The 70513-nt window shown below is 46.0% G+C and overlaps 4 protein-coding genes across 9 annotated transcripts in view; 2 read left to right on the top strand and 2 right to left on the bottom strand.

Annotated features, from left to right (window-relative positions):
- The first annotated feature begins 26338 nt into the window (after positions 1 to 26338).
- Positions 26339 to 29559, top strand: LOC114061007 (PHD finger protein 7-like). Of its 5 annotated transcripts, none has more exons than XM_027890967.1 (8): positions 26339 to 26514; positions 26800 to 26891; positions 26983 to 27072; positions 27285 to 27409; positions 27651 to 27917; positions 28119 to 28232; positions 28387 to 28505; positions 28675 to 29554. In XM_027890967.1, exons 1-8 carry the CDS (start codon positions 26481 to 26483, stop codon positions 29367 to 29369), a joined length of 1536 nt encoding a protein of 511 aa, XP_027746768.1. In that variant the 5' UTR covers positions 26339 to 26480; the 3' UTR covers positions 29370 to 29554. The 5 variants fall into 5 exon arrangements, with proteins under 5 accessions (XP_027746768.1, XP_027746766.1, XP_027746770.1 ...); XM_027890965.1 differs by having other exon boundaries at positions 28116 to 28232; positions 28675 to 29553; XM_027890969.1 differs by having other exon boundaries at positions 26461 to 26576; positions 27302 to 27409; positions 28116 to 28232; positions 28675 to 29559.
- A 10068-nt stretch (positions 29560 to 39627) lies between these two features.
- OAT (ornithine aminotransferase) lies at positions 39628 to 51587 on the bottom strand. The gene is made up of 10 exons (XM_027890956.1): positions 51468 to 51587; positions 47688 to 47914; positions 46521 to 46745; positions 46297 to 46392; positions 44830 to 44957; positions 43561 to 43683; positions 42749 to 42877; positions 41768 to 41881; positions 40845 to 40989; positions 39628 to 39975 (listed from the first exon to the last, which is right to left on the bottom strand). The coding sequence occupies exons 2-10, from the start codon at positions 47884 to 47886 to the stop codon at positions 39815 to 39817; spliced, it is 1320 nt and encodes a 439-aa protein (XP_027746757.1). The 5' UTR covers positions 47887 to 47914; positions 51468 to 51587; the 3' UTR covers positions 39628 to 39814.
- Positions 51588 to 62954: 11367 nt separating this feature from the next.
- On the bottom strand, positions 62955 to 65028 carry NKX1-2 (NK1 homeobox 2). The gene is given in 3 exon segments (XM_027890957.1): positions 62955 to 63523; positions 64537 to 64885; positions 64888 to 65028. Coding segments are annotated over 3 exon segments (1059 nt in total).
- A 2212-nt stretch (positions 65029 to 67240) lies between these two features.
- Positions 67241 to 70513, top strand: part of LHPP (phospholysine phosphohistidine inorganic pyrophosphate phosphatase) — a 76760-nt gene continuing 73487 nt past the window's right edge. For both annotated transcript variants that reach the window (XM_027890955.1, XM_027890954.1), the window contains exon 1: positions 67241 to 67378. In XM_027890955.1, coding sequence (XP_027746756.1) covers positions 67263 to 67378 — 116 coding nt within the window. In that variant the 5' untranslated portion in view covers positions 67241 to 67262. The remainder of the gene's footprint in view (positions 67379 to 70513) is intronic.

The following is a 70513-nucleotide window of genomic DNA, read 5'->3' on the forward strand; positions in this document are numbered from 1 at the left end:
CGCAGAACCAAGAAACTCCTTCCCAATATCAGAGGTTCTTATTAAAGAAATCGCACAGCCCCACTTCTTGCTGGTTGCTGCCTTCTACTTCTCTCTCTTTCCCCAAAAGCCCACACTGTTTGTACTCTCTTTTTACTGCACAGCTTCTCCCCCAGACTTTCCTCCTCCCCCAAAATCCTGCTGAAGACAGGAGGAGCCAGGGCTTGCAGAAGAAGAGGCTTTTGAAGAAAGTTTAAAGGAAGCATCTGAACAACCTGGCTGGGCAAATGCTGAGGGGAATGTGAGTATCTGGCTGCCTGTGTCTGAAAATAGAAGGGATGGAAGGGAATTATTCAAGGTGTTTTGAGAGGTTATAAGCAAAAATAATGAGATGAGATTTCAGAGAGAAATGTTAAAGCTGAATATCAAGGGGAATTTCCTGAGAGGAAGTGCTTTCAGTGGTTCCTAGCGGTTTCTTAAGGAAAAGTGATGGAAAACTTATCACTGGAGGCACAAAGTGGAGAAGGCACTTGGAAATGCACATCAGGCAACACCACACTGGGCAGAGTTGGGCTGAATCTAGCAGAAATCTGCTTACATTAGGGTCACTGCTTTACAGATTTCATTTATATCAGCATTTTTAGCCTCCAGTTAGAAAGTTCCATGATACTCAAAACCCATGGGTTTTGCACAGGTCCAGCAATAAAATCACAGGCCAGTTTAAAACACTTCCAGGGATGGGGCAGCCACAGCTTCTCTGGGCAGCCCGTGCCAGGGCCTCCCCACCCTCACAGGGAACAATTTCTCCATAATATCAAATCTAAACCTACCCTCTGTTTTAATATTCTTAATCAGAATTGGTTTTAAATGTAGCCCATGGTAGGAGGAAAACCAGGAAAATAAAGTTTTTACACTTGCCACACATTTTGCACAGCAGATTTGTAAACCACACCATCCCCAGCCACATGAGAGCTGGATCGTCTCCAGCAGTCTCTTCCTGACTCAGCAAGTGACCTTAAAAATTGTCAATCTGTGCATTAAAATGGATGTCATAAATTATTTTCTTTTTAAAAGTATTTAAGCATCTTTGCCTCAAAGCTGTGATGCAGAAGTTGGATATGAAGAAAATAAATAAACAAAATCAGTAACAGATTTGATTCTGCTTAGAACAAGTCACATGTTAAATCTAAACTCAGGTTCCTGGGTTAGCCACATGCTTGTCTTGAATGTTCAGAACTGAGGCTTTTTCTCTGTGAACCTGAAATCAGATTCTGACTTGGTGACATCACAGCACGATCTCTCACCTTTCTCCTGTTATCAGAAGGGAGGTCAGAGAGAAGCAAATGTACCTTTAGGCTCTATCAGCATAGCTGGGACCTCACATTTGTGATGCATTGTGCTCCAGGATTAGATGAGAAAGAAGACAGTTAAGCTTTTCTGTCCCAGGAAGAGAAGATGGGTGCCCAGAGGTGCTTGCAAGCATCCCTATTCCTTATTTGGATATTGAAACAGGAAAACAACAGTTTCCAAATCAACAACATTCAATTTGTATGGAGAAAAACGACTGCAGACACAAGGCTGTGTGATAAAGACATGTCATATTTGCTCTTCAAAAGCCAAAGGCTTTTTTTTTTTTTTTTTTTTCAAAGCCTGTTATAGTTGTTCTGGGTGTTGGATCTAATCCTGCGAGATCCCAGTGATGAAACATATGAATATCAAAGGAGGGATTACATTTACTGTAACTTCAGAGTCGTTTTCCTGCTCCCTTCGGGTGGATTTAGAAATGCTTGTTTAGTTTCATTCACTGTGGGGTTTAATCTCCCCTGACAACAGGAGCGTGTTACTTAGAAATTGCTGAAATGGTGAAAGTATTTCTCCTCCACACTGGTCACCAGTGAAACTCTTGACAAGTTTCAAAAAAGGCCAAAGAGGGAATAGGGTATTTAAATTTAAATTTAGATTTCCAGCTACAAAATACAACTCTGATTAACCAGATTTAACTCTGATTTTCTCCAACTACTTCTAAAAAATACACCAAAATTGCAGGGCTGCCCAATAGGTGGTTGGATACTGTGAAGTGCTAGAATAGCTGGTACGTGGAGAGTGTCATGACTTGTCTAATGTCAAAGAGCAAATCAAAATTACTCTGAGGAAAAGGACATGAGCACTTACATGTGTAATCCTGTGCCCCACCCATGAAGGTGATGATGAAAAAGAAAATTCCTACCCAGTGCACCACTTCTTTTCTGAAAGTATCCTGAGAACGTAGTGCATCACCATTTAACACTTGTTCTATTAGTAAATATGAATGTCAATGAAATGTTAATGTGACATTTTGCCACAGTCAGGGCATTAATTTAATTACATAAAGATCCTCATTAATTAGCTTCTCTAATTGTTGCTTTATTTGCTTCCTACGCCCGAAATTATTAATACGATCTTTCTGCAATCATTTCCATTCCAGTATCTGTATAAAGTCCCTGGACCCACAGCCTTCTCCATGACCCACTTATAAACTGCATTACTTTCACTGGCATTGGTGACAGAAGTGCTTGGGGTTTATCATTACTGCACCTTCTGCTTTTGATTAAAAAAAAAAAAACATCTCTTAACCAGGTACCTTGAATTGAGGCTCTTCCTCGATTTTGCAGCACTTCTTTATGAAGAGGAATTCATCTGACAAGTTCACATATGATTCAGTGGTTTGGTTCTATTTTATGGTTTGGTTTAGGTTGTAACTCATGACCTCTGGCAAACACAGTGTGAAAGCTCCACCAAGCATGACTGGAATCAAAATCAAATCCCGCTCAGTCAGCACTATTTATGCAAGGATATCTCAAAAATCTGCAGTGTCTCTGCCTCCAATCAATCCTACCTTGTGGTTTTAAGTCTTTGTGGCTCTTACCTAGTTTAGTCCCAGTGTTTCTTTGCAGGTGGTCAGGATTGTCTCTATTCCAGCTGATACCTGTTCTGGAATTCAAAGTGCCGTTTATTTTGGGTTTTCTTCTAATCCCTTGCACTGATTCTTTTGTAGTCAGCCAAATTGCTTGTAAATCAGATAGATGGCCAAATAAAATAAGCTTTCTTTTGTGTCCATACTGTCTCTCAGACATCCCTCCCAACAAAGGCAAGCTTGTTGAATGGCCCAAAATACATTTGACAGCAAATGTTTTCGTCTCCATCCTGCCCCTTCTCCTGGGAAGGTGGAGCAGAAAACTTTGGCAGCTTGTTATGGAAAACTCGTTAAAAACAAGTAGATGCTGAAAAGACTTCCAAGCTTGGTAGAGGACCATATATTTTGCATCAACCACTGCTTCAAATTCAGCAGCGTGGGGATGTGTTTCTCTACAGTAACCAGTAGTCTGGTGTAAATTCTACCCCTAAATTCCAGCATCAGGAGCTCCATTGCCATCAGTGACACACAGATACAAAGCCACTGTTTGCCTTTCCCCATAAATTCCAAGTATACTTTACAGTGGACACAGAATAAAATGCTATTTTACAGAACAGAATGCAATTTTTCCTTCACTTTATCAGGCAGGTATTCAGGAAGGTGGAGGGCTGGCTTTCTGTGTTGCCAGAACATTTCCAGCTGATGATAACAGGAAACAGAGAACTGTGGGGTGATGAACCCCCAGCCTCCCTAACTTTGAGGAGCTCAGCACTGTGGTGAGCTGAGGAACATTTGGCAGCAGTTGAGGTTTGGAGCTGGAGAGCTGTGTGTCCGTGGGGTAATTAGGCACACAAGCCCCCTGATCCAGGACTCCTTGTCATTTGTAGGCTCCAATGTGCAAATTATCATGCATGGAGGGAAGAGAGTGCCAGTCAGAATTAGCTGCTTGTGTCCATCTGTCCTGTGGGAGCTGAGGAAGGTGGGCAGCACATGGGACATCCTTGCAGGGAATACTGGGATGTAATGGGGGCACCAGGAGTGTTTTCCCCTCCACATCATGGTTCTGCAGGAGGTGGGACATGCACATCCTTTCTGCATGAAGAGACCACACAGTCCCACAGGTAACAGGCCCTGTCCCCACAAACTCCTTCTCGTTTGTTTTCCCTTTTTATTCTTGTTCTTTCAAGTGGAAATGACTAATTTGTTCCAAAGGACGCTGGTGGAGAGCAACTTATTTATGTCCCTTCCACAGCTGGCCAGGCCCTGTGCAGGAAATGCAGGTGATTTATTGGAGGTTGTTCACAAGCACAGAAGATGGGCTTCCTGAACAGCACATTCCTGCTGCTCTTTCCTCCTTTTATTTCCTTTTCTTTTTCCACTCTTTCTTTTTTTTATGAGCATTTCCAAATTCCTCTCCAAGGGCGATCATGTTTCTGTAAAACTAGGTTCCTGTGATACCTAACAAAGCGCTCTGCCCCTTTGAATGCAAATTTTTTTCCTGCATCTCTGTGTTTTCTTACATCTTTCCCAGTTAACAGCCTGCTTCCTCCGTCAGTCATAACCACAGCTTTGAGCTAAATGTAGTAGAAAACCACACGAACATAATCTCTGTAGTGATGAAATGAATTCAGTACCCACCATAAATCTTAAAAGTCGTCCTAAAATCACGAACTCATCCCATACTGCACACACCAGTTGTTACCAGGATCTCTAAGTCATGAACATAAGGGTTTTCTTGTTGAATGGAAATCTGGCCAGATATTTTCTATTGGGTAGCACAGATTTGCAGATCATCACATCCACGTCCCCAAGTGTCACTTCCACATGGCTTTTAAATCCCTCCAGGGATGGGGACTCCACCACTGCCCTGGGCAGCTGTGCCAGGGATAGACAATCCTTGCAGTGGAGAAATTGTAGTGTTTGTTTGGAAATAGCTGACTTCTCTGTTGCCAGACACATTTCTCCAAGACAGGTTGTGCTTCTCACTATTATCATGCTTCCTGGCATCCTAATAAGAAGGACATTCATGTTTCAGTGAGACCAATCCTGTCAGAATAATTCCCACATGCTCTGTACAGGCTATGGTTGCTCTGGAAGCATCAGGAGGATGCTGACAGTCACACTCTAATTTCAGGAGCACATGGAGTGCAAGCACAATTCAAACCCTTTCCCTTATTAATAATTGATGTGTTGTTTTCTTTCATCCGCGCTGGAGAAATCAGAGGAGTTAAAAGAGGCAAAATGATTTAAACCCTCACTTTCCCTGTCCTGAGGGACTATAAACACCATTTTTCTTCCTTGATGTACCGAGTGAAGTCACTGACAGGTACTGCATTAGGGAGCAGAAACACTCTGTGCTTTTCAGCCTGTTCTGAAAGGAGGAAATGCAGACCCAGTCGAGGTTTGCAGCTGTGCTTGTGGCTCCTGTGTCTGCTGGTGACAGCTCACGTGTGAGCCAGGAAACAGCTGCACAGGAACGGAGCAGTGACATTTGTCAGAGTGCTGGTGACACTAAACTTCAGGTCCAGCCAGCTTGTTGTTCAGCTCCTGTGTTGTTTCTCTTTTATACTCTTCCTTCTAGAGGTATTAGTCACTTATTTTCCAGCTTATGGCTGAGTAAATCTGAGTAACCACCCGGGATATAACCACCTTCTCTTTCATCCCTCTGGACCCCTGCAATTCTCCCACTGGAATTCCATATAGGAAAGGATCCAGTGACAAACCTGAGGTCCTCCTGACCCTTTACATCCAACTTCACACCCCTCTCCTACACCCAGCAAGAGAGATACTCACACACCAGGCATTCCACTGACGCTGGACCAACGTGTTTCCAGCAGAGCATCCCTGGAAACACACCTCCTGTTTGCACTGACATTTACAGAGGTCATCTCCCTCTCCTTTGAAAACCTACTTGAAAAACAGGAGATGCACATGTGGAGCTGCTGCTTGGTTGAAACAGGAGGAGTGAACAGAATTTTTAACGGGCCCGTCACTGTAAATTTCGAGTTTTAATTGCATTGGGTAAGTCCTTCAGCTTGTCTTGGCACTAGGTCACAAGGAAGATGTCTAAGTAACTGTGTCAGGTAGTGAGGGCTTAAGTACTTTGAAATGATCATAAAAATCTCCAGTGATAGCAATTTATGGAATATTACATTATTTTTAGGAGAAAAATGAAACTTCATGCAAAATCATCAGTTAGTGCTTTGAATCTCAGATTAATATACGTTCAGTGATAGAGGGTGGGAGAGAAGAACTTCAGGGATGTGTTGGTACTGCTACCCTTCTTTCTTGATGTCCCCTCTGTAGCTCTGTTTTCTGACAAGGAACTCCAAAGCAGAGGAGCAGAGGTCCAGAGCCCGTGAGCTTCTCCTTGCTGGAGGTGTCTCTCAGGTGGAACACTGGATTGACCTGTGGGAGAAGCCATGGAACCCTGGGCTCACAGACCTGCCAGCTGCCTTGGTGCTCCTCAGAGGAGCCTCCTTTTGTAGCACAAACCTGGTAATTCATTAAGCAAAAGATTTATTGGTGCAACTAACAAAACCACTGCTCTGGAAACCGCCAGGAAAGGCCACGAACCTGAGTGGTGAGGGTTTCAGGGACTGCCACCAGAACCCACAGAGAAGCACAGAATGCAAGTTTCCTTTCTAGCAGAATTCTGTTAATCCAGGTAAATATTTCATTAAATGAATGACAGTGAAAAATGTCCCCCTAAGTGCTTTTATCTCCTTATATGGGGGAAAAAAAATCAGGGAGATTAAAAGGCCATGTACTAATTCTAATTTTTCAGTATGTGTTTTATTTTGCCCCTGTGCCAAAGGCTATTTTTTCAGGGTGGGAAAGCACAGCAAAAGGCAGGAAATATCCAGTGCAAACAAGAGGCCAAACATCTCCAGTTTACATCCCCAGCTGGTTTCCGGCCATTTTTGTGGACACGGATCAACTGCGGAAAAATATCCATAAGAGATCTGGCCCTTCTTTCTTCCTTTTTCCTACCTGTGAGTGCCTTTATAATTCTGGGTTTCCAGTAAATGCTGTTGATTTTTACAGCCAAGTAAACCCAGGATCCCCCTTAATGAAACACCCTTCCCATGGACACCGTGGTCCCAAAGCATTTCCCACCCCAGTGGTTCCCACCCTCCTTCTCCCAGGAGGAAACTCTGAGGATCCATCTCTCTTCTAGCCACAAAAGCCCACTTTGCTTTGATCATCAAAATCTGGCTGGGAGTCATCCAGGGACAAGGCCCCGGGCTGGGAGCATTCGTGGGGTTTTTGATTACATTGGACACATCTTCCCTTTTCTGCCTTCGGTTCGTATTTGTTCATGGGAGGGGAGTGTGGGATCTCTTTGTGGTCTATAGATAGCCAGCTCAACGTGTCAGTGTTCCAGAGCTGGACACAGCAGGCAATCCACACTGGATTAAGTCCCAGACCACTGTAGGAGCTTTGCAAGACAGTCTTATCTCAGAAAATAAGGGATTCGTGCTTGACCTTCTCACGGCAGATAGAGTACAAATATGAATCTCTCTGAAGATTAAGATAAAGACTTAGTTTAAACAGGTGTAAAGGACACATCATCCTGCTGCAGTTTTCCCAGTAAGAGCAGGAGACTTGCCAGTAGACATCTCCTTGCCAATGTTTTTGTTCTTTGGTGACTGAAAGAAGAGTTTTAGCCATTTTTTTTGCATGGATGCAGACTAGTAATTAAACCTGTGTGACCTGAGCGTGATTACAAAAACAGTGAGAACCTTAATTTATGACAGCAAAATTCTCCACTGAGTCATGGAAATGCACATCCTTCTGCAAAAGTGGGATTTGAGTGGGGAGGTCTCTAAATCCAAGCACAATGGATGGGTTTATTTTAGATGAGTTGTCCCTCAGTCCTTCTCCTGGACCTGACAGGAGTGATGCTGGTCAGGGTGGTTGCCCTTGGGGCTCCATCCCTACACAAGGCTCAGGTGATGCTGTTGGACAGACAGACAGAGGATGTGACCCTCTGTGGGCCTGGCTATTCACCAGGAGACTCCCAGGCTCTTACTCACAGACATAACAGAATCACTGGAAATCCCCATATTTTCCCTGAAACAAGTTTTCCCTTTGGACAGGAAAAGCCACTAAAGTTTTGTTTTGGCTTCCTCTTTAATCTAAAAAATGCAGGCAGATGGGAGCACGTGTGTGTGCATAAAAAGGGCTCTCCTGCAACTTCAGAAACAAGACTCTTCTAAACCTCAGACCACCCTTTCTTTGGGAATATATGCTTTTTTAAAAGAGTTAATTATAGTCTTATCTCAGAAAATAAGGGATTCACGCTTGACCTTCTCATGGCAGCAAGAGTACACACATGAATCTCTCTGAAGATTAAGACAGAGACTCAGCTTACACAGGTGTAGCCCAATTCTCTGCCCAAACTCTGCTGAACTTTTAATGCCTCTGACATCCCAGCCTCACCCTGTAAAAGCAAGCCTTGGGTGTCTCCATGTACACAGGACAGAAAAACGAGACTCCTCCAGGAAATGCTGTTTTCATTTCCCCCCAAAAATATAACAACTGCCTTCAACTGGTCTTTGCTCCCTGTGTTTTGGGTGCAAACATCCACGAGTGCCCACCAGTCCTGTCAACCTGTTACACTTCAAACTTTGCGCTGGGGTTGCCCTCTAAGCACCCAAACACATCTCCCTGGCTGGGAATGACACTCTGAACAAACATCAGAGTGATGTTTCCTGCCTGCCTTTTTCCTTCATCACCCTCCTTCCCTAAAAAAGAATGGTCATGCCTTTTTTTTTTTTTTTAACCCAGCTCTCTTCATATGCAAAAATGCCTTCTGGATCCTGTGGTGTTACTTCCCACATATGAATTTTTTCCATTGTCCTTGGCAGCTACAGGAGTCAAACGCCAAGTGGTGGAAGATGTTTTCTCTTGCCACAGCATCAGGCTTCCTGGCTGGCTCCTCTGTCAGCTGTGCTGTTGACTGTGGAGTTTCCTCTGTTCCTGTTAGATGTTTAAATTCATAGAGTTGCTTCATCCCCATATGCTGTTTTCCTTTCTCACCTTTCAACTGCTTTGAACATTTTTCCAAAAATTAATGCTTCCTTGTGGAATTCCCACGTGGGTTCAAGATGAGAGATTTCCCTGAAATGGCTTTTCTCCTCATGTTAGGAGAGATCTGGAGAAATCTGCCAAGTTCATCCACGGACACATTTATGACATTGCTGAGTGTTTTCCCATGGCTTTATGACAGATGGTATTTGCTCTAAAAACAACCATATTTTCTGTTAGCTCAGTGCTGCTCTGTACTGGTGATTGTCTCCTTTGGAAAAATGTGTGTTTTCCACCCCAAATCGCTTTTTATCTAAAATATTTGGACTGTTGTCTTGTAGGAAATGCATTGATTGGGTTTGTTCTAATTGCCAGAGGATACAAAAGGCTGGTCCCCAGTGAAAGTTAATTAAAAGGCAGAGTTTTTTCACAAAATTGTGGAACACATCTTAGACAGGAGAGATGCATAAAGCTATTGACAAAAAACCCTACTGTTTTGGTTCAATGAAACAGTTAAAGATTAGTAGGATCGGACTTCATGATTTTGGGGGGTGTTAGTTTTTAATAAATTCTGTATAAAACCAAATTCTCCACTATTATAAATCAACATATCTTTATTGAGTCAACCATAACAGCTCAACTAGCTCAGGATCCAGCACCTTGCTTTCACATCTATTTGAGAAATACTTCCAGACAATTTTGGGAAGAAACAAAATGGAATAAAAAGTCTTTCAGTGACATTAAATTTCTGTTACCTGACAAGAAGTTCAAAGGCTGGCATTTTTTACCCATGAAGGGAAGCTGTCCTGCTGCTGAGCTCAGCACTGCAGAGTTCTCCCAGGAAAAGCCGTTTCCTACTCATTTGTGATTAAAATGGACATTTCTCTTCCTCTGCTACCAGCAGCTAAAAAGTGGCTGCACTCAGGACACCAGGGGCATGGGAATCTGTGCACTGCCAAAATATGCAGCCAATAGGGGGAGAGATGGACAGATAGTGATAGAGAAAGGGGGGAATGGTTTTAAATTAAAAGAGTAGAGATTTAGATTAGATATTAGGAAGAAATTTTTCCCTTGGAGGGTGGGGAGGCCCTGGCACAGGTTTCCCAGAGAAGCTGTGGCTGCCCCATCCCTGGAAGTGTCCAAGGCCAGGTTGGACAGGGAATGGAGCAACCTGAGATAGTAGAAGGTGTCTCTGACCATGGCAGAGAGTTGGAAAAAGATGATCTTTAAGTTCCCTTCCAACCCAAACCGTTGTGTGATTGTATGAGAATCCCTTTGCTGGATGTGTCCATGAACACCAACAAGCCTCACTGGTGATGCACTGATGGTCCTGCCAGAACTGGAGCAAGGTGGAGAGTTACAAAATGACTGAGAGCTCCTGCTCCTGATTGGGAGGGTGCAGAGATGGGGGAGAACAGGAAATACACCCAATAAGTTTTGCCTGGTTCATCTCAAACTTTGCTCATCGTGACTTGACCTAAGCCTGTTCAGGGGAGAGTATTAGATCACATCTTCCCCAAGAAGGAAAAGGGCAAAGAGGGAACATCAGTGCTCAGACAACCTCAAAAGAGGAAGGAGACTCATTCAAAAAATATGCACCAGTCTTGAGTTGTGTTGCTAAACACTCTCACTCCCACCTCCAGTTAAAATCCTCGAGATGTGTGATTTGTGTTTCTATCAGCAGCTAAAACACTCATTCATATGGCAGCTCACAATAAAGCACACAAAGAGGGGCCAGGAAAATCAGGTTAGCCTTGGAGCAGGCAGAGAACAGGCCTTGGATGCTCATATTCCTCCCCAGTCATATTGCTCCAAAGCACCAGACCAGCCTGGAAGGCCCTTGCTCACCTAGAGGTGACTGCTGAGCCCCTCTCTGATGGCAACTGGGCGTAGGATGTGCCTGCTTGTCCCTTCTGAGTCCCCATGACAGGAAAGAAATGAATGAGCAGCTGTCAGGCATCGCAGTTCTTTGGCAGACAGGATCAAGCCAGAGCATGTGTGAACTGAGGATCCAAATTACTGAAAATCTCAACATCTTGGTAATTGTACCCTAAGCCATGTACGTTCCACAAATCAGCACTTTTACAAGCCTGCACAACACTTCAGCATTGCAGTTTTTTCTCGTTTATACTACAACAAAAGAGAAAAATACTTTTTTAGTTTGGTGGTTTGTTTTTTTTTTGGTTTTTTTTTTTTTTTTTTACGTTGTGTGGTTATGGGTTACAATACCTTGGAAATTAAGGCTTATGCTGCAATGTCAATGTTACCTCAGCTATAGAGGAGAAGATTATACAATCTCAGAAGACCATCTGGCAAGAAATTGTTTTTGAAAAACATAAAAGCCAACAGATAGCACTGCTCATCAGCCTCATACCATCAGAAAGCACTGGTTTTATCTTTGTACAGAGACCGTCTGTGTCATCAGTCACATAATTTAGAGTGAGAAATATATAAAGATTCTGTTCAGTGGCAATTACAGTTATAAAGACCAATAGAGAAATCATTTGCCATGCTGTCAGCTCAGGGATTACAGATTTCATGTGTGGTTTTAGTGACCTTAGGGCACTAAAAGTGATATCCCTCTCAGCACAGCAGATTGAAAACTATTGATGAGAGTCAAGATGAGAGAACAGCAGCTTGCTAAGACATTCCTCTGCCTCTGCCCATTTACTGCTACATTAATCTTTCCTTGATCTATTAAATTCCATTTTTTCTTGAACATTTATTCTGGGGACACATAGGAAATGAGCTGAACCTCTATCATCCTGTCAGCTGGCACCCTAAAAGGATTTCAAAGCCATGAACCCCAAAGGATAGGAAATATGTCACTTGGCAATGGAAGATAAGAGCTTTCCACCAACAAGAGAGTGAGACTGCGGCTTCCTTTTCCCCTACAGGTATTGACATCAAGGCTTTTAACTAAAACTGACTTTTAACTAAAACTATTGACTTCATTAGGGTCAGGAGTCCACCTGCTTGTAGCTGCTCTGTAAGTGAAGTGCTGGGCAGGACATTCAAAAGCATGTGGATTTCCCATCCCTGGAAGTGTTCAAGGCCGGGTTGGATGGGGCTTGGAACAACCTGGTCTAGTGGAAGATGTCCCTGCCATGAGGTGGAACAGGATGATCTCTAAGGCCCCTTCCAACCCTTTTTACTTTCTGCAAGTCTCTGCCACAAAGACCTTCAGACAGATAGTAAAACACACCAAAAAAGTAAGATATGCCATGATCAGTAATTTACACACACTGAAGGAGCAGTGCCAACATCTTTTGTCACACGTAGAGCAACAGGCTTTCTGGAGAAGCCCTTGCTGTAAAACAGGAGGGCAATGTTCAGCAGTACAGTGTGGATTTCCTTGCTCTTGCACAGTATCCCTGCAAGAAAATTAACTTATGACTTTAGAATTGCAGGTTCAATATTAATTTCTAGGAGCCTCGAAGGGCTTCAGTCTGCTTTAGTGCTCGTAAGCTTTTAGCCCTTAATGTCCCTCAAAATGTGCTCCTTAGGGCAATGGGTGAGTTCCTCCTTGCTGAGATGACGAGCTGTGACCTTGTGGGGTCCCAGCAGGACTCAGAGACATTCCTTTCTGTACAGCCTTGCTGAAGGGTTTATCATATTCCTGTCTGGAGGTACAGAAACTCCTCTTCTGTTCCTCATTACAGCCCCCACATCCATGTGTGAGCTGTTCAGCCTGCACAGCTGTTCAGCCTGCACTGCTTCTTTACCGCGCTGCAGACGAGCTGAGACTCCCTGAGTCACCAAGATTTTCACAATGAAGCATTAGCAGAGGGAGAGTTGAAAATAAATATTTGAAAATAAAACAGGCTTTCATTTGCTTAGGTTCCTAGGAATGTCATATTTAACAGAAGGAAAATCCTGTTTAATCTCTTCTTAAGGGGCGAACGATGTTCAAAGTTGTTCATCATTTTGTTGGTCAAAAACTCAGCAAGTTTCAGCTTTTAGAGGGATTTTCAGTGTAAACCTTGGCTCAAAACTAGATGCTCTCTTAAGCGTGTTCCAACCCAAACCATTCTGTGATTCTATGATTTAGGGAGCAAAGCACCTGTACAAGAGGCCCTCGCACTCAGCTGATGTCCTCAGTTCAACAGCAACCAAACTTACCTGCCTATGCATCTCATTTATTTTTCTCCCTTTGTGCTCTCTGATTTGTATTCCCCAGAGGAAGTCACCATTTAGGATTTAGAAAGTAATCTACATGTTCTGGAGAAAATCAGACCTTCTTTTTCATCTCCTTGTCTCTCTGGCTGTCAAAATCTTATTTTACACCTTTCTCTTGCAATCCATCTTAATGGTGGCGGTGGCACAGGTGGTATTTCTCTGTGCTTGATGGACTAAGGGTCACTTATTTATATAACTGGGGGACAATGCTCGTGTCTAAGTCTTTGTGGAAGATTTGGGAGCATAAGGGGGAAATGCTGTATCCAAGCAGCATTTCATTTATACCCACATAAAGAAACTGGCTCTGCAAACCAGTGTCTCATCCACATTCGAAAATGAATGTGGATGAGAAAAATCAAATCAAATCAAACCAAAGCAAGTCAAATGAACCCCAACACAGCGAGTCCAGCCAGCCCAGTTAGCCACACCCCTCCAACTGGTGTTGTACTGGATTTTCTTTATTCTGATTAGGAGGGAGATAAAACAACTTCTTACCTGTGTGATATTGGGTTAATGGATGTCTCAAAACCCCTGGCTGTGATTCCACCTGATCTTTCATGACATTTTTTGTGTAACACTCATATCTGTGCCAGAAACAACGGGTCTAGCTGATAAAATACAACTCAAAAAAGGAAATGCAGCCTTTCACAATGTGACATACGTTTAAAAATCATTAAACTAAGCAACAGAAGCTAAACAGAAGCACACAGCCTAAACCCATTTCCCATTGTTTCCGTACATAATTGTGTTTATCCTCAGAAAACAGCTTGCACAATGTACCTTGCTGAAAGAAAAGCAGATAAGTATCTACGATGCATCACAAACGGTGGGAGTTTATATCTTTATATATACATATTTTTTTTTTTTTACATTTCTGTAACTGCAGCAGTCCAACCCATAAAGTTTTCAGATTTCCACATGGAACTACTCATGATGCTGAGGAAACATCAGGGAAGGGATGTGCATAACTGAACCGATTTTGTCACAATTCACTGCATTGTTGTAAAAGCCTGAGAAAGGAAAAGGTTTCAGGAATATTCTCGTGCAGTGAAGTTACAGGCTGGTCCTTATTAAGGGCGGTGATAGCAATGGGGAATGAACACTGATTGTTGTTACCTCTCTTAGTTGCGCTTTAAAAGACAGTTATTTCACATGAATAATGCATGAGCTTGAAATCGTTTCTCAAGGCCTGAGCTGAGATGCACGGCACAGGCACATTGCTTCGATTGCCTTCAGAGTGTGCTGCTTTATTGTTCTGAAACTCGGCATAATGACCTCCCTTAAAACATCAGTTTGTGTAACTCCCACCCACCAGAAGTGGGGATGATTGGTGTGAATGAATCTCTTACAGCTCCTGTGCCTCGAGGGCGCCTCAAACCCACGCTGACCTGTTGTATCTTATGACCAGGAAACAGAATTTGGGCTTTTTTAGACAGAACCATGTTCCTGCATCACCTGCAAGGTCGCTATGTGCCCTCTGCTTGATTTCCAAAGGTAATGGTCTATTTATTGATCACTGCTGACCAGGCAAACGTGCCTCAGATGAATATCAGACACATCATGAGGGCCCTGAGCATCACATTATTTTCTACACGGCTGCATTCTTCAGTTGTTTTTTTTGGTGTTTTTTGTTTGTTTGTTTGTTTGTTTTGTTTTGGTTTTTGGCTTTTCTTGTGTTTGTTTATTTGTTGTGGAATTTAAAGCAACAAGTGTTTCTATTGACCAAGACCTGCAAACACACTCATAAAATGTTCTCCTCTGCAGCTTATTCAACACACAGGAAACTCTGGATAAATAGGATTTCTATTAGTGTCTCAGTTATGAATAGATGTAAAGCTAGGCAATATTAAAAGCAGTTTCACAGCTGTTTCAGGAAAACAATTTCTTTGTAAATAAGGTGAATGTTATGTCAAAACAGCTGTGAAAGCGATTTTATTGAGTCACTGGGCACAAATCTCATGTAACTTACTCTTTAATTATTCTGCAGTTTTTGTAGATTTCGCTAATAAATAACATGTGACAGCAGTGTGTTTATGGATTTCTACTGATTGCTGTGTAATTTCCCTTAGAGAGCTTTGTGGTGCATGTACTGTGGAACTGTTATGACTTTATTTTGGTACGTTGCAGCCTTAAATCTCGAAGGCATCCCCTCATTCACCACCACTCCTGGCAGCCACTTTGCATTCATGTCAGTAGAGGCTGTCAGGGAGCAGACACAAATCCTAACATGTGTCTTCCCTAAAAGAATTGACTTTTGCTGTGTTTCTTATTACTCTTTTCCCTGAAGGGTAGTAGAAGTCTTTTAGGCTGAAAACAACATCGTTGTGCTGTGTGTGGAAAAAGCAGAGCTGGCTTCAAAAGTGGCTTTAGTGTAAGCTGTGCTTCTGTTTAGGTGACAACAACAGTATCCTTGTAAACTCTGTATCCAAGGGACTAGCAATAAGAGCCTGATTTCCAGGGCAGTTAAATTTGCTCTGTGCCAATCATAGCTCAAAGCAAGCAGAAACTGAGGTCACCGGCAGCAGAGAGTGACACGGCTCCAAACAAAGCTTTTGGTGGAAGCATTTAATGGCTTCAGACTTCTCTAACTGGAAGAGGCTCAAGGCTTCTCAACAGTGTAGCTGCCCACACAGCAGTGACAAATCCCCTTGGTCCTGGTAAGCGATATTTGGTGGAGCACCAGGGGGAAGTTGAGAGAGTCATAGAGTGGTTTGGGTTTGGAGGGACCTTAAAGACCTTAAAGACCATCAGCTTCAGTCCCCCTGCCGTGGGCAGGGACACCTTCCATTAGACCAGGTTCCTCCAAGCCCCATCCAACCTGGCCTTGAAGTCCAGGAGGTTTTGTTGGGAAGCTCCCAAGGAGAGTGGGAAGGTGATGCCATCACCATCTTTTGTGGATGTGCCAGGACCAAACTTGGATGCTGCCTTGGGAATGGGGAATGTGGCCCACACAGGGTGCATGTGCCACCCTCAGCCACTTGGATCTGGAGGAGGAGGAGTCTTTGGCTTCCCCACCCCATGCACACACCCCCTCTCCCCTCACCAGGGTGGGTTAGGAGAGCTCCACCTCACCATGAGAAAGGGATACAAGGGTCCCAAGGACTCTGCTGTTTTTAGAGAAGAGCTACCCAGCATTTTTCCATTTCCACATCCCCCTGATGTGGAGTGTCGTGAGACTGATGTGTCTTATTTGTATCTGTGTCGTTTTGATGGCTAAAAGTTTGGAAGTGGCTGCTGTCAGCTCTCCTGACAAAATGGAAAATATGAGGCCTTGGAGAAAATGTAGATGGGAAATTAAAAATAAACTTGTGAGAAGAAGATTGCACTGCAAAACACATCATGTTGTTCTTCAATGATCTGGGAACTGACTGAATTTTTTTTTAACACATTTCTGTGACTAATTCTTCAGAAACTTTTCAAAAACAAACCGTTTCTTATTTAGTATTACTTTTTTTTTTTTTTTTTTTCGTGGCCTGGCTTCCAGTGGGAGTATTTTCCAATAGAAATTTGGTATTAATTTAGCGTGGATATTCTTCAATGGTTCCTAATAAGATGATACCCATTCACTAAAGCTTTCATGGAAATGACCATCATGCATTCAGCTAAAGGAAGAGCTCTGTGAAGCCACACCAGTATTACTGAGGAAACTGGAGTGTCAGTAATTGCCCATTTTCCCCAAGTAAACCACATGGTGTATAAAGCACAATGTCCTGTAACAATAAAAACATTATTCTCAATAAAATGTTGTTTGTCAGTCTCTTGATTGTTACCCTTGACATTTTTTTTCCAGTCAAACTAGAGAAATAGAACTCTAGCTATGGGACAGCTTTACCAGTCTCACTTGCTTTCTAGCTGGCTTCATGTTTCCTAGAAATCTTAAGGAAATTAGTTTCGTGTAAATTTTCCTGTTTATTCCCAGGGGTTTGGTAAAAGAGTTGGAGTGACTACAGAGAAGGCCATGAAGATGCTCCAAGGGCTGGAGCACCTCTGCTATGGACACAGGCTGGGAGAGGGGTGGTTCAGTCTGGAAAGGAAAAGGCTCTCAGGAGATCTTAGAGCCCCTTCCAGTGCCTAAAGGGGCTCCAGGAGAGCTGGAGAGGGACTTTGGGCAAGGGACTGGAGGGACAGCACAAGGGGGAACGGCTTCTCACTGTCAGAGGGCAGGGTTAGATGGGAAGGTTGGGAAGGAATTCCTCCCTGTGAGGGTGGTGATGCCCTGGCACAGGTTGCCCAGAGAAGCTGTGGCTGCCCCATCCCTGGAAGTGTTCCAGGCCAAGCTGGGGCTGGAGCAACTTGGGAAGAAAAATGGAACCAGTGTTCAGGAGTGGATTGCGAACTCAAAATGATAAAACCTGTTGAAATGCATGTTTTTTTCAGAAAAAAAAATTTGATTTTCTGGTAACCTATCTTCCCTTCAGCTGTGAGACAACACATCACTCTCAACAGTCTGTGAGGCCCCCAGAAAACCTGACTCTGCAAAACAGATGTATCTGCCCCTATGTGTTTGGGGGCCTCAGTGGAAAAACAAGGACATTTGAGGATATTTAACAGCTGAAATTGAAATTTGCAGTTATCCCCTCTATTTTACTCTGGAAAAATGTGTTGTGCAACAGCAAAACTCTCCATCTGATAAGGACAAATCTCAGAAAAGTAATATATCACCTATTTTCCTTTCAGGACTTTGGGAAGTGTATTGGTGGCATAAATAAGCGTTGCTATTGCCATTAGTTTGGGGGCAAATATAAAAGAATTAGAAGAATGAAAAGGAGTAGAGAAGCCACATGACACTGAGGTGCTGAGCCAGTAGAGCTGTGGTGATTAATTTCATATATCTTGGGCTGTGAAGCCCAATCTCTTATTTTCCAACATCTGACTGCTCAACGCTTTTCTAATCCAACTGTTTCCACAGTTATTTTCACATGGAACTTCAAAAATTATGTGTCTAAAACTGATCCCATCTTTAGGTCACTGGCAGCAAAGACCAAAGAGAGCATTTTTTTAGCCCCCATCTCTTCTTGAATGCTCATTTTGAGCTGGCCTCATCACCCATGAGCAGGGTTTCTGTTCACAACCTGATTACACGCCAGCCCCGAGCAGAATGAGAGTAGGTTTTGAAGACATCAAGCAACAATTGATAGATTAAGGCTGGGAATAAGCTCTCTTTTATCTAGAAAAACCATAATGAAAATAATTGGAAAAATGTATTTCATTCCTTTCCCAGAGGAGATGATTAGGGAACCTGAAGGCGAAGGCTGCTCTATGGAATGAACGGTTTGGATTTTAACTGAAAATGCTGAAACTTAAATGAAAAACTCTTTTAAACAGCAGGAGGGGCTTTGCCCATTTTTTAAAACTAGATGTTGGGTTTTTTTATTTGTAGGAAATACGTTTGCATAATTTGTACATCCAAAGTATCCCAACTGGGACTAATTATCCACTGTGTTAGACAACATACAAACACTCACAGAGCCAACCTCTGATCTGGGAGTCACAATCCAGTGCTCAGTTTCAGCAAAAAACTCTTGATAAGCCAAAGTGTTCATTCTTTTTTCTCTTTTTTTCCCCCCCATTTATTAAAAAGGGCTCCTAGCCAAACCCTCAGTGGCCCTTTCAGAAGCCAGAAGAACAAGGAAATACTGTGCCCTGGTTAGTGCAGAGGGCTGGGGTTTGCAAATCAAAGCCAAGTCTCCATAGTCTGGAGCAGACTTTATGCCTGACATAAGAATTTCAGCTCCTCTGTGCTTTCCTAACCTATTTGTCAAATGGTTGTAGCACTCCTTATCCTCTTAGGGACAAGCTGAGGGTGAGGGCACTAAGATTTGCAAAGAAAATCCTGGAAGACTTCAAGGTAAAATTAGTATTTATAGATTTTTTTCACCCCAAGCCCCTGGGTCTGGATGGACTGGTCATCGATTGCAGATGTGTTTCCAAATGGAAGCAGTAATATTTATGCTTTCCAGCACTAAAACTCAGCACTTCCAAGGTTGGAGATATGTTCCTCCATCCAACTCTGCCATTCCTGATAACATCACTGCTTATAAATGCCTGTTCCTGCCTCGCTGGCAGGTGCACAGAGCAACCTCACGGCGTTTAACCTGATGCACACTCATAAAACCTGGGCTGATGTTCAAATCCAATTCTACATCATAAGCTGAACCATCAAAGGGAAAATGCCAGCCACAAAACTCGTGGAGTTCCAGCTTCTGGGAGGCTGTAATTTGCAATGTTCCAGTGGCTTGTTGAGGTCAGTAACGAAAAATGAGCCAATGAGGCTTTTATCAGATGCATCACCAATTCTTTAGGATGGGTTTGTCCTCTTTATTCACAGAGGGCAAAGCCTCACTGCAGGAGGGGAGCAATTGGCAATGGGAGTTGTCTCTGAGAGGGGAACACAGGAGGCAGAATTGTATTTCCTGGTGGTTGTGATGAGCCACAGATCATGGCTCACTTCAGCAGGATTATTTTCTGTTATATTGTAAAAGGTATAATTATTATATTATACTATATTATGTCTATTAATCCATTTTAATTTTTTTTTTTTCTGGCTGGTTTGCTGTTTTTCCATCATTTTCCACCTTGCATTCAGATTTGATTATATTTACCTCACTACCATTAACATCCAGCCTCTAGCTCTAGTCAGAAGCTGAATCCTTTGGAATCCTTCATCACCCTGCCTCTCAAGGACCAAGCATTTACACCCCTGATGTGGCCTTCTGTTTTCTGCTTCTTACCTAGGGATACCAGTTTCATATCCTGGCTCTGAATCCATAAACACACCTCCAGCATTTGTAAATGTGCCCTGTGCTTTGGAACAGGCTCCCCAGGGCAGTGGTCACGGCCCCAAGGCTGGCAGAGCTCAAGGACTGTTTGGACAACACTCTCAGGCACAGGGTGGGATTTTTGGGGTGTCCTGTGCAGGGCCACGAGTTGGACTCAATGATCCTTGTGGTGCCTTTCCAATTCGGGATATTCTGTGTTTCTGTGATCTTTTTATCCTGCACAAATACCCGATATTTGCAGTGAGATGTCCTGTTAAGCAACTTTGAGCTGATTACATTCAAAATTCTACAGCTTCTCCAGAAACTTATTCTGAAGGCAGCTTACTACCAGTGGTAATGCAGAGGGGAAACACTGGGCAGGAGGAAGGCTGGTATGGGTGAAATCTATTTATGAAGAAAGAATAAATAACCACCATAAACAACAAAAACAGTGCCCACTTAGAGCGGTACAACAGAAGGGCATCAAGAAAATAAACTTATTATTTTCAGACCTCATCAGACTCCAACACATCCTTCAGTTAGGACCTGTCTAATTATAGGAGTGGGGAAAAGTGCTGCCAAAAATATTAGTTTGCCGAGTATTTTACTTTGCAAGTGTATTCATTTGTAGGTTAAGCAGCAAGGGCTCTGGAGTAGCACATTTCTACCTAACAAGATTCCAGCTGTGTAACAAGATGCAGAGATGATGTTCGTGACCTGGGGCTGTTTGGGCTGCACCAGCGTGGGATCTCTGGGTAAATCAGGAACTGCATTTGCAGAGCACTTTAGGAAGTTCACTGACAGCACTGGAGCTGCATGGTGGGTCACCACCATCCAAGGGTTAAAAAGGGTTCACCTGAAAGTCTACCTTCCTGCTGCAGGAACCTGCTCCCTGCAGGAGTTCAGGTGGGAATCAATTTTTACAAGGGTATTTCGTTTGATATGACAGAAAAAATAAACCAGGGACATTGAAAAAAAAAAAATTATCCTTTTTTTTTTTTAAGTTTCTGATGAAAACAAAATAGGCGTTTTCAAGACTCCCTGGATGTAATAAGTTAAATTTCTGGTTTGGTAAAAAATACCTACTGGAAGTGCAAAGTAACTCTTAGAGAGGTGACCTACAAGCTATTTTAAGGGAGGGCAGAAGCAACAGGGTATGTGGTATCTCTGTAAGCTTATATGGGAGGGAAAACCTGCCCCCTGAATTCAGAGTGCCTTAATTATGTGTCTCTGAGCGTCTGCTGGGTCCCAGGCTCAGCATGATTCATGGCTCTGGGCTTTGGAGGAAAGCTGACTCCTCGCAGGGCCATGTGGAGAGGCACAAGATGAGCCTGCTGGGACAAGCCTCTCCTCTTCCTCAGCCAGGAGAGGATGATCACAGTGAGAAATCACACAGGTTCTGTACATGCACACAAGCACTGACATGTGGGCTGTGTTGTTTGGGTGCTTTTAGGAAGAGCAAACCAGACTTGGCTCCAAGACACTCCAGCGTCGAAGCACCCAGATAATGCACAGAGTGAGTGATAAACTGGGAGTCAGAGTGAGTGATAAACTGGGAGTGAGTGTAAAAGCATATTTATCCACTGAAAACTCTCCCCAAAGGAACAAAACTGCATGGTTTCCACAAAACCCCTGGGAAAAAGCTCATGTCCCTGGAGGTAGTAATACAGACATACAGGCAATGAAAAAATCATCAGTTCTTAATGATTCTCTCAGTATCCACCACTCAACTCAACAGCAGAGGTTTTCCTTCATCCAGATTTGAGCCCCTGCAAGATTTGTTCAGTGTGTTTCCTTGACTGCCAATATACCACCTGAGTTATACAGTGCTTCTTGCTTTCTTAGGGGTTCCTAAAGGAAAGCCAACAAACTTTAAATTGCCATTAATTTATCACTAGACATATTATCTGCAGATTGCTTCACTATTGCCTCAATAGCATTTGCTGCCCGTCTTTGGTGAGGGTAGGGCTGACACGAGCACATCAATCTCTTCCTTTCTGCCCTGTGGGTGTGTAAATACCAGCTACTCCCAGGCACCTCGTGAGAAAGGAGTTGCACAGCCTGCAAGGGGTGTTGAGTCCAAATCTGCAAGCCCAGACACTCATCAGGAATGTTACAAACGTGCCATTTTCTGAGTTATGTGTGTTCATCTAAGGGTAGGGAGGGGTACAGCTGGTGAGCTGGGACTAGGGCATAGCCCAGATTGTCCCCCTCCTGGCCAAGGCAGGGGGGGGTTTCCTTGAAGAAACTCCTGGGATAGAGTCTGTGGGAGAGTGCCAAGCAGACCATGGGGCACAGTAGGACAACACTCATAACAGGTCCTGTTACAAACACAGATTTCCATAAAGTATGGAAAAATATGCCATGCTATGATACATGACACATGCTTTGAGCAACCTGGGCTAGTGGAAGGTGTCCCTGCATATAGCAGGGGGGGTGGAATGAGGTGATTTTTGTGCTCCCTTCCAAGGTCCCTTCCTTTGGCCATTTCTTAAAACGCATTTATGATCCCACTATTCCAGGAAATTAATTCCGATAATAAGGTCCCCCCAGGAAGGGAGAACAAGATGCATGAGAGCTGGGACATGGAGAAACTGAAACAGAGGGTGCAGTCCCAGCACATCCTAGGCCTGAGAGGATGCAGGGCTGAGTAATCTGTATATAAAGAAAAGGTCATTTTGAGGGAGGATTTGCGTGGAGGAAAATGGTTTACAAGCAGTAGAAATAAATAGTCCTTGTAAACCACTGGAGGGGATATAAACCAGCTGGGATGAAAAGAATCAGGGGGGAAAAAAGCAGACTTTTCTATACAACACCAAGAAACCATAAACTCCTCTCTTCCATCCTGCCCTGATGCTGTGTTTTACACCCACCCCTGGCTCAGAAAAAAAAAAAATTCTGCTGTTTTTTGTCAGTCTAAGTAAAGGCAAAATTTTTTCTACCCTTATGAAAATGGTTTGCTTCAAAGCCTTTAGCCTTATGCTGGAATAAACTTTCCACAGGGCCTATAACTTTAATCATATTTGAAAAGATTGGTTTAAAAGAACAGAAATTTGAATTGGGGGGAAATATCAGGCAGTGAGATAAGAGTCAGTTTAATGAATGCTTCTTATTTCCTCTGTCTGGCTTAACAAAACCAGGTCCAGCAGTTTATTGCTTAATGAAATGTCATCAGGCAACTTCAAACAGATCAAGTTCCTAAGCTAACGAACAAGCCTGGAATATTCCTTCACTCTGTGTCTTCCACAAATTTGGAAGAGTGCAGTGGAAAACATACAGAAACATGCTCCCTTTGACTGCTGAGAAAACCCAGCACTGCTGGGTCTGAAGGCAGGAAAGGCAACACCAGGTGTGTTCATTCAGCATTTTGGGATTTTCCAGGCAGAACTGCACCGTCCCTGCTGTGCCCAGACAAAAAACCTGCCATCAATTCATCTCTAAAAGCAGTCCCCTGGAAGCCACCCAGATATGGGAAACACACCCAAACTTCCCAGGTGGCCCTAAGGATGTCTGAGATGTCCTGCAGATGAAGGAATCCAGAAGATCTGTACAAATGGATGATGGAGTGGGCTGTCAGCAAGGATGGCTTTTATTCCAGTGCAGAAATGGAAAGGGTGAGCGAAATAAAGGAGAGATCTGGAAGCCCTGCAGACCACCTGTTCCCAAATCAAGGCAGCGTGTGCACTGATTGGTGTGATCTGAGCTGTTAAACATGTCCTGGTGAAGTTTTATAAGCTAAGTTTTATAAGAAAGAAAACAAAAAATACTTCAGGCGTTCAAAATGCAAGGCACGTGTTCTGTCATGTAGAACGAGGTGAGTCGGTGTTCTGAGAGCGGTTTTCCTTATGTGTGGACATCATATGAGTGATGTCTGAACACAATTCCTCTCCCGAGGTATTTGTGGGCATAATTAGACAGACCTGTTAGAAATTAAAGGTGATGAAGTTATAATAAATGGAATTTTCGCTTAAGTCAGGCTTAAAGAATATAATGAACAAGGAACAGGGAGAGTTGGGGAAAGGAAAAACGTCCTGGGAAAGTCCAGTCCTCCTGGGGAAAGAATAAGTAAAACTGAGCAGCAGAACATCCATTCCAAAATTTCACATCTCCTTACAAAACTTGCTGTTTGCTACACAGCAAAATGCTTTATTTATGTTCTGTGTTTCCTAAAGGAAAATATTGGGAATGGCACTTTGGGAGGAATGAGGTAATTGGATATAACATGAAAAATCACTGTTCCCATTGCTTTTACCTATGACTTAACTGTTTAATTATGCCCATTACATTGTCTGTGCTGATGATGGGCTGGCCATGGAACGCAGATTTTAAAACAATCCCTGCCAACTGCTTCTTAGCCTTCAATATTTCTTTATTTTTCCAGCCACGAAACAGTGTCAGACAGACTCGAAACACATTTTTATAAACCTGTGCTAGAAAAAATCTGGTCACATCCAAACCTGGGCGTGCACTGCCAGAGTTCTGAAGGCACGACTGCAAGGTGGCACATAAATCAGATCACTGCATGGGTAGCCCCTGCTTTCAGCACACCGGTAAATAGGTCAGCACCAGTAAACAAGTCAGGAATTCAGGATTTGAATTAAAAAATGAGATTGTCTAGCAAAAGAAAAAAAGCTTATCCCCATGGTATGGACACTGCAAGAAACACAGGGTTTGGATTTTTCTAGTTCCACATGAAAAAGTACTTTCACAGTGGGGTGGGGAATGGGAAAAAGAAGCTGTTTGGGGGTTTTCCAGCTGTATTTCTCTCTCATCAGAGTGTGTATGATGGTATTACCCCTTCACTTGAGTAAATCTCATTTCTCACTTGAAACAGAAACTTTGGCCAGGGCATGAATGCCACCTGGGGACACAGATGCAGCTCCCCCAGCATGTCCCAGCTGCCAAAAGAGGGAATGAAGTCACTGCCTTCAGGTCTTCTGGGACTGCTGGGACAACACTCCACATGTACAGTCTCTCAAGATAAAATTGCATTAAGGCTGTGATAAAAACCAGAGTACACAAGAATTAAGGCTAGAGTTGACCTCCAACAGTATGGGGATTCTTCAGAGGTTTTCCTTATCTGAAAAGTGCCCAAACTGTTTGCCTTCAGAAAGTTCTTGTCTGATATAAATAATTAACAAGATCACTTGCCAGCACAGTAAACACACATCCTTTGGTAGTCAACACTGTGTGCACACTGCTCTTACTTCTTATCTGCTCCTCCATTTTTCAAAAGCATGTGCCACACTTTTAACATCTTGGGAATTGCTTCCCACATTTGCCATCCTTATGAATACACGAATACATGAACTTGTTCCCTGGGAGCAGAGCCCGCCCACCCCCTGGCTCCCTCCTCCTGTCAGGGAGTTGCAGAGAGCCAGAAGGTCCCCCCTGAGCCTCCTTTTCTCCAGGCTGAGCCCCCCCAGCTCCCTCAGCTGCTCTTCGAGGTGCAGACCCTTCCCCAGCTCTGTTCCCTTCTCTGGACTTGCTCCAGCCACTCAGTGTCATTCTAACCATGAGAAGCCCAAAACTGACCCCAGGATTCAAGGTGTGGCCTCACCAGTGTCCAGTACAAGTGGACAGTCACTGCCCTGCTCCTGCTGGTACCATCCAGGTGTTGTTGGCCATCTTGGACCACTGAGCCCATGATGGCTCATGTTCAGCTGCCCTTGACCACCTGTCACCTTCCCCACACCTGGAGGTGGTTGTGGGTTGTGGCTGAGGGCCTGACAGGGCAGGGGTGGGGATCAGGCTTTATGTCACTGGTGCTGGGGATGTTGATGGGACATTGAATGGATCCTGGTCTTCAACATGCTTAGGATATCACGGTTGGCACAGTAGCTGATAAAGCAAAGCCTCGTGAGCTGAGACAGTTTAATAAGGAAAACAAACCAGAACCAAACAAGCGATGCAAAACGCCACAGTGGCTCCAGGCCTGATGCCTTGCTGGTCCAGGGGCATCAGCAGCAGCAATAGTTGTGCTGCTGAGCAACATCATGAGGTGTGGGGCTCTCCTTGGGGTCAGGGCAACCAGCTGTCCTGGCTCTTTCACTTCCAAACATCTGGTACCACCAAGGCTGCTCCCTGGTGCTGGGCTGAGGAGCAGAAAAGGCCTCAGCACTGTTCAGTCTCTGCTCAGCTGTGGCTGAGACAGAGCTGTGTTCCCCACCCTGCTTTGGTCACAAACCCAAAGCACGGCCCCGTGCAAAGTTAACTCCATCTTATCCACAACCAGTGCATTTGCTCAGCGCTGCCTCCAACTCCACACTCAGTGAGGTCCCCATCTCTGGGCTTGTATGGCCTCAAACCCCAAACTTTTTGAGGTAGTGGTGATGTCACAGCAGGCACTGTGACATCATCACCCAAGCCATTATTGGCGGAGCATGTAATCAGTGGTGACAATGTCAAAGAAGTCACTGTGACGTCATCTCCAAGGCCTAAAGCGTAAAAGATGGCTGCTTGTCAACCAGGGGGAAGTTAGCTGGGGGGTGGGGGGGGGGGGTTCTGGAGCCCTTGAGGCAGCTCACATGCATCTCTCTTCAATCAGGGTTGGTGCACGAGTGTCAGGTGGAGAAAGGCCAGCTGTGTTGCAGCAAAGGCTCTCCTGACATTCACCACCAACCTGTTCCGTATCTGCAATGGCACAGCTGGACAAAGTCTCAAAGGAGCAAGGTGAAAGAGAAGTCTCTCTCCCCACGGTTCCCATGGCTGCAGAGGGGATGCCAAAGCACACTGTGAGCAGCCAAGAACACTGGCAGAGGGAGGCAGGAGATTCCCAACTGCCTTAGGGCCAGCGGGGCCCAGGCTGGGCTGTGGGCACCTGCTGGGGCATCCCTGCCCTGCCCTTCTGCCAAGCCAGCAGGGACAGAGCAGGATCCTGGGGACCATCCTGCAGGTGCACTTCCCCAGCCCCAGAGAGGTGCTCATCCCAGTGCCATGTGCTCTCTCTCTCTCCAGTGTGCCTGCTGTGTCGCCGGGCAGAGGTGGACCCGGACATTTGTGGGGTCAAGAGGGTGAAGTTCAGGCTCTGCGTCCATATCTACTGCCAGGTGAGTTCTCACAGGGCTCCCTCCAGCCTCCTGCCAGGGAAGGGCCCTTCCTTGCTGAACTAAGGAGCTCCTGGCTTTTCCTGCTCTGCAGTTCTTTGCCAGCGGGCTTTTTCCACAAGAGAACTCGGAGGACTTTTTTGTTAGGGACACCAGACGCGTCATCCAGGAGGCAGCCAAGAAGGTGAGGACCTGGAAGGAGCGGGGAGCTTTGCACCAGGAGAGGCTCCCGGACTCCAGGAAAGAAACCCCAGCCCCAGCACAGGCAACAGCCTCGTGCACAGGCAGGTCTGGGGCTGTGAGCCCTCAGCGCCCACATCCCATGCCCCGCCCGGAGCTGCAGGGTAGCCATGCAGCCCTGATCCTGCTGCTCAGGGGCTGCTGTGCTCTTTCCAGCACTGCTTCGCTTGCAGCAAGATGGGGGCCACCATCACTTGCTGGAAGACGGGGTGTGACCGCAGCTTCCACCTGCCCTGCGCCCCGCAGGGTGAATGTGTCACCCAGTTCTTCGGGCTCTACAGGTAAGGGCTGCCAGCCCTCATGCCGGAGCCTTCTCGTTTGTCTTCAAACCACCTGCTGTCCACAGTGGCCAGGCAAAAGAGGAACCCACAGGGACAGTTCCCAGCAGCCTCCCACAGGCAGCGGCAGAGCCCTCACAGGGGCTGGGGCTCCATCACAGCTCCTCCGCCCTCCTCGCCATCACTGGGGAAGGACTCGGCGCCTCCCACCTCCCCTCCCTCACCTCTTCCATCTTGCCCCCAGGTCCTTCTGCTGGGAGCACCGCCCACAGCAAGCAGTGCAGGCCCTTCCAAGGCAGAACAACACCTGCAGCATCTGCCTGGATACCGTGGAAGACAAAACATCCTACAGAACCATGGTGTGCCCCGCATGCCAAGACGCCCGCTTCCACCGGCACTGCATCCAGAAACTGGCTCTCCACGCTGGCACCTGCTTCCACTGCCCGTGCTGCCAGAACCAAGAGCCGTTTCTGATGGAAATGCTCACCATGGGGATCCGAATCTCCAAGAGGTTGCTTTTTCTCTTCCCAACTTACAAGGCCTCGGGCCCAAGCGCAGTGCCAGCCTAGGGACTGCCCCAGCAGGCCTGGCTGCCTTCTGTCCCGTGCCTCTTGTCCTCAGCTTCGTGGAGGAGCTGGAAACAGGGCAGGCAGAAAAGCAGGGATTGCCTGGAGCAGCTGGGGCTCAAGGCTTTCCCCTCCTTCTCCTTCAGACCCCCATCATGGGAGAGTGACCCAGCAGTCGAAGCATTAGAGCAGAGGCAGAGCCGCTGCGACACCGCCACGTGCCTTTGCCCGGGGGGCAGGAAGCACACAGAGGAAGAGGGGTAAGTTGCCAAAGCGGCAATCCAGGGCTCTGCACGGGGTCTTTGTCTCCCCACGGGCCCAGGCAGGAAGGACTAAGAACAAGGGCTCTGCTGGGCCACCCCTTGCTGCCTCGCCACTTTATCCTCACAACCAGAGTCTCGTTTTCTCCCCCAGGCCCTGGGAACTGCTGCTGTGCAGCTCCTGCGCCGCCGAGGGCACCCACCGACACTGCTCCTCTTTGGAGAGCAGCGCCAGCTCCTGGGAGTGCAAGGGCTGTGCTGGCACAGAGACTGGTGGGTGGCACAGCACCCGGGGCCCTGCTCTGGGGTCAGAGGCCAGGCTGGCTCTGGCAGCAGCGCCTGAGGCTGGGCTTGGCACCAGGAGGGCTGTGGGTACCACGGCGGCCTCTCCCGCCCAGGGGCTGAGTACCCATCCTGCTGACCCTCCCGCCTCTCCTTGCAGGTTCCACTGACAATTCAGAGCTTGTCAAGCCCGGCACTTCCAGCCAGGCAGCATCAGGGCTGGGCCACGCAAGCAGCAGCCTCTCCAGACACCCTGGGCCAGCCCAGATCCAGCACGGCACACAGAGACCATGGCAGGCACAAAACTCGGGTAGCCCCACGGTAAAATGCCCAAGGATCAACTGTGTGCCACCGCTGAGTGCCGAGACCAGCAGCCCTAGCACTTCCAGTCAGGCAGTGTCCCAGAACACGCTGCCCATCAACAGCAGCAGCTGCTTCCCCCGCCCTCGGCAGAGCTTGAAGAGGCAGCGCCCAGAGCAGGACAACGGGTCGTGGACACCCGGCAGCCCGCCCGCAAAACGCCGCAGGATGGACGAAGGGCCGGCCCAGAGCGCTGAGGGCAGCAGGCCCAGCACCTCCAGCTGGGCACCGTGGCTGTACCGCGGCATTTGGGCAGCCAACAGAGCGGCATCACAGTTACTGCTGCTGTACAGACCGTCGTGGCTCTTCCCCAGCTCCGGGAGGGAAAACCACTCCCGGCCGGGGCCGGTTCGGATGCGACACATCTCACGGCAGCGACGGCGGGCGAGGAAGCCCTACAGCCTGCCCCGAAACCACCGCAGGACAAGGCGTGCGGCAGCCCGGCGTGCTGGGCCCCCCCACCCACCACAGAAGCACAGGAAAAAAAGGAAATAAAAGTTCGTTTGCACTGGGAGATGCCACCCTCCTTTCCCAGTCGTCTCGCAGCCTACAGAAACTGATCTGCTGGTTGAGGAAGATGCTCCAGCATGTGTATCCTCTCAGGGGTTCAAACTGTCCCATCACGGTGCTTGGTGTCAGGTGAAGCTTGTGGACCTAAAGTCCTGTAAATACATTGTATTAGCAAGTAGGCGACATGTAAAAATTCCACCTCCTCTCTGAAAACATCTGGAATGCAATTCAGCAGCTCTGATAGAGTATTCCATTAGGAGCTGGGACACAGGGGGACAGTCACTGCCCTGGTCCTGCTGGCCACAGTATTCCTGCTGCAGGCCAGGGTGCCACTGCCATTGCCGACGTTCATCCAGTGCCAACCATCACCTCCTGGTCCTTTCCTGCCAGGCAGCTTTCCAGACACTCTTTCTCAAGTCATGTTGTTCGTGTTGTTCAACATGCCATGGTCAGGGTATGGGGTCGACCTCAAACTCTTCAGGCCATTGCTGATCTCATGCATTAGGCATGTTTCTACTAACACATCCCAAAAAACCTTGAGTGATGTGCAGAGGAGGCTTTGGGAGCCCGGAACAGTCAGACAGGCATTTCTTTCTGTGCACAGGGCTACAACTCCCAACCCTGTGGCTGCCCATCCCTGGAAGTGTCCAAGGCCAGGTTGGATGGAGCTTGGAGCAACCTGGGCTAGTGGAAGGTGTCCCTACCTGTGGCAAGGGATGGAATGAGGTGATCTTTAAAGTTCCTTCCAACCTAAACCAGATTATATAATACAGCCTGGAAACTAGGTTTGGGAATGGTCAGGGAATTGAGCAAATGCTTTTATTGTCAAAAGCTGTGAGCAGCAGCTGCCTCCCAATCAGTTTTAACTTAATCTTATGCCACTTTAAACTTTTATGGATGAGCAGGAAGAAAGAATAAAGCTTGTCCCTGATGAAGCTTTCAGACAGCACTGGGATTAGGGACCCGATGAAGAAGAGGAGGAGGATGTGCTGCAGAGGCAGCAGTGGGTGATCATAGAATCACAGAATCTACTGGGTTGGGAAAGACCTCTGAGATCATCAAGTCCAACCCTTGATCCAACACCCGTGGTTCCCAAACTATGGCACTGATGCCACATCCAGTCTCACCTTAAAAACCTCTAGGGATGGGTGAATCCACCACTTCCCTGGGCAACCAAATCCAATGTCTGATCACTCCTTATATTCCACCTAAAATTCCCCTGACACAGTTTATGACCACGACCTCTTGTCCTGCTGCTGATTGCCTGGACCCCCACCTGGCTACACCCTCCTGTCAGGGAGTTGCAGAGTGATGGGCTCTCCCCTGAGCCTCCTCCAGGCTAAGCAATCCTCAGCCTCTCCTCATAGGACTTGTGCTCCAGTCCCTTCCCCAGCCTGGTGGCTCTTCTCTGGACCTGCTCCAGCCCCTCCATGTCCTTCCTGAACTGAGGGGCCCAGAACTGGACACAACACTCCAGGGGTGGTCTCACCAGTGCTGAGTGCAGGGGAAGAATCACTTCCCTGTTCCTGCTGGCCACACTGTTCCTGATGCAGGACAGGATGCCACTGGCCCTCTTGGCTACCTGGGCACACTGCTGGCTCATGTTCAGCTTCCTGTTGATTAAAACTCCCAGGTCCCTTCCTGCCTGGCTGCTCTCCAGCCACTCTGTGCCCAGCCTGTGGCCCTGCAGGGAGTTGCTGTGGTCAAAGTGCAGGACCCAGCACCTGGCCCTGTTGAATCTCATCCTGTTGGAATCAGATCACGGATCCAGCTTGTCCAGGTCCCTCTGAAGAGCCCTCCTGCCTTCCAGCAGATCAACACTTCCCCCTCTTGGTGGGCTCAGTCAGATAAAACAACAGAGAAAGCAGCTGCAGGGATGTAGCTGGGCTGTAGCGGGGTTCTAGCATCCCACTCCACCTACAACCTCTTCTACCACTGCTTAATATCAAAGTCTGCTTAAATTTTCTGAGATAATGCCTTTGCCAACACTGCTTGAATGATCCTCCTTCAGAGAAGGCTCTAAGGTGGAGGCTGGGGGATACAAACCCATGGGCCAGTGGTCCCCCACGCTGTGTGATGTGTTCCTGATGTTAATTATCTGCTTGGAGTCTGGTGATGAGCAGAGATCATATTCTATTAATAGTCTTCATTCTTTTTCAGTGACTAACCTCCCTCCTTAATTTCAAAGCCTCACATCTCTAAGATGGACTGAACTTAATTGTGGAGTTTCTGGCTGCTTTGCTACTATTTTAATATTTCCTATTCAAATCCACAGTGACGCCTCACCTCTGCACTGGGTGCTGTCACAAAACTCACCTCTCACGCTGATTAGCAAGCAGGAAAACATCACTTAAATCAAGGTTAGACCCTTCCACAACAGATTGACAGTATTTGTGAGCAAGGGAAAAGCAGCAGTAGTTGTGGATCCTCACACTGGGAAAGCTCTGCCTGCTGCTCTCAGAACTAAGCTCCAAAAACAAGATCTGCATGAAGACAAAACATCACTGGAAACATTTAAACATCTGGCTTGTTTAGCCTTAATAAAGAGTGAGGGGTCATGTGCTGAATCTTTAAGAGGAGAATGAAGTGCACTCCAAGCCCTGGGTATAAAGAACAGGGAATCAAGGCATGAAAGGGATGAAGTGGGAGATAACGACCCCACTGGGCAAAGGAAGAGCACTTTTTGAAGCTTCCCAGGTTTTGGGAGAGAGCACTAGCCTGGAAAGCGGGGCTGAAAGGAGCTCTGTGACCTGCTGCCACTGCCAGCACTTTGTTCCTGTTCTTGCAAAGCTCCATCACTCTGTGCAACCTCAGTGAGCTGTGCTTCCTCCCACTGAGCTATCCCAGATTTTCATACCCTCATCCCTTTTTTGTTCTTTAGATAAATATTGATCACACCCCAGGTTTCTCTTAAATTCTCTTAAAACATATTCTCTAAAGTTTCAAAATTTAGCTGTGCCAAGACAGGGAGATCCTCAGGGCTCTCTCATGGGGCAAGGCAGGCAGCAGTTCTTCTCTGACTGTGCTGGATTTCACCCCAGACCTTGTTCTCCCTCTGTTCAGATGAGATCTCAATCCAGAAATGAAGGTAAAAATACTGAGGCTGGAGCACCAAGAGAGTTTTATGGGCAGAGCTGGCCCAGCCATAATGAGACAAGGAAAGTTGTGCCACATGGGGAAGGAGGTCCCCAGCACCACCATGGTTTTTAGCCTTTCTTTTTGGTTTTAATTTACTTGTTATTGGTTTAGCATGTGACCACCCACTAGCCTGCAGAAGAATAGTGTGGGCAGAGGACTAGATTAAACCAAAATGTTCCTGCTCAAACTCATGGTGTGTGAATTACAAACTGTTGACTTTCAGCTCAGAAAAAATCGTCCCCATCCATCTCTGAGCACCCTGCACTCACCAGGCCCCCACCACAGTGCCTTTCCCTCCTCATAAGGAGTCTGGGCTGCAGCAAACATCCATTTGGAGGATCATCAGGAACACCTTGAGACTCTCCTGGGAAAACCTGAAAATTGGATTCCTCACCCACAAAATAAAAAAACCCACAGGTGCTCAAGGGGCCCTCCCAGGGATGAAGTTCCTCCAGGCTGCCTGATGACAAGCTGCGGCTCACACCTGTGGACAGAAATAGTGCTTAAAAAGCCCTGTTACGTGATCCCAGTTCATCTCCACAGGGCCACAAAGAGCAGAGCCTTTCAAAACTGTAGCATTTGATTAGCTCCTTCACTAGAAGCAGCAGCCCTGCTTGGAGAGGCCCCTCTGCAACCACCAAATGTCTTTAATGATGCAGGTACCGCCTGCTGCGAGCGCGGCGGCTGCACAGGAACACCTTCCCCATTTGGCTTTAATCCTGTTTTCATTTTTGTGCTCTCCAAGGTTAAATTCAGAGCTGGGAGCTCCAACCCAAGCCCTTCAGCTCCGAGCCTGTACCACACGCAAATACCATTCCCTTTCTCACACTGTCTTTGGCCTTGACGTGCAGCAACTGTTCCTGCACATGGGAGGGAGAGATCAAGGACTGTATCAGCAAGGCCACAGCTCTGTGTTTGTATTCCAGCTGCCTGACATTTTTTGCAGCCCAGACAATACAAAATGTCCCAGTTACATGGCTCTGGTCCACGCTCACACAGAGCCTCCTCCAGGGGAGCTCAGGGGGAGCAGCCTGCTGCACCATGCAATATTTTCACACAACAGCATCATTTTCTTGGGCTGGACAGTCCCTGTGAGACTCACCTTATCCTGGTTATTCAAAAAGATGAGGGTTTATCATCAGAGAAGGCAGGAGATGCCACACAACTGGTGGCAGAAGGTATGGAGCACAGGATAATCAACAAAACTTTCATGGGCTTTATGATTTCCTCAGCTGTCCTGCCTCCATTGGGATGGAAATGAGTGAAGGCCCTTTTCAGAGAAGCTGTTCTATTCATGTTATTCAGAAAATGCCTCCAGTATAGAAATTAACTCATTTTTATAATGATATCCCATTGTTCTTAAGAGTAAAAGATGAAAACTTTGAAGGACTACTGGAAATAGATGTTCTTGTCACCTAGAGCTGCAGGTAAGGGGAGCGCTCCTGTGCTTCTTCTCCCTCAGAGGTCTCAGGATGATTTCTGAATGCCAAGGAAACTCCCACCACATCCATGTGAGGCCTGTAGCTCCTTCAGCACAGCCCTAATTGCCAAATACTTTAATAAATATTGACCAGGCCTTGACCTTGTTGCCAAGAAGAGCCAGATGGAATGCACACCACTGCCATTCCTACCAGGACAGTCCATTTTGAGCCATGGTTTTATTCCTGACATAAAACTAGGCTCTGGTCACAACTCCTCTGAGGCAGGACAGCCTCAGTGTCTGCTGAAAGTACCTATGGCAGACAGGAACTGAGTGTTTAGAGGGTAATTACTCGCCTTTCTCATTTCACAACTCTTCCAAATGACTGTATTAGCTTGAGGATTAGGTCTCCCATGTGTCAGAGCCCGAGGAAGAGCCAGGAGTTCATCCAAGGTCCAGGCCTTTGTTTGGTTCCCGCACTGTGCAAAGGGTCAACACTCTTGAGGGGCTTTCTGTGCAGCCTAAATCACGGCAGATTAATAGGATTTTATACAGGAATGAGTAGGAGTTGCTTTCTACCCATATTTGTTTGGACTGGTGCCGATAGCAGCCTGGGGATTTTCCAGACAGCACAGTCTCTGCTCAGATTTCTCCAAACAAGCCGGAGCAGAGGGCGTTGAGGGAAACAACAACTGGAGAGGACTGGGTATGGCCACCTCTTATCTGTGCCACGTTAACATCCAGCACGAAGGGCTGCAGGGGGAGGACGGGCTGCCTCAAGGATGAAAACAAAAGCATAATAACTTTCACTGGAAATGAAAAACAAAGGAGCGTTCTCGCCGGTGGCCCAAGAACAGCAGCTCTTCCTTGATCCCTGAGCAGCCTGACTGCAAGGGGCCTGGATAACTCCCTCCTGCTCCCAGGAAAACACAACCATTGTGTTGAACAGTGTGTAAAACACAACCAGTGTTTTACACATGAGGCAGGACAGTTGGATTTGATAGTCTTAGAGGTATTTTCCAACCTTAATGATTTTGTGATTGTGTGAAAATTACCACTCTCAAGAATTTGGTGACCCTCCAAATGACCCCCAAGACCTGTTCCAAGTGATGCCCAACACAGAAGCTTTGTGGGCTTCCCACCAGGGTGGTAGGAGGAAACAATTTTTAATTGTTTCATAGTGCCGGTACCACTTTTTTCCTTGTCTGCTTCTCCTGCTGAGGGCTGAGTGAACATTCAGCAAAACACTTCTTTTTACTGCACAAATGTGTCAACTCCAACTGTTTAAGCCTCTCACTCAGGATTGAAGCACCACAGGGAGGCCTAGGGAAAGCAGTGCCCAAGTTTAAAGGTATACTTAAAATTTTGTCTCTAACCCCCACCTTCTCCTTTGCTCTATTTCAGTACTGTGAGAAGGAAAGCCTCTTTTTTACCCCCTCTAAGCTTTCCCTACATCCCTCTCAGTCAGAATTACTGGGTATTTGCCACACTAGAGGTACAGGAATTCTTTTCACAATCCCCTTTCACACGAGATTAGCCACAAGAATGCACAGTGCATGTTACCTTGAGATAGTGCTTGGAGATGAGACTGAAGTTTGTGTCACATTTTGCTGTTGGCGCCAAGACCGAAAGCAGGTTCCCAGGAGTCCCAAACTTCAAAACCCTGCACCCAGCGCTAAAGTCTCAGTTTAAAACCGAGCTTCTGGCTCCACCTGCTGCCGGAAGGATGGAAGAGATTAAAGAGCAGCTACAGCCAAAAAAAAAAAGAAAAAAAAATCAAAAAAAAAAAATAACAAAGAAACAACTAAGGCCTGCTTTTCTACTTAACTTGTCCAGCAAGGTTGTTGTTAAAAGACAAACAAAAGAGATTGCTTCATCATGGAAAATTCTACCGGGTTCAAGAGGTGCAGCTCTTGACCCCGTCATGACCGCCAGGCACTTGGATCCTATTAAGTTACCTATTTTGGTAATTTTTTAACTTTAGAAAAAGCTGTTTGATGACACAAATTCATGGCTGAAAAGAAGCCCAGGTAAAGGACAATGTCATAAGCATGGTTCCCAAGATTGCCAGCAGGAAGGGGAAAAAAAAAAGGAAACCCTGCATTGTACATTTTCCCATCTTCCCCTGTTCACTGTGCGGCTCTTGCCTCTCAGCGTTCCACTGGGCGCCTTTAAATCTCGGGTTTACATTTGCCCACAAAGAGTCTAACTTTTTTTTCTTTTTATGCCAGGATATATATTTTGTGATTTCGTGCCGACGCCCGCGCGCGTTTCCCGTGCCAAAGCGCGCCAGGTGCCAGCACAATCGGGCGTTATTCCCGCTCACAACGCTGCCAGTGAAGCCAAGGGCTGCCCCCGGGTGCCCCAGGAATGCTGGTTTGGCTCTGGGGTGCTTGGATTGCCTCCGTGTGTTTGCACAGCACTGAAGGCAGAGCCGCTGCTCGTTTAGAAAAGCATTTCGTGCACCTGATGGAAAGAAACGTTAGAAGCTACTTCACAAAAAATATGTGCAGGCCATCTGAGGGAGGCAGATTAAGCCTTTACTGCTTAAAGGAACATTTTGGAGATACATGTTCCCACCTTTAGAAAGTTACATTGCTACATAGCTCCTGCTAAGGAAACCTAAACCCTCTGGATAAGCAATGCAGAGCTCTTTCAAATGCCATTTTAAAAAGAGGTTTCAGTTACAGCAGCAAAAAAGCATCATCAAGGCAATGCCATTTCCGCACTCTCATCTCTAGCTAATACAAACTTTACAAAAATACATTAGGAAGGTACAGAAAGGGTACTCTCTGAGCTTGCATTTATCACTTCTTCACCTCTTATAAAGATGTCATGCAGACACAAAGCTCATAATATTTTATGAAATATGTGTTTTCTTTGTACACTCTTGTGTGTATACTACACTAATTTGTAAATTATATTCAGTTTGGCCTCCTTCAAGTTAAACTTTGCTCAGCAGCAGCCTTTGGCTGAGCTACCTGCACTTGAGCAATCAGCGGAACAAGCACAAACCCCAAAGCACTGGGTTTCTGGCACTCAGCAGGTGGGGGCACCTTAGTTATCTACATTTTTTTTTTAGTAACAAAAGCCCTGAAGAAAATGTCTGAGGCTAATTAAGATCCCAGACAATAAAAGCACAGACGGATTTACAAGCACATTAGTTATACAAGCAGCTGTGCTTGAGTTTGAGAGGTTGGAGCAGTGTCACTGACAACGGGCCAAATTCCACTTTAGGATTGCCAAAAAACACTTTCCATGATAAAGCAAATCCTTCTTTGCCCCCTCCCTACCTTTCTCAAAACAGACACAACATTCCAAAGGCAGATGATCTTTCTGACTGCCTGTCACTTTGTCACTCTGCACAGGAGAAGAGGAGGATCTCTGACATTCCCTTTGGCCATCCCAGCTCTTCCTGTTATCTCACAGACAACTGCCAACTTGGTTTTTATTGTTGTTAAGCAGAGGTTAACTGGTGACAGGCTCAGTGTCTGGAAAGAGAAATCCTGGGTACCCGTCTTCACTCCTGAAATTATACATATAATTCTGTACTTGTTGTGGCATTGAACTGTAATTAAACCAAACAATCAAACCCCTCTGTCTGCTCCAGCTTGGGCTGCAGTCACACACCTTGGTCCCTGCTTAGTTGAGAGGGTCAGAGAACCTTCAGGTTAAAAGAGAAAACTCAAATTACCCCATCATTAAATAAGGGCAATTTAGGATGACAGTTTCTGAGTTGTCTTCAGAAAGTCTATACTCACTCTGATTTTCATAAGCTTGTAAAAAAACTGGACTCATGAAGCAACTATAAGATGAATACAAAAAAGCCCAGAGATCCAGCAATGGTCTGCTGGAGAAAAATTTCTCAGGTTCTCAAAAATCTTGGCCTAATAAATCTGCAACCAGAAAATAGGTTGGACAAGATTAGAGCTCAAATTGATCGCCAGCAGCCAGAGAAATGCTCTCAGAGGATGCAAGTCAGTAGAGCAAGTTACAGAATTTTACATGCACATAATTCTTGCCTATTACACAAATAAAAAAATGGGGGGAAACAGCTTTAAAGCTGTTCTTCAAAGGAGTTTGCACAAAAAAAAAAATAAACCCTACAATACTGGGGCATAAACTACAGTACTCCATCCAAGCCATGTGAACTAGTTTGGCTCTTCCCAGCATTTTTCAGGGCACAGCAGAGCAGGGAATTGCAGGAGTAGCACAGCAAGGGCTCTAGAAAACATTGTCTCTCAGGAAATACTCCGAATCTTAACCAGAGAAGGAGCAAGGACTGAAACAAGGACAATAACAAACTTTAGGTATGTAAGAGGCTGCCACATGGAAGGAAAATAACCTGTTCTCTGTGGCCTTAGGGACACTGTAATGGGCAGCAAGAGAGACAGATGTGGTAGGAGACTTGCTGCCAGTAAGGGCAGGGAAGCACTAAAACACACTGAAGTCTTCTGCCCTCCAGCCCTTTCAGAAAATTAGGCAAACACTGACAGCTGTAACTGCGGCAGGGGAACAGACCTGATCATCTCCTTCATCCTTGCCAGCCCTATTACTCTAAAAAAAAAAAAAAAAAAAGTAAACTTTTGGGCTGCCAAGGATTTTGGGGGTTTACCTTTTGCTAGAGTCCTTTCAGAGACCAAGTGCTGTTTACACTGTGGTTTCCTTCAGTTATTTCCCTCCTTCCCACTCAGGTTACATAAGCACAGCTCTCAGAAAAGTCAAACTTCCTCAGCAACACCCTGCTGCATTTCTTTCTTATTCCTAAGAATAACAGTCCCAGTGACACATTACCCCTTGCAACAGTGAGGCTTTTCCAAATGGAAATCAGTCTTCCCTCACCCGCAGATGACTAATCATTCTGTCTCACCTACACCAAAGGAGGGTAAATGGTTCTGAGAGCCAACCAGCAGATTGGTTCACTCCCAGTTGCCTTTAAAACATCAAGTGATTATTTACCACTTCCCACTATGAACATGTGACTGTGTTTAACCCCTCTGCTCAGACAAGGGAACATTTTGCACTAACAGTGATTAATCAGGGTTTAGTCTCAGCTAAAACCAGCTCAGTTAAGTATTAAAAACTAAGTTTCTATGAGCTTTGCTCTTTTTGCATAGACTGAGTACCTTAGTTGCACGTTACCGTTTTTTTTTTTAATGCAAAGCATTTTTTAATACAAACATCCCAATTATAGAAAGTTTTGTAACAGTAAAAGCAGACATATATGGTCAGATTTATTTTACAAGACTGCAAAGCCAAACACTGAGGCCAGGCTTGAAAACAGCATCTCTTGTCATACAATCAAAATATTGTACACACAGAACACAGCACGATGCTTCTCAAGTTCACCAGCATAACACCCAGTTTGTCAAACCTTCAGCATTAGAATTCTTTTTCAAGCTACAAATGAGAAACACAAATTTCATCCATAATGACAAGTGCTTCCTTCCTACAGACACCTCGCTGAGGGGCAAAAACGCCAAATGTTTTGGAGAGCGATATGAGAGTGCAAGACAACCCTTGGTAAAATATAGATATAAATCACAATTTGAACTGTGGCCAGGACTTTCAGCAATTAAGCAGATTTCTACTTATATATCTCCTCTCAAACATTCTGACTCGACTGTTCAGTACTAGATGAACAGCACCTCACTACTTTATTTCCAAGTATTCCAAGACTGGAAACTCTTTAAATCACTCTGTATTTTCTTTATCAAGCCACTATAATTTAAAGACACAGCTACAAGTCCTCTTTAGATAAAAGGAATGAGAGATGATTGCTTCAAGAGCAGGCCTTCATCGCAACACGTTTCAACACACCACCTCGGAGCAGTCAGCAGGCAGACTGTAAAAGCCACGTTGTTTTTTTTTTTCAGAAAGACAGGATGGTCTTGTGAATTATTTCGATGCACTCTCTGATTTCATCCTCCTTAATCACCAGTGGTGGTGCCAGACGGATGATGTCCCCGTGCGTGGGCTTGGCCAGCAGTCCGTTATCGCGGAGCCGCAGACACACCTTCCAGGCATCGTAGTCTGCAACGACAGGAGAGGGAACAGGACACTGAGAGGACATTTTACACCACAGCAGAAGAAATGTCACAGCTGCAGCATGTGGCGCGTGGGGAGCCAGACTTTGTGTTTGCCACCCGGCAGTGACATGGAGGGTGTTCACAAACGGAGTCACTCTGGAACCTGCGCTGAGCGGAACTGCCACAAAGCTGGGATTCGTCTCACGGGTTGGCCCCCAACACACAGAGTCCTGGCCCCTTCACAGCTCAGTGCTTGTCCAGATGGAGCAATACATTTAAAAAGGGGAGGTAAAGGAATGCCTGGACAGGACTTTAGACAACGTTACACTTGTGCAACCTGGATTTCGGTGCATCATGTGCGTGTCTCAGAAAATTGCACCACCTCCCTACAGCACTTTATCCCTTGACAAGGAGCCTTGATATCCAGTTTTCTGGTATAACTCGAGGTGTTAACCCCTAGAAACACACTCTCAGTCATTAACTTTTTTCTTCCTTGTACCCTCCTGTATTCATTGTACTCTTCTAACTGTTCTGGAAACAACCAATCTGGGCCAACCCTTCCATTAGTGTTCCAGATGCACTCAGTTTTCTTCCAGTGAGAGACAAAAGGGTATTTGTTGAGAGGTAGATTCACCATCAGGTTTTGAACATTACCATAAAGGAATTTAAATAACTTAAAAAATTGTTCAGCCTTAATTAAGACCACTTATTTTTAACAGCACACACTTGAATAAATTTTCGGTAGGTACTACAGTACTACAGCCAAGATCTGAAGACAAACATGATGCCTATATAATACCATCTCCCACCCACAATTTAAGCTGAAAAGTATTTTTTCACGCTGTGATGGTGCAGTTGACTGCATTTCCTCACCTTTGGTTTCCCGGATTACAATTGCATTTAACAGCCCCTTTCCCCTCACAGCGGTTACAATATTGGACGGCGTCTTCATGAGCTCACTTCTTAGGAGGTTACCCATTATTTCTGCATTTTTTGCCAAGTTTTCATCTTCAATTACCTAAAGGGAAGTCAGATCTACAGTCAGCTGAAGGGCACCACATTTGTTTTACGGACCATGCTGGAAAAAGGTGATAAATGACATTACAGCTACTGAGACACAAAAGCTGTTGCAGCCAGAGTGTCACTGCAAAGGCTGCATAGCCCAGCAGATTGGCATCAAGCCTTTACTCATTCATTTTTACAAGACACAATAACATCCTTGAAATTTTGTTCAAAATTGCCATTTGGAGTTATTTACGAGTAAACAGTAAAGCTCTGAAGATTCTTAATCTGTCCAGATCTGCATACTGGGTAATGCTGAGGCTTTTCGAGTGACCTGCATCACATATAGTCAATTAGGCAGTCACAGAACAATTAAACCACACACTCTGGACAGGAAATTTTAGCTTCTGTTTAAGCTCCAGTAGAATATACATTTTATCAAGCTCACAGAGTAGCAGCCTCTGCTGGTATAGTAAAATAATCCAATGTCAAAATGTCTCCATGAAATTAGTGAAGCTATTTGACCAAATTTACATAAGTGCCTTGAAACTCCCTCTATATAAATTTTATTTTGACATTTAAGACATTAAGACCATAAGAACACAGGAATTAGGACATGTTTCCAATAAAAACTCTGGGATTTGTTTTGTGATCTATGCAGATAACCACTGCCAATTTTCCATTTGTACTTAAAGCTGGATTGCTACTCACGGCAGGAGAAATAATATCATTTATTTAAGCAACGTGACACACTTTTTTCTTTGGATTCCAAACCTCTATCACAACACACAAACCTCCAGTGCTGCCATTGCCACACGGCAGGCCAAGGGATTTCCTCCATACGTGGATCCATGTTCACCAGGCTTAATGGTCAGCATAATTTCATCATCACACAGTACAGCTGAGACCTGAAACGGGGAGGTCAGCAAATTCACTTACAGATATCTTTAAAACAGTAAACTTGAATATCTCTGAAGCAAACCTTTCCTCAGGGCTCAGGAAATTTTTAGCCTGTGGTGATAAATTACATTTGCATTCCCAGCTCTGTGTACAGGAGAGAGGATCTGGCAAACCCCTAATTAATCCCTTAAACACACTGAGATATAGTGGTAGCATGTAACTCCCCACTGCAGCTGAGAGGCATTTCTCCAAACTGGATATTATTTCAAGATTTTAAGCTTCAATACTTGGTTTAACAACTCAGAAATACCTTCAGTCAGCCAAAATAGTTCAAGGCACGTTGTAATTTCCAGCCTAATCAGCAGGAATTTAAGTCGCTCCGAGAGGATAAAAATCAGTCATGCAGACATGCCAAATACAGGAGATCATGCCAGTTGTTCCCAAACAGTTTCATAATGTGTGTTTTAACATATATTAGTATTTTTTTTATCCTCTACAGAATTCATCTAGAAATTAATCACAGCAAGGTTGTGACAAACCTACTCTCCAGAGAGAGTAAAAAAGACTAACCAGAAATTCCATAATGAAAAGATGACTACTGGACACTTCTTTTCCTGACAGGAAAACAGCCATTTCAGCTATAAAGGTAGTATTAGGTATTCCACTATTTTATTATCTCTCACAGGTTGGGCTGTCTGGTCATAAATCATAGCTAATCTTGTAAATTACAAATTCCAAGTACAGCAAATATCAGATTTATTGTTCTTTCAACCGGTAGATTTTCACTGTTAATGACTAAAAAAGAAGTCATTACTCAACAAATGTTTGAATAATTTGATATTATTTCAGATTACTGATATTTCTTTGTTACTCACAGGATATAAGCCACCAGAAAGGGCCTTTCCAAGAAGAATTATATCAGGTCTCACATTTTCATGATCAACAGCCAGCATTTTCCCTGTTCTGGCTAAACCAGTCTGTATTTCATCAGCAATAAACAGAACCTTCAGAGAGACAAAAAGAACAGAGAACACAGAATAAGTTTCATTCCCATTCCTAACTCAATTAAAAAAATACAGCTCTCTTTTTTTGAGGTATCACAACAGTAATAAAGACAACTTTATTAATAATATGTCAGTACCTTCCTCTGAAGATATAAAAGGAATTATGACTACCACTTGCAAATTAAGACTGAATTCTGCTGGAATAGAGACCACTGATTTTTAAATCAGAGACCACCGATAACCATTTTCTTCAGTGTTTCACTCTGTGACCCACTACTGTTACAAATTCTTGGCACTTATGCACTCCAGCAACAAGGGCCCTTAATAGCCATGGTAATTATTAATTACTGCAGTAATTGGCTTGGGTCTCAAGAAACTTAGAATGTGAGAAGGAAATTAAAAGCTGAATTAATTTAAAATAAATGTAGTTCAAGAACATTCATTAGTAACTTAAATCAGTGATAGAGGTAAAAAACAGTGACAAAAGTACATTGCTAAGAAGTACTTTCTGGTAAGGTATTAGCAGGAAATACAAGAAGTATCCCTGCCCTATTCCACTGAAATAAAAGGAAATTATTAAATCATATATGAAGTCCTACACCTAGTATATAAAGAATGACCTTACAAGGTACAGCAGCAAACACAGTAATGTTTAAACCACGTTCTTACAGTGAATTCCTTACATTGTGTTTTGTGCAGAGGTCCCTCACTCCTGTGAGATAACCCTTGTCAGGAACAACCACACCTGCTTCCCCTTGAATTGGTTCAACCATGAAAGCTGCCACGTTGGGATCCTGAAGGGCCCGCTGTAAAAATGGACATATGGGTGGGAAAGACAAAAAGAAAAAGCCTTTACTCGGGTCAAATTCAGAAAATGCAACGTAGCAGAACCTAATTCTAGCCCCAGTGTTTTTCCTTAAGGAATGATAATGGCATTCATGTCAGGCAGTTATCCCTGAGTGCCATTTCAGTTCCAACACCATGTCACTATTTGCCTTGTAAAATGAGCTGTTGTGCTTGCTTGGGAAGGTACAAACCTTAAAAACTGCAGACCCAGATAAGCAGATTATCAGATCAGTCCATAAATTACCTCAGAAATACCCTCAGTTTTACACGACCCCATACAAGACAAACAATTGCTCAACTCTCCCCTCAAACAAAAAAATAACAGAGACTCTCCAGAACGATTTTACCTCAGAGCAAAGTCCACAGGTACATTCTTGCACTATCAAGTTCAAAAAGGTTTAGAAGTCCACGAGACACAAGAAATGTGACGATTTCCCAGCATGAATTTACCACAGCTTTTCTCAGTATGGTCCCAAAACCAGAATGGATTCAGCTCTAATGAAGCCATTAAATACTCTCATTCCACCCCCTGCCCTGGGCAGGGACACCTTCCACTAGCCCAGGTTGCTCCAAGCCCCATCCAACCTGGCCTTGGACACTTCCAGGGATCCAGGGACAGCCACAGCTTCTCTGGGCAACCTGTGCCAGGGCCTCACCACCCTCAAGCCAAGAGTTCCTTCCCAATATCTAATCTAAATCTACTCTCCTTGAGTCATCTAATCATTGAAGAATGCACAGCTTTTCTGAGAAAAGCACCTAAAGGTATTAGTTTCAGAAACCAAATCCTGACTTTTAGAATGTAAGCTACTGATCTGAATTCCACTATGGTTTATCTCTTGTTCTTCATTTGTGCCTTGAACATCTTAGTGAGATGTGAGAGGAAACAGATCATGTGTTTTTTCTTTTACGTCCTGAAGCAAAACTGAAAATCAGAACCGAAGCAGAATTTACACCCACTTCCTATGCACAACAATAACATATGTATTTCTTAAGTAAATTTAGATACATGTCTCTTACTGTCAAAGCACGTGTCTCAAGGGATAAGCTTCTGATTTTCCTTGCTATTTACCAAAGAGACACTGCAAAACGATAAAATTTTCAAATACCTCGAGAGCTGGGAGGTCATTGTATGGGATTACTTCAAAACCTGGCATGAAGGGCCCAAATCCATCATAGCTGGATGGGTCAGTGGAACTGGAGACAGCAGACATTGTTCTGCCCCAGAAGTTGCCAGCTGAAAAAAAAAAAAGAGAGGGAGACTGTCACAAAACTGACCAAGAGCCAGAACAGTTTAAAGGACATCATACTTTCCACTTGTTACTGCATTTTAAGTTACCTAACATCAGCATATTAGCATCCTTCTTCTGATTGTTAGCACTTTGTATTGATGTCATGAATGTACTCCGTAGCTGTATCAAAAGCACACATCAAAAAAACAAAATGCAATTATACTCTTAAGACCTGCCAAGCATTCAAGATAATTTCCTTAAATTTTGTTAGTAGTCTGAAAAATTGAAAATAAGACAGAAAACATCTTTTTAAGGAAGATGCTCAGCTTTAATGTAAATACTACTTATTAAATACGGGGGGGGGAATAAAGACCATTACTAATTTAAGTCCTAAAAATAAAGCTGCCACTAAGCCTAAGCACCTACTAAAAGTAGACTGTCTGAAGAGCAAAATAAAATATATATTAGAAGGAAGGAGAAGTATATTTTTTCAAAGAATTCCCAGAAGAAATTTTAAAAAATCTCTATTCAATTCCAGAAAACGTAATGCAATATTCAACCACGAATTGTAATTTACAAATTCTTCCTAGTGACACTTACGGTTCAGCTACTATATGTACCAAAAGTTAAAACTAGTATTTGCAGCTGTAGCAATTTCAGGGGAAAAGGTCAATATTTAAGTAGTAAGCTTTATTCTGAAAGATTTAATAAAATGCGGAATCACTGAACAACATCAGCACTGACAAAAATACTTTATCTATAACCAAAGAACACTAAATATCAGATTTTTGTAATATACATGGGGTTTTTTTTCCGTTGTTTTATTTAGCTAAGCACAATAATAACAATAATAATAATAATAGGCAACTTCTCCCTACTATGCAGCCAAGCAGAGCAGGCAGGCAAAGGGAGGAACTATTTCAATAGAGAATCAGGGCCCAATATTTACTTTAGTAATACTGCTTTTACTGTCATTATATCATCAGGACTCCAATATGACTTTAGTGGGTTAATGTCAATCTCTGGAAGACCTCAAGGATGCAAAGAAAACCACTGGTAAGGTGAAGCCTAAGAGGGAAGCAGCTTTAACCCTATTGTGCAACCTGTGAGAGGCGTGGCAGCAATTTGAGGAGTGAATTCACAACAAAGTTATACAAAAAACAACCAGTTAGGAATAAAAAGATACTAAGCTTCAAGTGGTTAAAAGAGCAGGGAGGACTGTGTGTACTTTCATTGTGACTTCAGGCTGTTTCTCAGCAACCCAGTGTCCAGATTTCTCCTCAATGCCTCAGCTCATAACACAGAGTTCTAAGGAAGATGATCAGCTTTTAACACTTTACATACCTGCAAAAATAATTTTAGCTTTGTATTTTGGGACTCCTTTCACAGTATAGGCCCATTTGCGAGCCAGTTTACAGGCAGTTTCTCCAGCTTCCACTCCTGAAACATAAAGCAAGCACCGTGATCACTCCTGTACCTGAGAGAGGCCACCAATGCAGTGCCAAATGTTACACGACTGCTGAATCTCACAGACAAGAAACAGATTGGAAATAAAATCATTTCTTCACCTGTGTTCATCGGAAGAACTTTGTTGTAATTGAACATTTTGGTGACGAGCTCCTCGTATTCACCAAGTACATCGTTGTAGAACGCCCTGGATGTCAGGGTCAGTTTTTCAGACTGAGCTTTCAGAGCATCCACGATTTTTGGGTGGCAGTGACCTTGATTAACCGCACTGTAAGCACTCAGGAAGTCAAAATACTTTCTACCTTCGACATCCCACACGTAAACACCTGGGAAAACAAACATATGGTCAACACACAAAGTAAAAGATGACTTGAGATAATACTAAATGGTATAAACTAAGGGTTACAACACAACCTGGTCAAATTAAATGGTATTTTCTCTATCCCCGAGGGCATTCCTGAAAGGGCCTCAAGAAAAGAATCAGTTGACAAGGAGATCCTGAGCAACAAACGAGTACAGCATAAGCAAGGAAACAAGAAAAAACACATTTCCAATATAAAGCTGCCATTCCACGGAGTTAGTAATTTCAGACTATTATTTCCCCTCCAAGTCTCTGTTTTAGGCACTGTAAGGTAGGTAGAGAAGAAAACTTCTCTAAGAGAATTAACTGGAGGTCATAAAATAAAGAACAAAATCAACAGAACCCAAATAATCTCAAAACTCAAGAGGCCAAAGGCTCCGAGCTGTCAAAATGTGCCCTAAAAAAGAGAAACCGCTGGATCACTATGCTGATAGCATTTTAACACAAACTCACAGGACAGAAAAGCCCCTTAAACATTATTAAAGACCAGAGTAAATTTAAATTAAGTAATAATACAGGAATAGTACACAAGGATTTAAACAGGGTTCCAGTGCACCTTTTCATGTTCACATTAACATTAAACCTCCCCCAAACAAGGCAAAAGAAGAAAAAGTTGCTTGACAATTTTCTTGCTGAGTTATTCTGGAGATTATCACAACTTTGACCTTTATTTAGATAAAGAAAGATTTTATTTAGATAAAACACTTCAGAGGTATCACCATTTTATCAGGTGGCTTTATTCATAATGATCCAGCTCTCTAACCAACAATTAGCTGTCTTTAGTTCACCAATTATCTCGATCCCACCCTAAAAAAAAAAATACCCAACGAAGGTTCAGAAACTGATCCCATCCCACCTGAACAGTCACATCTCCTCTACCACACGCAGGGAAACCCAGATAAAATACCTTTCCCTCTTTCCAGAGCAACAGGTAGCGGGTGATAGTTGTGGGCACCATATTTAGCCTCCCGTTCGTAGATGAGCTCGGAGGAGACGGGCCTTTGAGCAGTTTTTTGGGGAGCAACTGAGGCAGCAGAACTCAGCGATGCGTGGAGACCCCGAGAGAGAACAGCAAGGCTCTGGGGGCGGCTCAGCTTGGAAAACATGATGGGCTTCAGGTATTCTGATAGAGATCTGAGGAGGAGAAATAAAGACAGTTAATAATCAGCACTAAGAACACTTTGGATGAAACGCGTAATGTGACTGAAGGGGTTTCACTGCCAGGATCACAGGTGTCTCAGCTCTGCTGCAACTCAAGCAGGAAAGCTTATGTGAAGTAGAAATTAATGTGGGATTAAGTTCAAACTAGTATTTTCTATCCATTTTAACGTACACTCACAGAAACAGAAAGAAAACCAAGCTGTGTGACTCACCAAGTCTATGAACTGGTTACATCACCTTTCCTGTAAGAGTTCCTTTTTCACTGTGCCTTAAATTCTGGTTTACTAATAAAAACTACAGCAAGAAAGTTAAGTTCATCAAACTTCTTTTTCTACTGACATGCCCTTTTTCTGCCAAAGACTACTGTAAGACCAACCTCATCACAAAATCAGAAAGTAAATATTATGATACTGGGAAGAAGCACTGGACACAAATTAGCTGATAGTATTAACTGCTGATAGTATTAACAAATTTGATAAAGGATTGATTAGTTTTAATTGTGATCATCTTTAAGAAGCAAAATTTGTAACTTTTTACATAAATTGCATTCTGGATTTTAAGATGCTGCCAACTATATAAAGCACTCACTGTTAATACTATTTTATGACTATCATTCTGTTCAGCCTGGAGAAGAGAAGGCTTTGGGGAGATCTTAGAGCTCTTTCCAGTGCCTACAGGGGCTCCAAGAGAGCTGGAAAAGGACTTTGGACAAAGGCCTGGAGTGACAGGACAAGGGGGATGGATTTAAGCTGAAGGAGGGTCAGTTTAGATTAGATATTGGGAAGAAATTCTTTAATTATGATGGTGGGGAGGCCCTGGCACAGGTTGCCCAGAGAAGCTGTGCCTGCCCCTGGATCCCTGGTTGTGTCCAAGGCCAGGCTGGATGGGGCTTGGAACAACCTGGGATAGTGGAAGGAACCCCCCATGGCAGGGGGGTTGGAACAAGATGAGCTTTGAGGTCCCTTCCAACCCAAACCATTCTGGGATTCTGTGATTAAAAACCAGATGGAAAGTAATCATATGCCAGGTATTAATGATTATTAGAGCACCCTCTATTTTCTTAGTAACCTCAGCAATTTCCCCTGAATACATAACCTTGTACTGTTACCATCTATGATAATCTGAGGGTTTCATGAGACAAATGCACTGGGATTTCTTCTCTGTGCCTCAGACAGCACAAAGATACGTCCCAGAGAAGGGGAAGTGAGTTGGCACTTTTATAGCTGTCCAAGCAGGCTCTCCTCACAGCAGGGAACAGCAGAGAGCCACCAAGGGCTCCCAAAGCTCAAGTTTCTAGTCTTGCAGAACATCCCACTTACAAGCTGCCAAAAGGTTTAAGCCCCAAAGGGGGATCACAGATTACAACAAGCACCCTGAGTATGAAATGCAGCCTCCTCTGCAACACACTCCACAGCAAACTGAAGAGCTGAGCAGCCCTGACACTGCTGTAGCACCCAACCAAAGCATACCTAAAACCTAACCAAAATATAGGTGTTAAACACCAACAAGAGAATGCAAGGATGGTTTACACAAAGGGTGCTGTTATTTCAGGCTCCTTGCAGAGGCAGAAGTGTTAAGTCATGGATTTATGCCTAATTTGTTTTGGAAAAGATCAGCACCGTGGATGTGTCCCCCTTGAACAAAGAGGTGTTTCTCTCAGCAAACTCCTCAGGTATTACTTCGCTGCTCCTCACTTCTAACCAAAGCCAAAAGACTATTTCCTCCACCTACTAAAATCAGCTACCAAAATCCAAGAGTTTAGGAAGAGCCAATAGTCTCCAGTCCAGCAGGAGATGAACAGCAGCTGCCCGGCTCTGGGCACGTTTCCAGCTGTTAAATATTAGACATTTGTGTTAATACTTTTCAAGATGGTTATTCAAAGATTTTGCAAACGAAAAAGACACAAAACTGCAGCCTGCTTAACTGCTAAAATGCAATTGGTCTGTGACAAGCCTGGCCCCTGGCACACCTCCATGGCAGAGCAGCTAATTCTATCACAAGCTTCCGTATTTCTGGAGATTTCCCAGACATTCCTGAAATAATGGGTGTAAAGAAATTAAACTCTCATGTGCCCTGTATCAGAGAGGTACCTTTCTGCATGAAGAATTACAGATCCCTCAGTTTGAGGTTCTTGTTTTTCTTCTTTCAAAGAGGCTGGAAAATATCAATCAGAATTTTTTGAAAGGGTTTTCCCCTCCATGAAGAGAAATTCCCTGCAAACTGTTCTAGTGAGGCCACACCATTTTATCCAAGGTTTAGGAAACTACATGGAATAGGGCTGAATGAAGCTGGGAATTACAGATGAATCTGAAGTTAAAAGCTGGAGAAAAATCTGGGTTTGATGATCTGCAAGAGAAGATGAACAGAAATTTCAGGAGAGAGGAGGGGCACAATAAGGAAAAAAAAATAAACAAACCAAATGAAGAAACCCAATCTTGTTACCAACCATGAGGAAGTAAGAAATATGATCGTGCCCTGCAGCAGGCAGTACAGGAATCAGAAGCCAGGGAATTACACCAAGTGGAAAAGGTCTTGCATCAGAAAAGAAAAACCACCCAAAGCACAGCTGTGAAACACTTGAACAACTTTGCTCAGCTGTTGAGCAAGAATATCCAGACAGGGGCCAGTGGCTGGGATATCACAGGTAAACTGAGTGGTTGTACAGACTCAACCCTGACAGACACTGAAGCACACCCCAAGGCAAACGGCAGATACTGTCAAATGCATAAAAACAGTCAGAGTCATGTTAATACAGCAGAGAGCAGTCAGTGCCACACTGCTGCCTTTACCAGCTGAATGAAAGGGGGTGAATGTTCCAGGGGACAAGCAGGAGGGACAGCAGCGTGGGCGTGCCAAGCTACCTTCGCAGACATCAGGAACAGCTCAGGAGCTAAACTGGCAGAGAAGAATTCCCAAATCACAGAATCAGTTGGGTTGGAAATGACCTCCAAGATCATCAAGTCCAACCTGCGACCCAACACCACCTTGCCAACCAGACCAAGAGCGTTGATTGCCACGTCTCTCCTTAAACACCTCCAGGGATGCACCTCCCTGGGCAGCCCCTCCCAATGTCTAATTATCTTCTCTGTGAAGAAACTCCCCCTGATGTTCAATCTAAACCTCCCCCGGTGCAGCTTGGGGTCGTTTCCTCTCATCCTGTCCCCTGTTCCCCGGGAGCAGAGCCCGGCCACCCTCCTGTTAGGGTGTTAGAGAGAGCAAGAAGGTCCCACCCCGAGCCTCCTTTTCTCCAGCAAAAGAGGGGGGGAAAAAAAAAAAAAAAAAAAAAAGCAGCAATAAACCCAGGAGATCCCGCTCGCCATCAAAGCCGGCGTCAGAGGCAGGCACTGCAGAGGCAAAGCCGCGGCACCGCGGGCCCGGCACAGCGCGGCGGGGGGGACGGGGCTGTCACCGCCCCCGCTCCGACACGGGGACAGCGCGGCGGGGCCTTGGCGACCGGGGCCGGCTCACACAACCCGCCGGAGCGTCCTCCCGGAGAAGGAGGGAGGGAGAGCCTGTCGGGCCGTACCTGGAGGCGGAGGCGCTGCCGGAGGTGCCGCCGGAGGTGCTGCCGGTGCCGGGCCCGCGGCGGAGAGGAGGGAGCGGCCGCGGGGCTCTGACACTTCTGCTCGCCCCGCGCCTGACGTCACCGCCGCTGCGCCCGCCCATTGGCTGCCGCGGATGATTGGCAGCCACCGCCCACCGCCCCTTTGTGGGAGGGGCTCTGCCCGCCCCTCAGAGCGGCGGCCGCGGTTGCTCGCGGAGAGTGCCCAGAACACACCCGCTCCCGTGAAGGAAATTAAAGAAATTAACTCTGCCTCAGCCAAAGCCGGCACGGGAACAGTCCTTGTAGTCCTTGTGGCCGTAGAACCCTCCCACATACACCTCGGCGGGGTGAAGCCCCCCCCCTCCCCGAGCGTCCCCCCGGTCGGTGTCACCAGCCCTCGTCCCCGCCGGGGAAGGTGCTGTGGGAAAGGGCGATCACTGAGGAAAAATTGAGAGGGGCTAGGAAATGGGCGCTGTGCGGGATGGTGGTGGTGACACTGCTGGCGGCTGTAAATCGCTCCCTTGGGATCAGAGAATCGTAGGATGGTTGGGTTGAAAGGGAGCTTGAAATCCTTCAGTCCCACCCCCAGACACGGGCAGGGACACCTTCCACCAGCCCAGGTCGCTCCAAGCCCCGTCCAACCTGGCCTTGGACACTTCCAGGGATAGGGCAGCCACAGCTTCTCTGGGCAACCTGTGCCAGGGCCTCAGCACTTTCATAGGAAAGAATTTTTTCCTGATCAAAACCTACTCTCTTTCATTTTGAAGTCATTTCCCCTTGTCCTGTCGCTACACGCTCTTGTAAACAGTCTTGCCCCATCTTTCCTGTAAGTTCCATCCAGGAACTGGAAGGATGCCCGTGAGAAGTGCCCTGTGAGGACCATAGAAGACCACCCTGATCTTCCTCTTCACAAAAGATTTGCATGAGTTTTTCACCATCTTTTTATGTATGGCTACCATAAAATAATTTAAAAAATAATAGTCAGGGGTTCACTAAGTTTGCTAATGAATTCCTCACGGAGCCCCTGTGCCAGGTGTTTTTTGAACCCTATGCGGGATGCACCAACCTCCTCCCCAGTCCACCACGGTTCATCCAGCACACCCATGGCCTGCCAAGGACAGGCTGCCCTTCTCCACATGCAATGGCACTGACCGAGCCCCCGACTTCACACCCTGATGCCTTGGGAGGGAGGGAGGTGTGGGAAGAGCGAGGTCTAGGAGCTTTGAGCTCGGACCAGCAGGTGAGCAGGGACAGGCTGGAACGAGCCAGCGCAAGCCTGACCTTTCCCCAGGATAAATTACACTTGGAGAGTGTTTTGTAACTGGAAGATCTGGACACTGAAAGGGAGCTGTGAGATGTGTTTGATAATTACATGCTGCTTTTATGAGAAAGAATCATAGATAGGTTTGGGTAGGAAATGACCTTAAAGCTCATCATGTTCCAGCCCCTGCCATGGGCAGGGACACCTTCCTCTATCCCAGGTTGATCCAAGCCCCATCCAACCTGGCCTTGAACACTGCCAGGGATGAGGCAGCCACAGTTTCTCTGGGCAACCTGTGCCAGGGCCTCCCCACCCTCACAGTAAAGAAATTGCTCCTAATATCTAATCTAAACATACACTCTTTCAGTTTGAAGATGTTCCCCCTTGTCCTGTCCCTCCAGGCCTTTGCCCAAAGTCCCTCTCCAGCTTTTTTGGAACCCATTTAGGGACTAGAAGGGGTTCTAAGTTCTCTCTGTGGCCTTCTCCAGGCTGAACAATTCTGATTCTCTCAACCTCTTCTCGTAGCAGAGATGTTCCATCTTCATTATCATCTTTGTAGCCTCCTCTGGACTCCCTCCAACAGGTCCATGTCCTTGCTGTGCTGAGGACCCCAGAGTTAGACACTGTTCTAGGTGGGGTCTCACAAGAGAAAAGTATGGAAGAACAACAAGATTTTTCTCTTCCCCACCCCAATAGGAAGAAAAACAAAACAAAACAAAGCAAAGCAAAAACAAACAAAATCAAACAAACCCCAAAACAAAAAACAAAGAAAAATAAAAACACCAAGCAAAAAAACACACCCAGTCTTAGCAGTAATGAACTCTGGCTGCCTCTTGCTCTTTCTTCATAGAATGTCCTAACAAATTTATCTGTGCTGGAAAAGAGTTTCTTTCTTCCACAAAGAAAACGATATCCTAGTTGACACACAGAATTTGCGTATTTTTCCTGCACTAAACAAGCCTTCATTTGGAAATATTCCTGAATCTTTTCATATGTTCTAACCAAATTGCCCAAACCTTGGATGTCACGGAGCAGCCCTGCTTATGCCTTTGGAGAATAATACCCTTGGAAGAAATTTTTTCCAATGTGCAGTCAGCTTGATGCAGCAAGGGCTGGGAGGAGAAAAGATGATATTGTGCTCTTTATAAACACACAGGGGGTTAGGCTCAATTTGCTAATATGTTTATGTCTCCTACTAGCCTAATTCTGCCAACAGAGTGCCCTACATCTGCTGCCAAAGATGAGAGGAGTGCATAAAGCACCAAAAGGTGGTGCCTTAGGGGCTAAATTGCAAAACACGTTTCAGAGTCACGGCTGTTGAATGAGTACACATTTGTACTGTGCCCAGTTTCTTAAGTCATCCACCCAAGGCTGGGCAGGTGAGGCCAAGGCTTCCCTTCCTCCTGGGGAATCATTGTCCGACCACACGGATGCTCATTCAGGGCAGGACCTGCAAACAACCTGGAAAAGGCAAAAGGGAAATGGTGTCTCCTGTTAGAAAATTTGTCTATGAACCCAAATTTTGGACCAGTGATGCAGCCATTGAAGGAGGGGAAGAGTTTAGAGAAACTGAGGAATGCTTTTTTTACACACAATAATCAAAACCAGTGAATGCTGAAACGGACTTTATTGAGCTGCAACACCAGGACGGAGCCAAAGGTGAGAGGAGCACCAAAGCACCACCTGGGGGTTTGTTTGGATAGGGTAGATACCTAAAAGACTCCACTTGACAGTACCCAAAATATGGAAAAGAGAATACATGAAATGTTCACGTATTACAGCAATTTGCCCTGCAGAATCGATGAAAACTCTGACCTACTTGAGGAACGAGGGTTATTATATCCATTCTGCTTATCCAGAAAACAGCATTTGACATGTGAGTAAACCATGAAGTTATAAGAAGAAACAAGTTAAGTCATGCCAGTTGTTAGGAGTAATTCTGCAGCTCTGTCTCTGGCAGGAAAGCTCATTGAAGTCGTCGGGAATTAGGCGTGTGAAGAGACTGAGGAATTGCATCCCATTTATTGTGGGTATTTAGAGGCAGGGCCTATACAGAGGAATTGCAGCCTTGGCCTCGTATTTCTGTTCAGCTGCACGGGCTCAGCGTGTGCCAGGGATTCACGTGCTGCCCTGGGAGCTGCTGAAGCACCAGTGCCATGGCAGGGGTGCAGAACCCTCACTCGAGTTTCAGGCTGTCTTAGGAATGCTGCAGAAAGTGTCCAGAGTGCCTCAGAGTTCAATTCTTCAATAGCATGGGAGAGTCCTTCACCTCAGAGTGAGAGCCAGACCAGTCAGCAGGCTGGAGATGGAGTTTGTCCGAGTCAGGAAGCTCAAGGGGCAAGTTCATGATTAGCTAAAACCAATACACATCGACAGTCCTGGCAGGAGGACAGTCCCACCCCTCTTCCCACCCGTAGCCAAGCCACAAGTGTAGTAGACTTCACCCTTTATCCTTTTGGAGGAACTGTGCTGCCACTCAGCAAAAAAATTCAAAAAATGCTTTTCTGAGCCAAAGGCAGATTGGAAGGCAAAACTCACAGTCAGCATATTTTGCTGGGGAACTCAACCTGCAGTCCTAGGCTGATGATGAAGGGTATAAAGCTGTTGGAAAGTGTCCAAAGGATGCTACAAAGATGGTGAAGGGTCTGGAGGAGAAGCCATCTGAGGAATGGCTGAGGTCACTTGGATTGTTCAGCCTGGAGGAGACTGAGGGGAGAGCTCATAACACCCTACAGGTTCCTCATGGAGGGAAAAGCAGTGGCAGACACTGATCTCTTCTCTCTAAAGACCAGTGGCAGGACCCAGGGAATGACTGGAGCTGTGTCAGGGGACATTTAGGTGGGACATTAGGAAAAGGTTCTTCCCCCAGAGGGTGATTGGGCACTGAACAGGCTCCCCAGGGCAGTGGGCACGGCACCAAGCCTGACAGAGCTCAAGAAGCATTTGGACAACACTCTCAGGGGCATGGTGGGATTCCTGGAGCTATCCTGTGCTGGGCCAGGAGTTGGACTTCAGTGATCCTCGTGGGTCTCTTCCAACTCAGGATGTTCTGTGATTCTGTAATTCTGTGACAGCTGGTCCTTCATACTGAACAGCCTTCTGAGAAGCGTGTGATGTTGTCACATACTCTACAGGCCAACCAACCTTGCAGGTGTTCGTGTCACCTGAGCAAAGACTGACAAGATACCAGCGAGGGGACCCTCACAACACGTGGGAACGTGGGGACATGACCCGTGTGACATTCCTTGGTTTGCCCACTGTTAGGAAATGTCTGGTGTGTTACCAATCCTATACAGGGGGAAGGCTTTCCTGTGGCAGGTTTTCCTCTTTGAAAATATATGTCTGGAAAAGACCAAAGAAGAAGAAGAAGGAGGTGATAAGACAACAATGGGTAGATGGGTGATTTCAAGAATTTTCTACGTATGCACTTTCATTTTCATAAATGGGAGCTGAATTCACACAGATTTTTTCATAGTGCTTAAATAGAAAAATGGCTTTCCATGGCCCACGGCTGTGTTATTCTGGTTATTCACTGACAGCAGAATTCTACAATAAGATGTTTGCAGGATGAGTAACTTTAGCCTTTCCTGCATCACAGCTGGAATATTTCACAGTTCAGGGTGTCAGAGCAGCGGAGCAACAAATTTTAATGTACGCGAAGCAGATCTGCCTCTCCAGTTTGGTCAGAGATTTCTTTTTCAGCTCATACCCTTCAAGATAGTTTGGCAAAGCACAGCACAACCCCCTCAAAATGCTGCTGTTTTATATGATGGGTGTTAGTTAGCCCAGCTTAAAGCACCACAGACAACCCTCATAGCTGATATTTCTATTGCAATGTAAACCTTGAGCTGTAGTTAATTCTTATCCTCCCCAGTTTGTATGCTGGCTTATTCCACAAAGATTTCCATGATACTCTGTTAGATGGCAGCATGGATAACTGAATCATAGAATGAAAATAATTTAAATTACTGTCTTCTGTTAGGCATTGTTCCCCGTGTTTGAACTTACATTCTGTTATTTCCCTTTGCAGCTCATCAGTACCTACATCCAGAGCCTTCCACATATGAGACATTTTATTTCTATGTGCAACCTCAAAGTAAATTATAAGCTCTTTTATTTCTTGAACTTGTAGTTAATTAAATGAAAGAGCCTTTCTACACACGTTTCTGGTGAGCATCACATTCTTCGGGCATCGTACTGCTGAGAGGACACAAATTGGAGACAATTTGGGATAAACAGTTTTCAGATGCCCCAAGACTGTTTAAAAGAGCTTTAAAAGTGACGTTTTCTAGCATAAAACTCAGACATGGAAAAATAAAGTGAGAGTGAGACTCAGTTTAAATATCAGGGTTTCAAGTGCCTCATATGTGACCTTGCTATTTCCATGTACAAATGTATTTTGATTTGGATCCTGCAGACACTATGTTTCCTAACTTCCCATATTCATTCTTAGATTTTATCAGGGCAATGATTTCTGGAAAAGGCAACTTCTTTATGTGCTCTCCAGACGTTCAGAATCTGACCCAGATGGCAGCTAGAACAGCCACGAGATCCCACAGAGAAATGAACACAAATACACCCAACCGGGTAATAAGAATAAATACTTTGTCGATTTGGTTAATCTCAGGATTGAGCACTGAACATCTGGATGCACTTTATCGCAGGAGCTGGGAAACTCTTCTCAAAAATCTACCACAACACATCCCCACCAGCTCAGCTGTTCAAGTGCTCGGCACTGCTGCGACCAGGATTAGCTAACCTTGCTAAATGGTAAGCACTCAGCTGCTCAGGGCTGCTGTGGTCTCAAACTGAAGATCTTACATAATACTCCCACCAAGTCAGGCTTTAACTTGGCATCACTGTGGTGAAAGATTAGCAGTGTAACCTATTGCATCACCTGGCACTCGTCATTACCTCGTGCTGTCACTTCCTGGACTTCCCCATTTAGGACTTTAAACTATCCTTTGATTTTTTTAGAATACCTGACAATTCAGAAAATTAAAGGCTTTCTTGATGCATGTGAGGACAAAAGGCTTGTTTCAAAACAGTTTCTTTCAGAATAATTGTTTTCAGAAATCACACATTTTGAGATGTGGAAATATGGAGAGCACATTGCCAGAAGGAAGGAATCTTCAAGAAAGCAGAAAGATCTTAACAGAAAGCACCTTTACTTAAACTGTCATGTGGCTCTTCCTTAGAAGGGATGTGGTCTTTAAGGTCCCTTCCTACCCAAACCATTCTAGGATTTATTCTGTGATTCTTCAAACTAAGGCTCTTCTGGGGCAATTTCAGTGAAATGCAGCATTTATACCATTCACCGATTCCTGTGACTTTTGGGGTAGTTCCATGGAAGGGACTGGAGGATAAGGAAAGCTGTCAATCTAATGGCACAAACACCACACAAGAGGTGTCTGCACAGGTGTCGGATGTTGGGATATCATCACAGAACTGACCTCACCTGAGAGGACAAAGTTTCAACTCATCTGACTCTCTCTGTTATGTCAGGTTCTTAAAGATCCACAAAGACTGACATCTTTTAAGGCTCCCATTTTGCAAAGTTTATGTAACTCTGTGTATTCTCTCCATGGTTAAGAAAAGGGGAATGTTTAAGGCTTTTTCTTTTAAACAGTGGCAGTAAAATAACTTCCACAATCAAAGCTACTGTAACAAATCACCAGCTGTAGAAAGGAGTAAAATCTTGTATTTATATTGATCTTGTACATAGATCTGGTTTTATCAAAAGTGTTTTCAGTCTGTCAGAGGCTGCTCAGTAGAAAAGCAAGAATCTTGAGTACTCCTGAAACCCCTCTGCAGTGTTCCAGTGTGTCTAAGCCCCATGGAATGCCACCTTTTCAATTCCATTTTTCCCATGGCAGAAAATGAGATGATCAACTTGAGAAAGAAGATAGATTGGGAACTCTTCAGTGTTTGAAGGGGAAAATCCACGAGGAAAGGAGTTTGGTATTTGTGCTGCAGTAGAAAGCAACACTAGTGTAGCTACAGGCTACATGAATCACAGCAACCAGAGAACAGCACCTGTGAATAAAATGGTAAATTTGCCAAATTAGAGGCTAAAGCAAACCTGTAACAAGCAGCTCATAAATTAGTTGCACACATGATTATCTTCTCAGAAACTTTTACTGACTACACTACCAGAAACAAGGCCCAGAACGTGAGTTTTCCATGTCAAGAAAGTGCTGTAAAGATTTGATCAAGGTGACTTCAGCTGACACAGGGTCATCCTGGAAAACAAAAACCATGTTCAGGCCTAGTGATGCTTGAACCTCCATTATCAATTTTTCTTCAGGAGGATCTAACCCACTAAATATTTTGCCTGACTCTGCCTGAGTGTTGTAAAGCTGCTGAAAATCAGACTTTGATCTCATTCCTGAAGAGGCCTGTGGGACCAAAGCAATACTTCTCAGTCACTCCTGACTCACCTGACCACGCAGTGGGCTGATGAGGCATTTAATAGATCACCTGTTATATTTTGTGAGGCCTTTCATAAACACGTGGGTACCTTGACTTTCACTGCTTTTCTGAACATGGCATGGAAACTGGATGGCCAAGAGACAATGCCAGAAGACATTGCCAGGTACTCTCAGCCTCTGCTGCCACCAGGAGGTGACACCCACGTGTTCCACAGTGAGCAGTCATGTATTACACAACAAATCATACCGATTTTCTTCAAGAAAAATGCTTGGTCACCGACATTACAATGAATATACTTATCTTTAGTTCCTCTATATATTTAATTTTTCAGTGTATTCTTCCAACCTTGCAAACCCAACTGCATGAATTGTTTTGTTTTTTTTTTTTCCTCAAATACAGATCTGAAAGTCTGGTTAAACTGACATTTCTAACATTTCCATAACTGTGATGCTATGGTGTTCTCCCATGTACTTCTTTCATTATCAGGTTATAGGAAGTTGGTTTCCAAAGTGATTTTGTGGTTCTTGCACCCAGAAGTTATCAGCAGTTTGGGCAGTTTGACACCAGCTGCTGCTGCTGCCTGCTCACTGCAGATACCGTGAGTACAGATGATGTGATGGGAATCACGGAATCATGGAATAGTTTGGGTCGGAAGGCACCTTAAAGATCACTAAGTTCCAACCCCCTGCCATGGGCAGAGATGCCACCCACAAAATCAGGTTGCCCAGGAACAAGGGAGGCCACTAAATTCCCTGCTCTCTCTGGAGCGTTTCAATTCAAAGCTCTTTTAATTTAATATGGAGTCATTGCTTGCTTTTTACACGTAGGTCTTACTTGTGATTCCCCTTAACATCTATATTCAGCTGTGAGTAAAGTCAATTTTTGTCTATGCCTGAAAATATTGCACAAATCCCTATTCAGAATTGTTAGAGATAATGGATACTCAGTGGGGCGTTTCCAGAGGTGTTACCAGTGTGAATGGCCTCATCTGGGCAAAGCAGGGTTTGACAGAGGCTGCTGCTTCCAGGGCTGCTTGGAATCACAGCTGTAATAAGTGCCCAGTCACCACATCCCTGATGAGAGGCCAGAGATCATCCTCCCGAGCAACTCCACCTCGGCAAAGCAGGGAGGGAAGGCTCTGTCCGAAGGGATGGGGAGCATTTAGCCAGGAAAGCTTTGGTGGCCTGGGATCAGAGCTGGAAAATCTGCATTTCCACTGACGTGCATTCCCCCTCCAGTGCTGTGCAGAGGTACAGGTCATGTAAAGTGGGGACCGTGATGGATTTTAACTGCAATTAACTGTAAAAAAATTTGGGGAATCTGGGTTAGAAGTGACTAGGCAGAGGGGTAGAATAAAAAGGCTGGAGTTTCTTGCATAGGAATCGAGATTTCCCATAAAGTTAATGCGGTTTTGGAAAAAGGCAAAAATTGCTGGCAAAGCAGAGCCTTGAAAGGTTTATGAGCAGCAAACAACACATCTAAAAGGAGGAGGCAATTTATACTATTTGTTTATTTTGATTTGCGACATTCCCTGGGTTGTGGTTTTTTTGTTTGGTTGGTTGGTTTTTTGTTTTGTTTTGTGTTTTGGTTTGGTTTGGGTTTTTTTGCTATGCTTTACACTTCTTAAGGAAAAGAACTAATCATATGGCCATAAGAGGGCACAAGTCTTTTTTACACCAGGGATTTGAGTACCCTGTGGGTCACCAGCCATTTCATGCTCTGGGAACCCCTTAGAGTGACAGCCAAATGATATCAAGTCCTGGTGGTTTTTTTGCATGCACAGTGATGGCAATCACAAGTAGGAGGTCACAAATAGTCGAGAGGATTTAGGTCTGGTTAGTCCTAATCTGAGACAGAGAAAATAGACTGGACAAGCTTGCTGGAACACCTGTCCCTTCCTGCAGGGCTTGAGCTTTTAATTGCCCATGGGCAGCCAGAATGGCCAGATGGTTTGGTAGCAGTGGTGGGTCCTGGTGGCTTGGACACCTAGGATGGCTGATCCACTGGCCAGAAAGGAAGGCAGCTCTGGATGTACCCTGAGGGGCTAAAACGACCCCATCTTTTTTAACTCTAACTTAAATTGGAGATAAAAAAGTTACTTTAATTTAGCCTGCAAGTGAAAACATTCATAGAACAGTTATGACTTCCAAACCCGTGACCTGAGGTGAACCTCGTGTTCTGTTGATAGCTGTGCCAATCATTGAGAAGACACTTCCTCTTCAGTGTGGAAAGACAACTTAGGCCATTTCAGCTGACCCAAGCCTGCTCTTTTGGATCTCACACCTCCATTCCCTGCAAATCTGGCAGTGGGGAAGGTGTTTTTTGCAAGAGAGGGGTGTCCCATGAACCCCTTCCTTGCAGCCAGCCCAGAGGAGATGAAATACCACCCTCAGCCACTGACATCAGCACAGGGCACTGCCAATATCCACACAGGTGGGCAACCAGTCCACAAAGGAGACACTGCTTCACCCAAGTACAATTAAAAACAATTCAAGAGGGAATAATTTTAAAAAAAACCCTTTTTATTTAGACCAACACAAGAAGAGCTAGATAGGATTTATGAGCTAAGTTTTTTTGGTTGGAGAGCCAATGTATACTTTAAAGCATCATCAGAGACCGAGAAGACGCAGTCTTGAACACCGTGTTGTAATAATTTGTAAAACAGATAAGACAGATTTTTTTTTTAAACCAATTACTTCCCATCCATTCAGAGGCAGATAAGCCCCCAGCTAAAATTCCTTTTCATTCCAGTGCTTGTAACGATGAAGATGAAATGTGATTTTCCTTCTAACAAATGCTCCAAAAAGCAAAACCAGAAAAAGCTCTCGTTTCTCTGTTATGGAAAATAGGTCTCGGCATGCTGCAAATTCTGCGTTTTACTTACTTTCTACCACAAATGCCTCATCTTTAAAGAAATGAATACTGTAATCATTTTCTCAGATTTATGTTTTCATTTCTGCCTCATTTGGCACTAATGCTGTGTTGTTACAAGAACAACTGTTCACTGCAAAAAGAATGATCTTTAGACTTCTCATCCAAGACCTTTGGAGTCACTGGGAATGAACTGCAAAGAAAGGCAGGGAGGCCGTGGACACGAGCAGCAGCTGAATAGTTTCCCACTGACCAGGCAGATTTTCTTCTTATTGCCTGATGACACAGAGCTGCAGTTTCCTACCCCTTCTCAGACTCTTCTCCAGGTAGAGGCTTGCAGTTTTCAGAAACGATAATAAACCGTGGGTCAAATAGGGTGCAAACAAGCTCCACGAGCAAATTCAGAGCCTGGGAACATCTTCACTGATGAGCGTCCCTGGGATTTGAAACGGCCACGCGCACCATCATCAGGATCAGGATCACAGCAGTGGTAACGAGTGCCACAGCTCCCGAGCCCTCGAGGGTTGAGACATGTGCTGGCAAGCCAAACAGCAACGAGGAGCGCTTTAACAATGAACTTGGAGAAGAATCTGGAGGGAATTAGTGTCAGGCATGTGTAAAGAAGGTTACTTTTCCCATCTCCAACACCTATAATTACATCTCAAACGTGCTAATAAAATCCAGTGGTTACAGTGGGGGTTGTTTTGGTTTTTTTTTTTCCCTCTGTGTCAAAGTTAAGCATGCTGCCATGACATCTAAGAAAAAAAAAAAATCAACTTTCTTACACTTCCAGTCGCCATGCAATCACCAGAAGCGATGACGGCTGGGTCAGAAGGGCCGAGGTGCGCTCCTGGCTCCCGGGAGCTGTGCTCGGGAGCGGCCCGCCGCCCCCCGCCTCGCCCCGCTCAGAGGTGCGGGGCGTAGAAGGGGCCGAGGTACGCGGGGCCGAGGAAAGGGGCGAAGGGACCGGCGCCCAGCGGGAAGGGGGCGGCGGGCGGCACCAGGACGTTGGCGGCGGCGTAGGAAGGGAAAGTCTGGAAGGGCAGAGCGGCGGGGCCCGGCGAGCTGGGGCTGCCGCCTCCCGCCGCCACCGCGGGGGATGCTGCGGGGGCCGCGCCGTCCGCTCCCGGGTGCTGCTTCTTCCACTTGGTGCGGCGGTTCTGGAACCAGATCTTCACCTGCGTCTCGGTGAGGCTGAGAGACAGCGCCAGGCTGAGGCGCTCGCAGACCGACAGGTACCGCGTGGCTCGGAACTTGTTCTCCAGGGCCACCAGCTGCTCGTAGGTGAAGGCGGTGCGCGCCCGCCGCGGTTTCCCGCAGCCCGGCTCTGCCCGCCGCCGACGGGAGCCCCGCGGCGAGCCCGGCTCCTCCGGCCCGGGAGAAGGCCCGCTCTCGGTCCCGTCCCCTCTCGGGTCCTCCTCGTCGCGATCCTGCCCCGCGTCCTCGGCGCCGCTCTCCGCCGGGCCGTGCGGATCTAGGCGAGATGGCAGCGCTCGTCAGATGGAGCGCACCTTCCTCCCATCACACCCCCACCCCCGCTCCGAACCCCGCTCTTCTTCTCCGGCATTCCCCCCTTCTTCCCCTCCCCAAGCGTGGAAGTATAAGGGCAATCATTGAAAATAAAATAAAAGGGAGAAAAACCCCTCCAGCCGTGCAAGAGGAGCCCCCCGCGCCCCCGCCCCCACCGCTGTGCCACCGCATCCGCGGCGTGGAGGGGGGAGGCGTCGATATGGATTTCTTACCAATTAAAAAAGAAGTTATTAAAGTCCCCTTCTGAAGCGAAATAAATCCCCTCCCCCCTCCCCATCCCCGCGCTAATGGAGTTTCAGATTTGCGAGGGCCAGATCGATAGATGTCATCTATTAAAGGTAAGTTTTAATCGAACAATATTAGGATCAGGCCGGGGGAAGGAGGTTTGAAGTGGGCACCTGCAAGCTGCGGGCAGGAGATAGGCGGGAGTCGGTAATAGGATATCGATCACCGGGAGCTAAGGCATCCTCCGGTGGGGACGGGCTGAGCAATTACCCAGCCGGCCGTCCCGCGGGCCGGGGCAGCCGACCGCTCCCGCCCCGGGGAAGGGGTGCGCCCGGGGGTGCCCTTCCTAGTGGACCAAAAAAAAAAAAAAAAAAAAACCACCAAAAAAAAAAAAACCAAACAAAAAACACCAAAGAAACACCCAAAACAAAAACGTGCGGTGCCCCAGTAAGAGCCGTGCTCCGTCCGGAGCCGGCGTGGGGCGGCGGCGCGCCCCGGGATGCGCCGTCCTTGTCGGGCGATACAGGATGCCCCGCACGCCAGGAACCGTGAAGGACACATGGATAGCGAGAACTTTTTCCGTTTGCATCATCGAGACTTAAAATCCAGCTCCAACCCCCCCCATTCCCTCTCTCCTGTGGGAGCCCCGCCGCGCGCGGGGGTCCCCTCTGTCGGTGCTTCCACCTGCGCGCCCCGCCAGCACCGGACGGAGAAACTCGAGCGCGTTCCTACCATGTGCCTCTAGTTTATTCCTCCCGCTGCCGGGAGCAGCAGCGTCCTTTCCTATTTCAACTCTTCCCAAACTTTTCTCCCGCTCGCCCGAGCGGGGGGCGCTGCCCCAGCTCCCCGCGGCCGGTTCGCGTCTCCTGCTGAATTTCTGGGGATCCAGGATGTCTAAGATGGAGAAGGAGATTTTACGATGGATGGGGGCCGTCTTGGCCCCGCGGTCCGGGCATTCCGGCATCCCACCCCACCCTCCGAGCTTCCCGGGGACCTGCTGGTTCCCAGCGCTGCGCCGGGCGCGGAGCGGGGCCGCTCCCGAGCCTCAGCCTCGGCGCTGGCGGCGCGGAGTGAGCGGCGGGAGGAGGGTCGGATGGGGAGGCGGAGGGGCCGGCGGCGGGGTGGGGGCAGAGGAGGGGGCAGCGCAGCCATTGGCACGCCGCCCCCGCGCCCCCCTCCCCGCCGCGCTGGCTCCGCGGGGGCGCAGTGGGCGCCTCCCTCCATACCACCCTCCCGGCGACGGGGCTTTCCCGTCACCTGTCCCGGGAGGGGCGGGGGAACGCGCAGCGAGGTGGGCCGGGGGCGGCCAGGACCCTTCCCCGGGTTCTCCGCCAGCGCGTCGGCAGCTGTCGACGCCCGGGTTCAGAGAGCCCCTCGGCTGCTGCTGTCCTCGCACTGTCCGCTGACACACCTGCAGCTCCCCGCTCAGTGCCGGCCCAGCGGGGTGACCCTCGTGTTCAGAGGGACCCAGAGAGGAGGGATGGCTGCTGCATCCCTCTGCTGCGCCGGCCGGGCTCCGGGCTCCAAGCACTCCCTCTGCCAGCGGCCACTCTGAGATGCGAAACTACTGCGTGGTCTGCAGGGAGAAATGAGCAGCTTTTCGTTTTGAGGCAGCTTAGGATCAGTCTGGTTCAGACTTTGGGCCAAACCCCTGCAATTCACCCATGGTGCTCAGATTGTTCTCAGTGAGTAGGTAGGGAAACTGAGGCTTGCCTGTGTTGGAAGAGTTCCTGCCCCACTAAGCAGCCCCTGGACTAACTCTCCTTGCTGGAGGGGGAAGCACTTTGTTGTGTGTTGATACCTATAAAGCAGGGTAGGTGATAGCAGGCCAAGCCTCTCTGCACCACCTTGCAACAGCCCCATGATCACTTCTAGCCAGCCCTGCTTATTAAAAACATGCTAGTAGCGTATTCCTGTATACCTCTATCTGGTCAGGGGGATGCTTTTCCCTCTCCTTAGCATTTCAGCATTTGTTGGTACCATAAATAACCAGACAGATGAAGGGAAAGGCACCCTTCAGCCAGGGAAGACAACCCTCAGTAGGAATCTGCTGCTCCACCTGCTTCTATTCCTAGGGAAAGATGCAGAGCACAGCCCTCTTCCTCTTCACAGGTGTCTCAGCCTCAGCAGAACTGGAACTCAGTAATCCCAGTGCTATTGCAAAGACCTTAAGGTAACAGGAGAACAAGATGATGAGACGATGATGTGCAGGGTGATGTGATTACAAGCAGCTGTCGTTGTTAATTATGTGGTGGCAGCATCCAACAGCCCATTTGGCCTCTGGGATGGGATACCATAGGTGTGTAGAAGCAAAGGGAGCTCTGGCCTGAGGAGTTCACATTCAGAAGCTACAAGTGGGTAAAGCTTGGTTTTGGGGATGCAGGCAGTGGAGAACTGGAGGAAAAAAAAAATCATTTGATATATTTGAGACCACAAATACTTCTCTTAGAGTCGTTGGGTCTGCAGGAGCTGAGAAGGCAAATTGTAGCACTGAGATTAATTTGTGAGCTAACAGACATCTTCAAATATCATCCATTTAACACCTGTATGCACAGCAACCTGCAAACACACACAAACACACGTGTGGAAAGGCACATGTGAAAAAGCACACCCTCAGGGATTAGTTTTAGCGCCCTGAAGTTGGTCCGTTTCCCAGCTTGAGCATTAAAATTCAGCCCGAGTGCTGTCTTCAAATTGCTTTGATGCTAGGTGGGTTTCAACCCTGACCTGTCCTGACGGCAAGTGATGGCTGTAACAAGCTGTGGATCAATATTCATAGCGGGTGTCCTGGGCTGATAACACTATCCAAGACAATGTTCACTATCGGTGCAGACAGCTGAGATATTGCGCCATTAGTAATGTTGTTTTAAATAACCTGATCCATTTCTGGGTCTATTTAATGAATTTCACAGTTTAGATATAATCTTTAAGGAGAAGCCAGAGGCTATTCCAGAAGCGGTGATGCAAATCAATGCTGCCAAGGCTCCTCTGCTTTCCTTAAAACAAAATGGACTATAATTCCACCGCAGCTCCTTATATATTCTGGGAGCCGCGGCGTGCTATTGATGGTATTAGCAATGAGAAGGTATTTGAGAGGAAACAGTGTTATCTGTAAAGTTGGAACACAGCTGATAAAACCTTATTTGTAATGCAAAATTCTTTATATGACGACTCACTGTTGGGGGTTTTTTTTCTTGGTTGTCACATGAATCATAGGATGGCTCGGGTTGGAAGGAACCTTAAAAATCATCTCGTTTCACCCCCACGCCAAGGGCAGGGATGCCACCCGCTAGACCAGCTTGCTCCAAGCCGCATCCAGCCCGGGCTTGGGCGCTCCCAGGGCCGAGGCAGGCGCGGTTTGCCGGTGGGAAGGAGCAGCGTGCGAGCTGCTGCGGGGCGGAGCGGAGCCCGGGACTGCATTTCCCGGCATCGCCCGGCGCGGGGCCGTGCGGGCGGCGATGGCGGGCTGGGCTCGGGCCGTGCGGGGTTTGCTGCTGGATGTCAGCGGGGTCCTCTACGACAGCGGGGCCGACGGAGGGGTCCCCATCGCCGGCTCGGTCGAGGCCGTGCGCAGGTGGGTGCGCGGCCCGGGACCCCCCTCCGGCCGGGGCGGGGAGTGGGGAGAGGTGAGGGCACCCCCGCACGTGGTTTTGGCACCCCGGGGTCGGCGGTGGTCGCCTCCTGTAGGGCCGTTTAATCCTGCCGCGTGGAGGGTGACTCCCCTGTGTGAAGTCGCGGACGGAACAGCAAACGGGAACTCTTGGGGTCACCTTGGTGGTTTTTTAGGGTTATTTAAGGTGAGGGAGCCCGCAAACCCTGGGCTGTTGGGGAAAAGAGCGTGGAGCAGTGCGGCCGATCACATCCTGTTCGAGTTTGTATTTGGTGTCGTCAGTGCACACGCAGCAGCAGCAGCAGCAGGTGATACACGAGAGATATGACGCTACCCCCGGTAGTCATTTTTAAAATACTACACGCAGTGGCGTGGTGCTTCTGCAAATTGCTTAACTTTGCTGTCAAGTTAGCTGAGACTTCTCACAGAAAACTTGCAACCCAGCAGACATGGAAAATTCCTGCACTGGGGTTAATGATTGCCCAGCTTGGAAATGACTCAAAAGCAAAGTGTGGTTGGGATGAGTTAATCCCTGTGCCCACAGGTAGGGACCTTTTTCACTTTTAGCTGGGCGATGCAATCCATGTCACACAAGCTAAGTAAATTTGATTTAAGTAACCTGAATCAACTAGGTTGACTTGCCAAGTGTGTCTGTGCTGGCCCTGCTGGACCGGAGGAGCAGGATGGGGCCAGTGGCTGCAGCTTTGTTTAAAGACAAGTATTGATTGGTGTGTCTGCCCTGCTGGAGGAGGTTGTGGGTTTGTATAAGAGCCTTTTGGCTCTACATTGATGTTCCACTAACCCACTGCAGAAAATCCAGATCTGTTTCGTGTGGCAAGTGCTGGAAAGGGCTGTGAGCAACCTGGTGTAGTGGAAGATGTCCCTGCCCATGGCAGGAGGGGGAACTAGGTGCCCTTTAAGGTCCCTTCCAACCCACACCATTCTGTGACTGTGCTGCCATGTGTACCCCATTTGAAATGTTCTAAAAGTCTAAATTCTGAACCCTGAAAGGTTGACAGCTTGGTGAGCACCTCTGCAGTTTCTGATGTCTGGGGCCACTCAGCACACGGACGCAGTTGTGGTGAGTGCATTATTGAGCAGGAAAATATGCAGGAAGAAATACTGAAAACAGTAAAATTCATCACATGAGGTTAGTTAAATATGTGCCTGAATGTTTGTGGAACCCGCTGGAGAAGGTCCAAATGTAGTAGCAATAACAGAAGTCTTCGCTGCCTTTTTTTTTAGTAGTTATGTCTTTGTTCATACTTCTTGAAACACATGTAGTAGGCACAGAAAGTGTCATCAGATGAAGCTTTCGTTTCCATCTCCAGGATCAGAGTTACCGGTGCTGTCAGAGAGCAGTGTTTGAAGCAAGTTTAAGGCTCATGGAGGCTCATGGCCTGTTTGTGATGCTCAGCTGGCTGGTGGAAGCTGCAGGTGCCAGGACAGCCAGTGGGAGAGCAGCACTCCAAGGGAATTCAGTGATGTTGGGCAGAGGGAAAAGTCGCTTCTATAAAGACATTGCACTGTAGTGCTGTGGCATGGGGGTCTTTCAAGGAGTTGCTTGTGTGCAGTGCTTAGCATGGAACAGCCCAGATCATAGCCAAGGCCTCCAGGCATGGCCAAATCAAGCATAAATAGCAGCAACTGCGTAATTACTGCCAGGGATCAGATCACTCCTTTAAAATTCAGGACAAAGTCAATAATGCCTGTGTTGTGGTTCACTGGATGCTTTTGACATACTGGTTTTTCTTCCTAGGTTTTTAAGCATCGTCTTCTGTCGGGTTGCAGGCTGTTATTTAATAACCTTTGTCACTGCCTTTGCTGAGCCCTCTTGCATGGAGGCAATGTAAGCTGCAGCTTAACTTACAGCAGTATCAGAAATATGCTGATGAAACAACAGTAAAACTCTGGCCTTGGGCTAAGAAAATTATGGGATTTCTCTGGAAATACTGGAAATATCTAAACCCTTGTTCCTTGTTACTTACAGAAACCCCTCAACAGCTAATCTGACCTGTCTGCCTGTCTGGAAGGGTCTGGGGGCGGGTTTGGAGATGCAATTCAACAACAGGCTCTGGGAGAGCTGCACTGGGAAAGTTGATCTTGCTTGGGCAGGATCTGGTGAGCAATGGAGAAGCAGCAGTCATAGCTGTGGGAATTGGGGACAGCAGAGTGGAATTGGGGACAGCAGAATGGAAAAGTGACAGGAAGGAAAAAAAAAAAGCACCAAACCCAAACCGCTTTGTTCAGGTCATTCAGTGTAGGTGGTTAAGAATAATCATTTTCCTTGGGTAAAGTCAAGTAGCCTTATTTATCTGCCTATTAGGTTGGTAATTGTTCTAGCTCACACCATTTAAAATCTTTATTGACTCATTATCCTATTGCCAGTCGGTCATTAATATTTGTGTCTGCGTCACAGCACAGCTCAGTGGTTTCAAGCAGACGGATTAAAGCTAAAAGGACCCCTTTTTTAATTAATTCTTTTTTTTTTTCCTGTATCCATTAAAAAGTCATAATTGCAGGTAGCTGGGAACTTGATGCCTTATTCAAATTGATATGGTCTTTTGGTACAAGAGCTGTCTAAAATCTTTCAGTGCACATATGTGTCCAATAGGAGCCTTAAATACCATTTTGATAACTCATAGTACAGATAGGGACTCTGACAAAATGACAGCTGACCTCTTCTTTTCGGAATGTCTTGCTACATCGTCTCCCACACCATTACAGCAATTAACTTGGTGTAACAGCATATAGTACACTCCAATAAAAACGATAAGCAAACATATTAATTTGTCATTGGCTTCATGTGACTGAAGCCATTTTGACCTCTTAAAACTGTATTGGCTGCTTTATTTCTTTTGTTTCCAGCCAAACTGTGCTTTGCAGTTGTTTGAGTTAGTGTTTCATGGAGCAGCGATGGAATTCCTGCCAGCAGAATTTGGCCTGGTTTATATTTATGGTGGCTGCAGGGGGGTTGCATCTCTCTTGTTTGTTTGTTTTTAGCTGGCAGTACAGTCAGATGGAGCAGAAAAATGACCAGAGAAGCTGATGGACACTGAAACATCCTGAGCAAGATGACATTCAGTCACACACTTCCCA

This window comes from Empidonax traillii, unplaced genomic scaffold, assembly GCF_003031625.1.
Source record: "Empidonax traillii isolate 1590-97213 ecotype Southwest subspecies unplaced genomic scaffold, ASM303162v1 scaffold304:size641404, whole genome shotgun sequence".
Lineage (NCBI taxonomy): Eukaryota > Metazoa > Chordata > Aves > Passeriformes > Tyrannidae > Empidonax > Empidonax traillii.

Coding starts and splice junctions, on each gene's coding strand:
- OAT (XM_027890956.1), bottom strand. CDS start 47,886: ATGTTTTCCAAGCTGAGCCGCCCCCAGAGCCTTGCTGTTCTCTCTCGG. Junction 44,958..46,296: donor AGCTAAAATTATTTTTGCAG/GTATGTAAAGTG, acceptor TTTTTTTTTCAG/CTGGCAACTTCTGGGGCAGA. Junction 40,990..41,767: donor TGGCAATGGCAGCACTGGAG/GTTTGTGTGTTG, acceptor ACTTCCCTTTAG/GTAATTGAAGATGAAAACTT.
- LOC114061007 (XM_027890965.1), top strand. CDS start 26,481: ATGGCACAGCTGGACAAAGTCTCAAAGGAGCAAG. Junction 26,515..26,799: donor CAAAGTCTCAAAGGAGCAAG/GTGAAAGAGAAG, acceptor CTCTCTCTCCAG/TGTGCCTGCTGTGTCGCCGG. Junction 27,073..27,284: donor TCCAGGAGGCAGCCAAGAAG/GTGAGGACCTGG, acceptor TGCTCTTTCCAG/CACTGCTTCGCTTGCAGCAA.